This window comes from Lampetra fluviatilis, chromosome 16, assembly GCF_964198595.1.
Source record: "Lampetra fluviatilis chromosome 16, kcLamFluv1.1, whole genome shotgun sequence".
Taxonomy (NCBI): Eukaryota; Metazoa; Chordata; class Hyperoartia; order Petromyzontiformes; family Petromyzontidae; genus Lampetra; species Lampetra fluviatilis.
The window spans coordinates 14,826,161-14,895,284 of record NC_136290.1 but is presented as its reverse complement, the minus strand read 5'-3'; the positions used below and the strand labels follow the sequence as shown (position 1 = coordinate 14,895,284).

Below are 69,124 nucleotides of genomic sequence, written 5' to 3'. Positions count from 1 at the left end.
GTCCGGAGAGTCGGCGAGGCTTTCGTGGGCGAGCGAGCGTCACGACGGTAACAATCTCCCCACCGCCGCTGCGCAGACGAGGACCCGAGCCGGCACGTGCCGGAGTCACCCCGCGTCCCGCCCGCCGTGCCCACCCCGCGGCCCCAGGGCCCCTGCGTCCCCGGAGCGGGCGAGGATTACCGCGGGCCCGTCAACGTCACGCGCTTGGGCCGGCACTGCCAGGCCTGGTCGGCCCGGACCCCCCACGTCTCGCGCTTCTCGCCGTCGACGCACAGCGCCGCGGGCCTGGAGGGCGCCGCGTGCCGCAACCCGGACGGCGACGAGGAGGGCGCCTGGTGCTACACCACGGACCCCGGCCTGGCCGTCGACTACTGCCCCCTGTACTACTGCGACGGCGAGTGTGGCCCCTGCCCGGGCGTGACAATGGATGCCGGATGATGGCTACCGCGTTTCCTCGATTGACCGGGGGGGGGGGGGGGAATTCAAAAGTGGAGCAGTGCGAGGGAAGAAGCAGAAAGGGAAGTGAGGTGACCTGCAGTGCGGGTGTGTTGGGTGAGTGTGGGGGTGAGTGGATGGGTGAGTGGGTGGGTGAGTGGGTGGGTGTTTAGAGGAATCAAGGAGTGCGGTTCACAGAAATCGTAACCATGGTAGTAGCGATAGAAGAGTGACAAGGAGGTGATCACCTGCCAGTGAGCGAGTGACTGGAGCGATTCGGTGGCAGAACATGATCAGTGGGCCCCCTGTCACGATTGCCCAGGGCCTGGGGGCCTCCTGGGCCCTGGGCAGTTACACCGCCCGCGCAGGGGATAGTGTCGTTGTCCGTGTCGCGCAGGTGAGGATGACATCTTCCTGGCGGCGCCCAAGGAGGAAGGGGAAGGGGGCCGAGGCCGCACCACGGCCACAGGCACCGACCCCAAGATGACGCTCATCAACCCACGCTCGTTTGGAAGCGGGCAGCTCGGTAATGAGGGCAACGAGGGTGCCGCGGCTCAGTGATGAGGGTGATATGGCTCAAGGACCGGGTAACACGGCTCTGGTGTTGAGATGACGCACGTGACCCGTCTTGGTCTTCGTGACGCGAGTGACGCGGCTGCCAGGGTTGCTCTACCGGCGCAGCAGGTTGCTGATAGGGCGGCTGTATTGTGAGCGTTGTCCATGGTCGTTTCCCCACGTGGGTGGTGCACGTGCACGTGTGTGTCTAAAGGAGCGGTTGGGCAGTGGTTCGCGCGCTGCGCTACGAACCCGGCGACCGGAGTTAAATTTCCGCTCACGGCCAACACCAGCAACGAATATCTGAACCGGTCCTGGGCCGAATCTACCTTAACTTGTATGCCTGGTGTGATGTGCTGAACACCAACAGTGGGGAAACAAAAGTGGCCCACCATGCCATGTGCCAGCCTTCATAGGTGCTCGCTAACAGCACTTGCCCCAATAATTTTTTTAAGGCTACACCAGGGATATTTGTCCGTGTGTACAGAGTGTGGGAAGCGACCCATGTTTGAGCTGATGGGGAAAGAGGACGTGGGAGAGGAGGAGCTGCAGGAGTCTCAGCGCCAGCGCGTGGTGCATGGGGACAACGCAGAGGAGGGGAGCGCACCCTGGTGCGACGCCTCGAACACGCGGCGCCACCGGCACCTCGCCACACCCCACAACACGCGGCGCCACCGGCACCTTGCCCCTCGCCAGCACCCCACAACACGCGGCGCCACCGGCACCTCGCCACACCCCACAACACGCGGCGCCACCGGCACCTTGCCCCTCGCCAGCACCCCACAACACGCGGCGCCACCGGCAGCGCCACCTCCATTTCCACCCGCGGAGCCACTCGCCGTGCCAGCTGCACCTGAGCGCGCATTTGTGTGTGCAGGCAGGTGATGCTCTACCGCAAGAGTCCCATGGACATGCTTTGCGGCGCCAGCCTCATCAGCGACCAGTGGGTGCTCACGGCGGCGCACTGCGTCTTCTACCCACCCTGGGACAAAGACTTCACGGCCAAGGAGCTGGCGGTGCGCATCGGCAAGCACAACAAGGCTGGGTGAGCGCCGATCGAACCAAATCCCAAAGTCGAACTGTAATACTGGCTCTCACCTTAACCCTGACAAAAGCCCAAGCTCTAACCATCGCCTTATTTCTAACCTGTAACATTTGAGTCCCATGACCTCCTGCCAGCGAGCCTTCGACACTTCACGTGACAGCCTCAAAGTGCTCCTAGCCTCGCACAGGAACTGTGGTTAATGGCAGCTGCTGCTGCTACCGTTTTTGATGTTGGTGTGGTCGGCAGGTACGAGAAGGACCGGGAAAAGATCTCCAACGTTGACAAGATCATCATCCACTCCAAGTACAACTGGAAGGAGAACATGGAACGCGACATCGCCCTCCTGCACCTGGAGAAACCCATCACCTTCACCAAGTACATCGTACCCATCTGTCTCCCCACGCGCGACGTCGCAGTCAGGTATGCGGGCGCCCACTCTGCGCATCTGCACGCACCGGCTCGCACGCGTAGCCAGGGACGCGTACACAGGGTTCGCACGCGTAGCCAGGGACGCGTACACAGGGCTCACACGCGCAGCCAGGGACGCGTACACAGGGCTCGCACGCGTAGCCAGGGACGCGTACACAGGGCTCACATGCGCAGCCAGGGACGCGTACACAGGGCTCGCACGCGTAGCCAGGGACGCGTACACAGGGCTCGCACGCGTAGCCACGGACGCGTACACAGGGCTCACACGCGCAGCCAGGGACGCGTACACAGGGCTCGCACGCGTAGCCAGGGATGCGTGCACAGGCCTCACACGCGTAGCCAGGGACGCGTACACAGGGCTCACACGCGCAGCCAGGGACGCGTACACAGGGCTCACACGCGCAGCCAGGGACGCGTACACAGGGCTCACACGCGTAGCCAGGGACGCGTACACAGGGCTCACACGCGCAGCCAGGGACGCGTACACAGGGCTCACACGCGCAGCCAGGGACGCGTACACAGGGCTCGCACGCGTAGCCAGGGATGCGTACACAGGGCTCGCACGCGTAGCCAGGGATGCGTACACAGGGCTCACACGCGTAGCCAGGGACGCGTACACAGGGCTCGCACGCGTAGCCAGGGACGCGTGCACAGGGCTCGCACGCGTAGCCAGGGACGCGTGCACAGGCCTCACACGCGTAGCCAGGGACGCGTACACAGGGCTCGCACGCGTAGCCAGGGACGCGTGCACAGGGCTCGCACGCGTAGCCAGGGACGCGTACACAGGGCTCGCACGCGTAGCCAGGGACGCGTACACAGGGCTCGCACGCGTAGCCAGGGACGCGTACACAAGGCTCACACGCGCAGCCAGGGACGCGTACACAGGGCTCGCACGCGTAGCCAGGGATGCGTACACAGGGCTCACACGCGTAGCCAGGGACGCGTACACAGGGCTCGCACGCGTAGCCAGGGACGCGTACACAGGGCTCGCACGCGTAGCCAGGGACGCGTACACAGGGCTCACACGCGCAGCCAGGGACGCGTACACAGGGCTCGCACGCGCAGCCAGGGACGCGTACACAGGCCTCACACGCGTAGCCAGGGACGCGTACACAGGGCTCGCACGCGTAGCCAGGGACGCGTACACAGGGCTCGCACGCGTAGCCAGGGACGCGTACACAGGGCTCACACGCGCAGCCAGGGACGCGTACACAGGGCTCGCACGCGTAGCCAGGGATGCGTACACAGGCCTCACACGCGTAGCCAGGGACGCGTACACAGGGCTCGCACGCGTAGCCAGGGACGCGTACACAGGGCTCACACGCGCAGCCAGGGACGCGTACACAGGGCTCACACGCGCAGCCAGGGACGCGTACACAGGGCTCACACGCGTAGCCAGGGATGCGTACACAGGGCTCACACGCGTAGCCAGGGACGCGTACACAGGGCTCGCACGCGTAGCCAGGGACGCGTACACAGGGCTCGCACGGGTAGCCAGGGACGCGTGCACAGGGCTCACACGCGTAGCCAGGGACGCGTACACAGGGCTCGCACGCGTAGCCAGGGACGCGTACACAGGGCTCACACGCGCAGCCAGGGACGCGTACACAGGGCTCGCACGCGTAGCCAGGGATGCGTACACAGGCCTCACACGCGTAGCCAGGGACGCGTACACAGGGCTCGCACGCGTAGCCAGGGACGCGTACACAGGGCTCGCACGCGTAGCCAGGGACGCGTACACAGGGCTCGCACGCGTAGCCAGGGACGCGTACACAGGGCTCGCACGCGTAGCCAGGGACGCGTACACAGGGCTCACACGCGTAGCCAGGGACGCGTGCACAGGGCTCACACCAGAAACATGCCCACATTACACCCCCATGTCCCACTCGTGCCTATATCACACTCGTACCCACGTAACTCTCGTTTCTAACAGCCCTTGCCCCAACAGTCTGTTAAGGCTACGGGGGGATATTTGTCTCTGTTTCTACTCAGCCTGCTGAAGTCAGGCTTCAAGGGCCGAGTGACTGGGTGGGGAAACCTCTTCCAGACGTGGACCAACAACCCCCGAGCACAGCCCAAGGTCCTGCAGATGATCAACCTCCCCATCGTGGACCCCAGACGTTGCCAGGAATCCACCACCCACCGGATCACGGCCAACATGCTTTGTGCAGGTGGGCACCACATCTGCTGCTATTTCCCTTGTTTATCTGGGAAAGCCTCACTGAGTCTCAACATCCTGTTCGAAAAGGGCTCTGATAAGTTTTTGCAGTAAAAGTAGATGTTGATGCTGTGTAATAATCTCATTGAGTAACTTGCAGTATCATATTTCAACATTGGGATGTTTGGCCAATACCAATTACATTCTAGGGGTTTCTTTACCTTTGGGAGGTAACTGGAAAATCTGGAGGCTACCCATGCAGGACATCGAGGGAACATACACACTCCACATGGAAAGGCGCCTGTGTCTGAAATCGGACGCAGGCCTCTTCTTGCTGTGAGCCATGAGTGTTACCACCGCGCTGCCACCCTGTCGCCATTGTCCCGGTAGAGTCTGGGGCAATTATGCGGTCAAAGTGGTGGCGCATTTCCTGCTTGTTGCCGAGGTTTGCAGTTTGCGTCTGGTAGGCCGCCCTGGTTGAAACTCAAAGTTAAAAGTCAAAGTGATTTCCTACTCAGATGAGCATTAAGGTAGTGCTCGTCTTCTGTTGACAGCCCTGCAGAGCCAGTGGTGGAAATTCCACATTCCTATTAAGGGGATGAGACTAACTACTTATATTATTATGGGCTGAGTCAACCAGCAGGATTTGAACTTGCAACCTGATACCGAGCTCCCAGTGGCTACCAGTGACCTGGAAATATTCATGAAGATATTAAGCCCTGGCGACAGCCACACATGGCTGAGGAGAGCGTGGCGGAAACTGCAGCACATGTGCTTGGGAGAGAGGTGTGGCCCCTGCCACCTGCCCAGGTGCTGTGCCTGTGTGAGGGTGCCGAGTTGTCGGGTGCCACGTGTCTGTGTTGGTGCCCAGGATATGAACCGGAAGACGTGAAGCGTGGTGATGCGTGTGAAGGAGACAGTGGTGGGCCCTTCATTATGAAGGTATGGACACGAAGGACGCGAGTGTGTGCCCACACGTGAACATGCATGCACCCATGTACAGAGACAAAGATCCCCCGTGTAAGCTTGAACAGACTGTTGAGGCAAGTGCTGTTAGCGAGCAGCACCTATGAAGGCCGGCATGGCACACGAGGGGGTGGGTGGCCAGCACTACGCCCAGCTGCCTTTGTCTCCCGTGTGGTGATGTTTACACGTCGCACCAGGGACTCATTCGAGGCTCAGTCGATCTAGGGGAGGCCCAGGATCGGTTCATATATAATTTTTAGTGATGTTAGCTGTGAGTGGGTATGAAACTCGGCTCTCCGGGTTCATAGTGCTGTGCGCTAACCGCTGCGTTATCCACTCCCCACGCATGCGTATGCGTGCGCACACACACACACAGGACCATGCTACTCATACCCCAGGGTTTGTAATCGCCTATTGCAGCTGCAGGAGAGAGAATGGCTAGGGTGTCGTTCCACTGTATTTCACCCGTGCATGACTGTTTCATGAACAAATCCGAGAAATGTGTTCAAACAATTGTTGCCAATTCTTTAATGTCCACGGTTCCACCATCTGGTCCCGGAAGATGAAGATGGGGCCGTGACATGACCGAGCAGCAGCGTGTTGGCCGTTTGTTGCAGAGGTTTGCAGTTCGAATTCGGCAGGCCCTCCTGGATAACTACTGAGGGTGTATTAGCCTATAAACTCTACGCGCCATCTGCTTCACAGTGGACGTTGCATATCTTGTGATGGTATTCTAAAAGAGTAGGCCATTTAGAGTCGGGGTCATGGTGCAAATCTAACAAACTTCATAAATTACTTTCAAGTTACTTAATTGGGTAAAACTACATCACATTTGGTGCCCCTATCACAACAGTTAAGACTTAGGCTTTTTTGGGTGAGTGTTTAGGAGGTAACAACAAATCCGCAGACAAGTCACCTTCTTAACACTTCCCATTGGCCACCCAGTCTTCTGGGAGTGATTTGTTGAGCCGCATTGGTTAAATACAAGGAAACGCAGGACTGCTTTCGACATTTGAAGTCTCATCAGCAGAGTCGGATCTGTATTAAACCAATACCTGTAAGCTGCCAGATGTTTAAAGGCAAGGATGCTCTTTGTTAGATGTGGGTTCTAGTTGGACGCAACCCCCAAAGTGAAATGAGTAGCAGATTTGCTCCGCATCCAACGCCGACGCAGCACCCCCAGCAAACCTGCAGGCTGCGCCGTGTGCCCCGCTGCGTAGGACTTCGAGAACAAGCGCTGGTACCAGATGGGCATCGTGTCGTGGGGCGAGGGGTGTGACCGCGACGGCAAGTACGGCATCTACACGCATGTCTACCGGCTGCGCAAGTGGATTAACAAAGTGATCGGGGAGCCAGACACATGAGGGCTCGCCCACCCCGACACCTCCCACCTCCTGACCCCTTTGCCCACCCCGTGAACCCGTGACTGGACACATTATCCTTTAACACCTGGCCTGACAAATTAACCCTTGACCTGACACTTTAACCTCTAACCTGGCACCTTAACCTGACGATGTATCCCTTGTTAACAAAATCTGGAACTCAAGAGGCCCTCTCTGATCTTGATCTCACTCCCCAAGGCTTTCTCAACTGTGACTTGGCCTCCCTCCCTCTCCCCTCCCCTGCCCTCACCTCCTCCCTCCTGCCGCACGTGTGCCCAGAGAGGCTGGAGCGGTTGGAGCGAGCGCCCCACACACTCGCCCACACTCACCCTCACGCAGTCTCTATCTCAATAAAGCAAATACAGACCAATCCTCCTGTCTCCGTGTCCGATGCTGTGTTCATTCTTCCTCGTGTCCGTGGGGGTATTCGTTTTATACTGGTAGGAGCCTCCTGGTTACACCAGCCCACAGGGGATTATTGTGTCCGTCGTGCAGGGAGGGGCTAGGTGGGGAGGGGAGGGTGGGGAGGGGCTGGGTGGGGAGGGTGGGGCTGGGTGGGGAGGGGAGGGGAGGGCTGGGTGGGGAGGGTGGGGATACGTTGGTCACCCCGTGGTGCCCTTATAAAACTCAACGTTTAACCTACTCACGCCGGCTTGTGCCCGCCCTCACAGTCGGGCATATTTGCGGAATACACCACGCCGCCGTTGACCCTGGCCATTGACCGAGCAACCCAACGTTCCTGCCAGGAGGAATGTGTTTATTAAACAGCTGCTGAGCACAGGCCTGAATGCCCGAGACGTCAAGCAGCTCGAAATAGACAGCACGGTCATCAACGTTCTCAGAGATGTGAGATATAAGTTAAGACATTTCTTGACCTGAGTGAAGCTCACGGGAACAGCGACAATGGGTGGTTGTGATGGAAGAGTGACAAGGAGGCGACTGACCGCCAGTGAGCGAGAAACTGGAGCGCCGTGCGGTGGGCGCTGCATCGGCGGCCCCCGCGCGGCGCTGCGTGGACTCCTGCCTCGCAGCCGGCGCCTCTCAAACCTGCTCTGTGTTTGAGTTTGGCGACCTCGTGATTTAATGCCAAAATTCGTGTCGTTATCCCTCCACCACCCGACAGACTCTGGAACTCTCTCCCACAGGATACATCAGGGTCTCTCTGAGTCTGTGAACCGATATTTACACTTCCGCTTTTGCAACTGAACTCTTTCAGCGAATAGCTTTAAGCGTTTGTGTTACACTTTACATTTCGTCATTAGTTTGAAGAGCGATCGTCACGCTGAGTGCAGCTGCTGCGTCTTGTGCAACGTTTTCTACATCGAATGATTGTCAGCATTACGAAATTGTCACGCTGACACCGACGTGAATTACACGTGCCGATATATTGCTTACATTCTGATCAATACAGCTCCTCTGCATCGGCAACTTAAGCCTTTTCCAGACGAAATTTAACATCGTTAACAAAAGCCTAAAGCCATCTGCGAGCTTAATTGGAAATCGACTGATTGATTTGTTAGCACCGTATACATAATATCTGTGTGAACGTAACAGTTTTGTCGGGTGGTGGAGGGGTTCCTCACATGATTTGTTTGCGATAAACCTTCCACCACGTGACCTAACCCAAAAACAAATCGTTGCGTTGGCTCCGGAGAAGACCTGCGATTCAAGTCGCCTCCTCAACGCGACCACTTGCATGATGGCACAGTTACGCGGTGGCCCAGTGCTGGAACACTCTGCTTGATGCAGAGGTTCGCGGTTCGATTCCGCAGGCCACCCTGGTTACCACTGCGGGCGTATTACACGTCTCTTTACTTGAGCCAAGGTTATTAGAGGAGCTTGGGAAACGAGACCACGGGATGACGTTCCAACGCCGAGTCGCAAAAACACGGTGCGTCAAATTATGTTTTGCACTTATATGGGACTAATCTTGATTTGAAGCTTTCGTGACTGCAGGAATCCATACTCTTTGGTTCTTTCGGTAAAGTCACGTAGGTACAAAATCAAATAAATCACGACGTTTCGATTGCAACACAAGAAATCATCAGGTTGGCAAACCACAGCAATACATTTTTTTTGCTGAAGTGGAAGAGAGATGCCGTGGTAAGAGGTTATATCGGTAAGAAAGGGAGGGAGGAGAGAGGGCGGCTGCGTGGACGCGAGGAGAGGGACGTGCAGCTGTATGGGACTACCACTTTTCATGGCAAAAGAACAGCTAAGACACTGTAACATGATAACAAATGGATGTTAATAGCTTCAAAATTGAGTCTCCACTTGTCCGCCATCATTGTCAACACGCGCCTGGAATCTCTCCAGGTGGTCTCCCGAGCCTGGAGCACATTCCTCGTGGTGTTGTTGCAAATTCTCGGAAGTGTTCACAATATTTTGAAGCACCCTGTATATTACTTGAATTTCGGCGGGCTGAGTCATTAGTAGCTACTGACTCTAATGTATGTAGGGTGTGTAGGTATGTATACAATAGTCAGTAGATACTACTGACTCTATTGTGTGTAGCGTGTGTAGGTATAAATACAATAGAGTCAGTAGATACTACTGAGTAGATACTCTCTACTACTGACTCTATTGTATGTAGGGTGTCTTTCGTCTGGGGGGGTCCAATTTCTATAACTTTTTGGTTCAAGCCTTCGGAAAGGTTCTGATCATTGAGTTGACGGTCAAACGGGACGTCAGGCTTTCTTAAGAGCTCCAAATTGACACAGGCCTCATGTTTATAGATAAAATGTCGAAAAAAATCAGAGATATTGATTCATAATGCTCAACCGACTGTGCCTGACGACCTCCCTGGGGGACAATTTCATCACGACGTGACCGGCAACCCCCGACGAGAGACACGAGGCAGCGATGGCGCGTGGCGCCTCTGGTGGCCGCGTGATAAATCCGCGTGTGCGCCCTAAGGTTAAGAATCGATTTCCGTAGGTGATCGATGGCCACCGATATAAATCAGTTATCTAAAGAGGGAAGCTTTTGTGACGTGGGTCAAACACATGGGCACTCGCGGAGAAGACGGAGGAAAAAAACAGTGGGAAGTGGCAAAGACTCGCGGAGAGATTCACGCTTGGCATGAGCGGAGCGCTGTTCTGGAGCGCGAGCAGGTTGAGCGGGGATGACGGCCGATAGACGAACTTCTAGTCAACGTGGAAGAGTAGGCCAAATATGGCCGAGAGCTCCTGTGTGGGAGTGGGGGGGCTTCCGCCAGCAGCAGCTGTGGGGCTGCGCTTTACCTCCCCGCACGTCACCACAAACGTCTCCGAGCGGTGCAGTAACCGAACGCGCCCCCACACCCCGAGCGCATTGCCGGAGTGGAGCAACCGAACGCGACCCCCGCATGCCGTGGTCGATGATGTCATCACCGGGCGAGCCAATGAGCGCGCGAAGCGGGGTGGTGAAGACGCGGACATGGCGGCCCCCGTGCGTGCCACAGGCTCCTCGCTATTTGTTCGCGGGTTGCCTCGCGACGCGAACGCCGCCGGGCTCGAGGAGGCGCTCGGGGAGTTCGGCCCCATCAGGCAGTGCTTCGTGGTCACGGAGAAGGGTACGACTCTGGCTTCCGAGCACTCACGGGCTCGCCTGAAGGCGAACCGTGTCTGTGCCACGTGTTGATACAGCCGGTACTTTGTGTGGTGGTACAGGGTAGTACCACAGTGGGCTGTGTGGTAGTGCAGAGAGGTACACAGTGGGCTGTGTGGTAGTGCAGGGTGGTACACAGTGGGCTGTGTGTGGTAGTGCAGGGTGGTACACAGTGGGCTGTGTGTGGTAGTGTAGAGTGGTACACAGTGGGCTGTGTGGTGGTGCAGGGTGGTACACAGTGGGCTGTGTGTGGTAGTGCAGAGTGGTACACAGTGGGCTGTGTGGTGGTGCAGGGTGGTACACAGTGGGCTGTGTGTGGTAGTGCAGGGTGGTACGCAGTGGGCTGTGTGGTAGTGCATGGTGGTACACAGTGGGCTGTGTGTGGTAGTGCAGAGTGGTACACAGTGGGCTGTGTGGTGGTGCAGGGTGGTACACAGTAGGCTGTGTGTGGTAGTGCAGGGTGGTACGCAGTGGGCTGTGTGGTAGTGCAGGGTGGTACACAGTGGGCTGTGTGTGGTAGTGCAGAGTGGTACACAGTGGGCTGTGTGGTAGTGCAGGGTGGTACACAGTGGGCTGTGTGGTAGTGCAGGGTGGTACACTGGGCTGTGTGTGGTAGTGCAGGGTGATACACTGGGCTGTGTGTGGTAGTGCAGGGTGGTACACAGTGGGCTGTGTGTGGTAGTGCAGGGTGGTACACAGTGGGATGTGTGGTAGTGCAGGGTGGTACACAGTGGGCTGTGTGGTAGTGCAGGGTAGTACAGAGTGGGCTGTGTGTGGTGGTGCAGGGTGGTACAGTGGGTTGTGTGGTAGTGTAGCCAGCTCTGACCCACGCTATAGTAGGGCAGGTGGTATGGAGTGCTGTGTATGGTAGTGCAGGGTGAAATACAGTACTGTGTGGTAGTGCAGGGTGATCGTGCTGTGTGGTAGTGCAGGGTGGTACAGAGCGGAGTTGTGTGTGATGTAACTGAAGGAGATGATTACTGCTGTAGGGTTTAAACTTAACATGTAGGCTTTCGCAGCGAATATCATAAATAATATTGCGTTAGGCCACAACCTTCCACCACCTCGAGACAGCCAAACAAATAGTTTATACTGTCAAAATATCCGAGTGCAGATTCACTCCACATCGTAGCACCGTGTTCACAGTCTCAGACCGCTGTAGTCTAACTTTTCCCTTCCAGCCTCGTCGAGTCTCAAGACCGAGGGGATTGACTGAGTCGTGTCTCTGCTGTGCGCGTACCCCTTGTCGACGCCAGGCTCCCCTCACTGCAAGGGCTTTGGCTACGTGACGTTTGCGCTGCCCGCTGACGCCGCGCAGGCGCTAAAGGGGAAGGTCGAGTACCATGGACACAAGCTCGTCACCACCGTCGCCAAGAAGAAGCCCCCGGTCAAGAAGACCAAGCCCTCTAAGACCGAAGCAGGTGCGCCCAGAAGAAACCTTGCTCGCCCGCCCATCCACAAAGTTTTCCGTTTAGAGCAGGGCGGGGAACCTCTCACTTGCTCGGGACTGAATAGGACTTCCAGATGCCATTATCATTCTGCTTGTTTACCCAGCAAAACCTCACTAAGTCTCAAGACTCATTTTCAGCTGGAGGGGTATTTCAATACGTTACTGTTTTGACTGATTAGCGAGTATTTTTTTAATTGTGTAATTTTGACCATGACTGGCACACGATGGCCGACTCTTCTTCAAATGACGTCATGGGATATTTAACATCCACTGTGAAGCAGGCTGTGCAGAGTGTGTTACGGTTAATACGCCCACGGTGTGTGAGGTGCGCTACTGCATGTGAAGCGTGTGACGCGTCATTGTGACGCATCATTGTGACACATCTGTGTGCGTTCACCAGAGGAGGCCCCGACGACGGAGGAGCCGGCGTGGGAGAAGCAGCCGAGGCAGCGGCCCACCCTGGAGCTCACCGGGCTGCCCCCAGCGCTGGAACCCGAGATGCTGGAGTCGCTGTGCAGGTGCCACCGAGACGCAGAAACGTGACATCGCATCGTGAAAAATACCATCGCGGCAATGCGAATAACCTCGCGTGGTGGTACGGCAGATGGTTTGCGTTTGGCGACGATGTGTCTGGCGGCGTCGGCATGTGACCTCGCGGTGTGGCCCCGTGCGTGAGCAGGCAGCGTGCCGGGGTGCTGGACGTGGCCCGTGTGCCCGACCACCCGACCAAGGCCCACGTCAGCTTCTCCACCGTGCGGGAGGCCACCACCGCGATGACTTTCTGGCAGCAGAACCTAATCCAAGGTCCCCACTGCGCACCAGAGGAGCCTACAACCTCCGACTCGCACCGGCTCACTCGCTCACCGGCTCACTCGCACATGTTCAATGGAGTTACGGTCATTCGTGTCTGAAATATTGCACGTGTTATAGATTTCATTATCATTATTAATACTAACTTAACCATGATAACAAGACTCATTTTCATGATAACAAACAAAATGTTTGGTGAAGCCCGTTTGGTAACGCCGTGGGTGCTTGTGTGTGTGCAGGCAAACGCGTCTCGGTAGGGTTGCTGTACCGGCCGGGCATCATGAAGAAGTCTCGCCTTCGTGCCCGTCTCATCGTGCGCAACCTCAGCTTCAAGGTTTGTGCTGAGCACAGGGCCCAATCGCCCAAAACGTCAAGCAGTCAGCCACAAACGGCACACTATAATAGACAAGAGTGTAACACGTTTCTGGAAGTGAGCAAGATTATTATTGTAAGAGCCGAGGGAAAAGAGATGATGGGAGTAGGGAATTCCAGAGTGGAGCAGTGCGAGGGGGAAGCGAGAAGTGCGGCGTCCTGCAGCGTGGCGAGCGAGGGAGGAGCTGATTTTGCGTGTTGTAACCTGCATGTGGTGGTTTAATACAGTGTGGATGAGACGAAACATTCATTTTCTGTAAGAGTCCTCAACATGGGTGGAGGAATCGACGAGTGAATTTTACAAGAACAGTCACCATCATAGGAGCGATAGAAGATTGATAACGAGGCGACTGACTGCCGGTGAGCGAGCGAGCGGTGTGAATCGGTAAGCGCTGGATCATTGGACAAAGTACGTGGTAGTGCGTGTCATGGAGAGCGACATTGTGATAAGTGGCGGTCGCATATCATTGGTGGGTAGCGCTCATTGCAACGGGGAATTTGAGATGATGGACGAACATCTTTCACTCTCGGCAATGCTCGTTTGTGTTTGCAGTGTTCACAGGGCGACCTGAAACGAGCGTTCTCTCCTTTTGGAATCGTGCTGGAGGCGAACATCCCAAAAAAACCAGGTAAGACGGCGGGGTGCACCCTGTGCCTCCTCGGGGTTTGTTGTTGTTATGACTATCATTCCACTTCTTTGTCAAGCAATGCCTCGTCGGGTCTCAACTCTTTTTCAGAAGGGTCCTGCCACGTTTTCGGAGCTGCTGTGTGTAATCCTAGCTGAATCAGTCGCATTTTTCAGCATTGGGATGTTGTAGCCAACAAGAGTTACATTGTGTGCTTACAGGAGGAAACTGGAAACCCTGTTCATAACAGGGGGAGAACATAGAAACTGCACGCAGAAATACACCCATGTCAGGTTATGGAACTAGGCCCTTTTTGCCGTGAGGCGCTTGGAGGACGTGGCCGTTACGTTGCAGGCTGTGCGTGCAAGGGAAACGGCGGCACGAGCAGGGAAAATACCGCACTAAGCTCCCGGATGCTGCGTGCCGTTTGCTGCTCCTAGTGGAATGAGCCATTGCCGTGTGCTTCATATTGTTATTATATTGGTATTGTAATTAATATTATTTTTTATTTCAGATGGGAAGATGAAGGGGTTTGGCTTCGTTCAGTTCACCAGCATGCCAGACGCCACCAAGGCTCTGAAGGAGATGAACAGCAAGGAGATTAAAGGTGTGGATGCTCAACTTCTGGTGATGTTACACACGTCTGCTCTGTGTGGTGTGTGTGCATGTGTTCACCTGGCGAGGCTGCATAGGATGGGTCATGTAGTTTGCATGCCCAGCCAGCGCATGCTCATGCAGCTTCTGCTTTGGCCAAATTGAGGGGACTAAACAGGCACTGTATAGGCTAGAGAAGGGATGGGTTGATGTAGTTCAGGAAGATGTGGAGCTAAGTGGACTTACTGGTACCGGTGGTGTCAAGAATTGTCTCTGAGTAGGAGGCTCGTAAAGAATGCCACTGGGTAGTTTGAGGCAGTCGCCCTCCAGCAACAGAGGAGCGACGTTCAGAGCAACGAGCGGGGTGGTGGGCGTCTAAAATGCAGCATAGTGGCACAGTATTGAGCGCAGATGTGGTGCCTCTCCCAGTCGTCTCAGTCAATCAACCCATGGCACCTGGGTCTGTCCTGTGAACTCATGCCAGCAGCGAGCCAAGTGATGGCCTCATAGTCCATCTAGCCTGGCATTGTCTCTGTGGGGACATCACCGCATGAGTCGTGGGTGCCGTTGTCGTTGATTGCTTGTTCTGGTCTGACACGGTCTTTGTCTGGCAGGACGGGCCGTGTCCGTGGACTGGGCCCTGGCCAAGGACAAGTACGAGTTGGCCAATGCATCCAAGGCACCTGGTACCAAGCACACACCTATACAAACATGCACCTGTACGCACCTTTACAACCACACACCTGTACAAAGACGCATGGCTATAGCCTCAAACCTGTACACACACCTGTATAGACCCAACTGTGCTGTGTGGCTGCAGGAAAGAAGGCAGAGGGCAAGCAAGGTGCAATAAATGAAGGGAGCAAGGGGCCCGCTGGAGATGAGGAGGATGATGAGGATGATGAGGATGACGAGGATGACGAGGATGAGAAGGAGGAGGGCGCAGAGCGTGTGGCCCAGGCGGCGCCTCCCGGGCGGGGGCTGCAGAGCGGAGACGGCGACTCGCAGAGTGAATCCGGCTTGGACGAGGGCAGCACTGCAGCCTCCGACGACGACGATGATGACGCGGAGGGGCACGACGGCTCGGATGATGAGTCGGACGATGAAGACGGCTCGGACGATGAGGACGACGACGAGGAGAGTGACGGTATGTCCGCGTCGCCGTGGCCGATCCCTTTGGCTCCACGCACGGCACACGCGCCGCGTCGTGTGCGCCGATTGTTATTTTCCGTGCGAATTTGTGCTGTCGGTGACTTCCACCCGTCGGGTCGGCAGCTGCAGAGACGAGGCGTGGAACGATGCGTTGGCCTGGCGGGTAAAATAACGTCCGTCACCTCGTTATAACAAACGGCGCTTAGAACGACGATCCTCGTCTGCAATGAGGGCATGGCGGCCGTGTAATGTCACGCACCCCGCGTGTAACAATCGCGTATGCACGGTCAAAATCTCCAATCCTCGTGTTTCTGCGGCCATGTCTTTGCCTTAACACGACGTGTCTGTTTGTCTCTGCTACCACTGCAGGTGAAAAGAAGCGTGCGGTGAATCGCAACCTCCCCAGTGACGTGGGCGAGGGCAAGACGGTCTTCATCAGGTTTGTTGTCGCTCATCTTCCCGCTTCTCCCATGTCTCCCCGTGTCTCCCCGCGCCTCACAACTCAATCCACGCCTTTCCTAATGTTATCCCCATTGCGTTATCCGACCGCGTGGCTCAGCGGCAGAGTGAGCTGTTCGCAGTTGCAAGTTTGATATCCTGGTTTGGGGTTGACTCAGCCCATCATAACTTCGCGGTCGATAAAATCAGCACCGCTTGGCATTGTATCAAGGGCTTATTGATATCAGTTTTATTACGCACAGGGTTTCGGGAATCTGGATTCAAACCCAGGGTCTCAACAGTGCCGGCTTGGCGCTTGTGACCTCCGAGCCACGCGGCCTCCTCGTTTCTGAATGCGGGTGAATCATCCTGGTCGTCGTCATCACCATCATCGTCGTTATTCTCTTTGTGTTTAGGAATCTCTCCTTTGACTCTGAGGAGGGCCCCCTGGGCGAGGTGCTCACCAAGTTTGGGAAGCTGCACTACGTTCGCGTGGTCCTGCACCCTGACACGGAGCACTCGAAGGGTGAGCTCACTGCACCCACCCAGCTCTGGATCCGGCCGCACTTCTTTCCCATGACTGTCCACGGCACACCGGTCGTTGTGCCCCGTCGTGCCGTGTTTTGCCACGTCGTGCCGTGTTGTGCCGCGTCGTGAAGTGACCATGCCGTGCGTGCGTGTCCGCCCCGCAGGTTGCGCGTTCGCTCAGTTCCACGCGGCGGAGGCGGCGCAGGCGTGCATCGCCGCGGCCCAGGGCCCCGAGGAGGTGAGTGCGACGGCGGCGGCCCCTGAGCCATTGGACCCCAAACGTTGATTCTTGGTACTGCCCAGGGTGGCAATTGCTAATGGTTTTTTTTAATGAGAAAAGGGTCATTAAAGAAGGATAAATCTTGACTTAAAGCTTTCGTGATTGCAGGAATTCATATTCTTTTGGTCTTTTTGTAATGACGACCGCTTGTGTTGCGATCGAAACGTCGTAGCTTTTTGTTATTTTCTTTGAACCTATCTACGTGACTTTACAGAAAGACCCAAAGAATGTGAAGAAGGATAGGTTGATAGAATTACATTTTTAAAATCAAAAGTAACTTGAAGCATCGACGGCGTACGACAACGGTAAGGGTGGCATCTCTACAACAGGCTGTATTCATGCGATGCTCGCTGCCCTTGGTGAGCACACCGTAGCGGTGCTCGTGGTGCTCGCTGCTCTGTATGGTTGTGTGGGCGAGTGTGAGCGTGCGTGTGTGAGCGTGGTTGCGTGGGTGAGCATGCTTGAGCATTCGCCGTTTCCACCCTCCAGGCTGGTGGCCTGGCTCTAGACGGGCGCCGTCTGGTCGTGTGTTTGGCCGTGAGCCGCGACGAGGCCCGCACGCTGGCCGACAAGAAGGACGCAAAGCCGACCGACCGGCGCAACCTTTACCTGGCGCGCGAGGGCCGTGAGTGATGCCCGCCCGCGTCAGTCACACCGTACACGGTCATTCGCACCCTTCATTTGGAAATTAAAGGCACGTCACAGGAGTGCGATTGTGGCCATGCAACTCAAACTATGGACCCCGTGTAGTAAACTACTGCGGTCTGCGCTCCTTCAACGGAAGAGTAACACAGCAAGACGACACTAACTATGGGCCAGTTTTGACATACAGTGTATCTTCTTGGTTCTTTCGGTAAAGTCACGTAGAAGGGAAGTAATAAAATAATAAAAATAAAACATAATAAAACAATTCTCACGACGTTTCGGCCACAACGCAAGCAGCCGTCCTCAGGTGAAAACCAGGTCTGAACGCTAAAATGTTGAAAATTTTGGAAAAAAAATTTCACGAAAATAAGCACAACGAGTGTGTGCAAAATGTCAGCTCGATTGGATCACGGGAAGTGGGTTAAAAAACGACTGAAAGATTTGCACGGTCGTAAGCAAGCAAGCAAGTGAACTTAATATAAAGGATTTAAAAATGCAGTGTCTCGTCAGCAGAGTTGGGCCTTTCTGAATCGATGCTGGTGAACTTCCAGATGTTATAGGCAAGGTCCCTCTCTGTAAGATATGGGTCCAAGCTTAATACGGGTCCTAGTTTATTTTGTGTTCTGTATTGTATAATTTTGCGTCAAAAACTAGGACTCCTCTTAATGGGAGGAACTTGGTGAGGCCTTCCTGGGTAAACGACCAGAGTAACAATAACGAACTGAACATGTGAGAGCCCATCAAGTTAGAACGATGTGGCGCCTGTGTGTATACGTGTGTGAGTGACGCCATGTGTGTTGTGCTTTGTGCCGTTGGACAGTGATCCGAGCTGGAACGGCAGCAGCTGAAGGTCTCGGCTCCGCTGACCTGGCCAAGCGAGAGAGGGTAAGAGCACCAGCAGCCTCGGCAGCAGTGACATCCACACGGCGCTTTGTACCAGGCTAGGTGCTTTTTGCGGTCACGTTTTCTTTAAACACAGTTGCTGAGCATAGGCCCCTAGTGGCGAGCAACAGACAACACTGTCCAAGTTCTAACAGATATAAGAGTGCGACACATTTCTTGTATTGAGCAGGGTTATTATTGTTAGAGCTTGGGGAACAGACAATGGTGGAGTGGTGCGAAGGAAGGAGCAGAGAGAGGGAGAAGTGAGGTTGACCTGCAGTGTGGTGGTGGGTAGGTGGGTGAGTGTGTGTATGTGACAAAGACACAGAATCCCCCCTTATAGCCTTGACAGGCTGTTGGGACAAATGCTTTTAGAGAGCAGCACCTATTAAGGCTGACATGACACACAAGGCGATGGATGTCCGGCACCTCGCCTGGAGGCCTTCGTCTCCCCAATGCTGATGTCAACACAGCACCACGTGCTCCTTTAAGGCTGAGTCAACATAGGGGAGTCCCAGTACACAGATATTCGCCACCGATGTTACTACTACTATTTGCATTTTACCAGGTAAGGCCCACTGAGCTATGTAGCTCTTTTTCAGAAGTGACCTGGCCACAAATGATAGCCCAATGAAGTGGCTTATTTGGAAATTTATAGCAGGTAAATGTTAGCCATGAGTGGGAATTTAACTCGGGTCACCAGGTGCCTAGCGCAATATGCTCACCGCTATAATACGGCTCCCCATTCCACATCAAAAACTGCCAATCGCCAAGTGGCGGTAATGTCACCACGTCACCTTTGCCAGACCAGCTATATTTCGGAAATGCCAGAATAAGCTTGCGACACACACATACACATGTACAAACATATGTGCGAGGCGCCGGACGGCCATGTGAGCTCGGCGTGCCTCACTCGGCGGTGCCGGGGCCGCTCCCCTCTGCAGTTTGAGCAGCTAAAGCGGCAGAAGCTGCGGCGCGTCACCGTGTTCGTGTCGAGCACGCGCCTCTGCGTGCACAACATCCCCAAGTCAGCGGACGACAAAAAGCTGCGCTCCATCTTCTTGTGCGCTGGCGGACCAGGTGCCCGTATCACCGAGGTGAGAGCCGCACACTCCTCATCCCACACACCACCCCCCCTCCTCCTACACGCTCCTCCTCGCGCACACTCCTCGGTGCCACTGAGCCACCCCTTCTCGCTTGTTATTTTTTGTGTGAACTTGAAATGTGTGCCACGTGGCCTATGACCCCAGCTCTCATGTGCGTGTGTTCCCTGGGCCTCCAGTGTCGTATCATGCGGGACATGCAAGTTGTGAACAGCCGCGGGCTGGGCCAGTCGAAAGGCTTTGGCTTTGTGGAGTTTGTGGAGCACGAGCACGCATTGACGGCGCTTCGCAGCACCAACAACAACCCGGCCATCTTCGGTCCAGCCAAGGTGCGTGCAGAAACCCCTCCGGCAGGGCGGCGGTGCGGCGGCAACGCCGGTGTCTCTCGGCAACCGGCCTCTGGATTTGATTGCCGACTCGGGTGCCTTTCTGTGTGGAGGTTGTGTATTTTCTCCCCCTGTTCTGCGTGGCTTTCCTCCAAAATCTCCGGTTTCTTTCCATAGTTCAAAAAAATGTACAATGTAACTGGTGTTGGCCAATTGTCCCAATGCTGAAATATTACCTGCAAAGTGCTCAGTTGGGATCACAAGTGGCAACAATGGACCCTCCTGTGAAAACTTGGCTGGACTTTCTTAAAAGAGATAATAAGAACTCGGTTTGCAGGGCTCGCTGTGTTTGGTCTCGATGTGTGTGTGTAATTCAGCGCCTGATCGTAGAGTTCTCCCTTGAAGACCGGGTGAAGCTCAATGCAAAGGAGGCCCGATTGCTCAAGAGTCGGGTGAGTGGGTGACGACCGCTCAGCTACCTCCCTCGCGCTCCTCACGAGCCGCCTTCACCCACCCACACACGTCTAGGCTTCCCACGTGTCTCTGGGTTGCACCCCGCGTTGTTTGGCACGATGTCCTACTCCAGGTGCCGGGTTATTGAAGTTGTTTGTTTCATTTTTTTAGCAGAAGCAGGTGGCCGTGAAGGGGAAAGGGAATGTGGCGATGGATGTAGCAGGAGGGGGTGCAGGAGGACTATGGAAGGGCAAGGCTTCTGGGAATGCCAAGGGACAGAAAGGGATGAGCGCCGTGGCGCAGGAGAGCCGAGGATCGGAGCCGCGCAAGACAGGGGCGCAGGAGCCTGGGAGGGCGAAGGTCAGCGCCGGGGGAGCCGTGGGGAAGGGGAGGGGCGGCACTGGCCGGTGGGCCGGTTTCCAAACACGTGTGGAGGAGCAGCGCCAGGAGGAGGGAGACGGTCCGCGCCGGAAGCTGCTGCCACTGCCTTCACACTCTGGGCCCAAAATCCGGTGAGGCGCCATGTCCTGAACACTATCACTAAGCCTAACCTTTAACCTGTCCCTTCTCATTCCATGCTCGCTGTAGCCGGTGTAAGTGCTCATTTGCTTTGGGGGGTGCTCCTCGGTGCTGTGCTGCTCGTTCCGAACGACCCGACTCTGTGCCCTGGTGCAGGAAACGCGACAAGGGGAAGCCGTTGGCCATGAAGAGAGACCAGAAACCTAAGAACAAGAAGAGCAGAGCCGAGCGGAGAAGTGGCGGGGCAGGGGGGGAGGGGCTGCCACAGCAGGCGGTGTCACGAGTCCCAGCTCGAGTGGCACCGGCGCAGCGAACAACTCCGGCGCCGCAAACAACTCCGGCGCAGCGAACTCCGGCGCAGCGAACTCCGGCGCAGCGAACTCCGGTACAATGACACCCACCACATCCCCCATCACCGTCCTACATTAGGAGTAGCGCTTGGGAATGGGTGGTTTGATTAAGGGGCTTTACTTAGTGTTCAGCCAGGGCCATACGCCATCCTGTGGGGTCACGTGGGGACGCTGTGTTGTGCGAGTGAAAAAATGGAGGCCACTTTTGCTGTTAATGGAAATGCCTGTCTCCCCTTTCCTCCGAAGCGAGCGGAGAAGCGAGCGCACCAGGCGGACCACGCGGAACGCCGTTTTGGGGATCTTGTCAAGCGCTACAAGCAGCGAATATTTGGCTCGGAGCAAGCAGCCATGCGACCCATGGCCAGCAAGTGGTTCCAAGAGTGACCGCAGCAATCCCCAACACCGCACGCTTGCACCAGACACGGGCACACGCGTACCCAAACACACACATTTACCTAGGCACCTCCGATTAGTATGGTTGGCTACGTAGAGTGCGAAAGAAGTTCAACATACATACGTCAAAGACATGGGCTTCATATCAGGCCACTCTGCCTGAACATGGGCTTTCAAGATAATATTATTACCGAGATCCGTATTGAATAGAACGTTTATTGGTTTGCTGCTGCACATATGAAACTATCTCGCAATAAACGTCCACCTTTTTACCACATGCAATGACATATCTCGATATGGATGGGGCTACTCGTTTTAGTTCTGTGTCTAACTCCTGCTCCAGTCTACCAGCGACCTGGAAAACGTTCAGTGAGAAATTAATCCTTGCTTCCACTTGGGAACAGATGGATATTACTAATCTGAGCAAGAAATGTTTTGTTTTTAAAATACACGGCGCAATTAATTCAGGATTCAAGAGCATGGTCTTGCGTTCCGGCGTTACGAACACCACAAGCGAGAAGTCAACGTGCCAGTGGTGCAGCTGGGGGTGAGCCTTGTGTGGCTGGGTCGTGCAGTATCACTCTCGTGTCTTGCAGCAAGAAGGGCCTGGGTTCGATTCACAACTCTGGCGTGTTTCTGCGTGGAGTTGACATGTTCTCCCCCTATTCCGCATGGGATTGCGCTGGCTGCAATGTAACCGGTATTGGCCAATCATCCCAATGCAAATTACTTTATTGGGTATTACGCATAGCAACATTGCCCTCCCCCTACTGTCAAAACTTGGGAGGACCCTCCTGAACAAGCGTTGAGACTCCCTGAGATTTCCTCGATAAATGAGTGTCGTGATGGCGGTTGACTAACGTCGCCTTTCAGTATCGGTCACCCGGCATGCGTGTTGCCCCTTGCGTTGGGAGGGGGGGTCCGCTGCCCGAGCGTGGCGGAGCGGGGGGACCTTAGTGATCTGGTCCCGTGAGCTCCTATGCGCGTTCGTCTCCAGCAAATCACTTACCCACATTCTCTTTGCTTCGACATCCATCGGCTGTCTGTGAGTCTGGAAAACCTGCAGCTGCAGTCTTAGCTGATTTTTAGTCGGAGCATATATCCACACCCGGCATACCACATCCGGTATACCCTCTTGCTATGTCTACTCGTTGCTGAGAAATTAAGCCCCGCTGTGTGCTTACTGTGCCTAATGGAATCTTTGCAATATCAATGTGCGATGACGTCGCAGTGCAATGACCCAGAGTGCGGTGACGTATATTACAACATTACTGCTCAAAGGGCTTTTGGTCATTGTTCTGAAGCTGTGTTTTATACGCCCCGCGCTCTGCTCATTGTTGTGAGCGTCGCTCGTCTGCCCTCCGTTGTTGGGAGGGCGACTGCCTCCAACTGCTCAACAGCGTCCTTCACGAGCCTACTCCATCGAGATCGATCTTGACACCGCTGGTATAAGTTGTCGGCAAGTCCACTCGGCTCCACATCTTCCCGTACCGCATCGGTCCATCTCTTCAGCCCGTGTCGTGCCCGTTTAGCTCCCTCTATGCGGCCAAACAAGCTGCTTGGGCATGCGGTGGCCGGGCATGCGGTGGCCGGGCATGCGGTGGCCGGGCATGCGGTGGCCGGGCATGCGGTGGCCGGGCATGCGGTGGCCGGGCATGCGGTGGCCGGGCATGCGGTGGCCGGGCATGCGGTGGCCGGGCATGCGGTGGCCGGGCATGCGGTGGCCGGGCATGCGGTGGCCGGGCATGCGGTGGCCGGGCATGCGGTGGCCGGGCATGCGGTGGCCGGGCATGCGGTGGCCGGGCATGCGGTGGCCGGGCATGCGGTGGCCGGGCATGCGGTGGCCGGGCATGCGGTGGCCGGGCATGCGGTGGCCGGGCATGCGGTGGCCGGGCATGCGGTGGCCGGGCATGCGGTGGCCGGGCATGCGGTGGCCGGGCATGCGGTGGCCGGGCATGCGGGCTACATGACCCAGCCAACGCAGCCTTGCCTGCCGGAGGAGCTCACTGAGGGAATGTGTCCAGATCTTTCAAGGATTTGTGAGCTGCTCACGCAATCCAGCCCGGATAAACAGGATGGATCGTCGGCATGCCAGCCTGAATGTTTCTAACCAGCCGCAGATGTTCCATTAGAGGGATCCACGTTTCACAAGAATACAGAAGGGAAGGCATGACTGGCCGAGAAGATCCGACGTTTCGTGTGGAGCGACAGACTTCCACCCAGCATTACGCAGCCGAGTGAGACCTCTGCTGTCAAACCGGAGCTGGTCACAAGGGGCCGTCCATAAATGACGTCACGCACCTAGGGGGGGGGTCAGACATTTGTGACGATGTGTGACGAAGGGGGGGGGGGTTTGAGAAATGTGACGTCACATCAAAATGCGCAACTTTAAATAAACATAGACAACACGCTCTCCTTATTTTGGGGTGGGGGGGCAGAGCTTTGTGACGTAATATTTGAGGGGGGGTCTGACTTTTTGTGACGATGGGGGGGGGGGTCAAAATCGCGTGGCGTCATTTATGAACGGCCCCTTATTCACTGCCCAGGTATGGGAAACTCTCCACTCTCGACTACTGCTCCATACAGAGGCGTAGCTGGGGGGGGGGGGGGCAGGGGGGTACATATGTCCCCGGGCGCCAAGGTAAAGGGGCGCCAAAATGAGGCTTACAACGCTACATTATAACTTATTGCGGCGGGCGCGGCAGCCTGAAACTACTGCACAAATCTACACCTCAACCTAAAAGTTTATATATCCCGCCACACACAGCCTACATGTCATGTAATTACATTTTGGTACGCGGAAAATTTGAATGCGGATGAGGATAAAAATGTTGGAAACTTTCTCGCGCTGATCAAACTCGTTGCTCAGTATGACCCATTGTTAGCAAAACACGCACAGCACGCAGGAGAAAATCCGGGATCAGTTTCTTATTTGTCACCGGAAATCCAGAATGAATGTATCCACATACTTGCGTCGACTGTAAAGAACCAATTGTTGAGTGATATCAGGAAAAACAAGTACTACGGTATCTTACTTGACTCAACTCCTGATCTAGGACATCGGGAACAGCTTTCTCAGGTCATAAGATTTGTGGATGTGGATTTTCAAACTAAAAAGTAACTATCAAAGAATCATTTTTAGGTTATATCGAGATACATGCAAAATATACAGCAAGCCTGATTAAACGGGGGGGGGGGGGCGCCAATTTTATAGTTTGTCCCCGGGCGCAAAATATCCTAGCTACGCCTCTGGCTCGATAGCCAATAGGGAGCTGAGGGGTGGAGTGTTTGGTAGCACAAAACACCCAGGCAGGTGCTTAGTTTTGGTGGGGCTGATGGTAAAGCGTTAATACCGCAGATACGGCCACGGTCAACTCGCCATTGTGTGATGAGAACTTATGGAAAGGCGCCCTGTAAAGTGACGCCACCGCAACGTAACGGCGCAATGACGTCACGTCGCGCTGCCTCGGTGACGTCACCGCGAGAGAAGTGGCGCGCGATGGCGGACTCGGTGCTGACTGCGTGAGGGACCCGAGGAGCGCTCGATCGGCTCCGCGCTCCGCGGCGGCGATGGGGAAGAGGGGCCGTGGCGCCGAGGCGGCGGGCGGCAAACGGAGGCCCGTGTTGCAGCTCGACAACAGCATCAGGAAGGACAGGGAGGCGGCGGCGGCAGCAGCAGCCGGTGCTGCAGGTGAGCGGCGCCACGGCTTGACACGCGGCCTAGTTTAGGCCTGCGGAGGGAGGCTCGAGCAGATCTGGGAGACGCGGGGAGACGGCGAAGCGAGAGGGCGAGAGGGGAGACGCGGGGAGAGGGTGAGGGAGACGCGAGAGGGCGAGAGGGGAGACACGGGGAGAGGGAGACGCGGGGAGAGGGAGACGCGGGGAGACGGCGAAGCGAGAGGGCGTGAGGGGAGACACGGGGAGAGGGAGATGCGGGGAGACGGCGAAGCGAGAGGGCGAGAGGGGAGACACGGGGAGAGGGAGACGCGGGGAAGTCGGGAGGGGGAGGCAGGGGGGAGAAGAGGAAAACAGAGACACGAGACAGGCGGGGGAGGCAGGTTGAGTGGAGGGGAGGCACGGAAACGCGACCGGGGAAGCGCGCCGGCTCCGATCGCATCTCGGTAATTTCTGCTTGGAGGGGGGGAGGCTGAGGATGGAGTCGAGCCAGGAAACGTCGGGGGGAGACCCCGTGGCACTCTCGACTGAAACTCTGCCTCTCCCACGTTCCGCAGACTCGGCCACCGCTCTCTCTGTGGCGGAGCCCTCGGCGTCGCGTCTGGCGGGCGGCCTGGTGCTGCTGGGCGCGTACGCAGACAGCGACGACGACGATGATGAGGAGGAGGAGGACACGGGACCACAGTCTCCTCCACTCGAGCGGCCCCGGGACCTCGACAGCAAAGTGGCCGACTTCCTTGCTGTGAGAGCCGACGGCCCGGATAGCCGCCGCATGCAGAGAAAAGTGTTCATCTGTGTAACTGCGCTGTGTGAATGTACCTGAGTTTATTGGCCGTTCGTGCTGTTGATCTTGTGATGTCGGTGTGTGTCGGTGCTATGTGGCAGCACTGTGTTAATGTAGGGTGTGTGTTGGTTTGTGTGGTCTGAGGCTTGGTCGTGCGCATTGGCCGGTGGTGGTGGTTGTTTGGTGGTCGCTACTGGTTTTTGGGCACCAGAGGTCGCCAAAGGCCAAAGGCGTCCTCTGGTCTAACACCGTTTGAGACGAGGCTCAAAAGAAAGCTGTCTCTGGTGTGGACCAATCCGTTTCAAGGACAATGCATATATTATCATAGTGTTTTTTGTTTGCATTCTGACTGCAAGCATTGTGGTTAATGCAGACATGATTCCTTGTAAAAGGTTTCAGTTTGGTGTTTTAACATCTTAACACCTGTTTTGTTGACATAAAAAAGGAGAAAAACCTAATGTCACTGATAATCTTGACTTAAAGCTTTCGTGACTGCAGAAATTAATATTCTTTTGGGTCTTTCGGTAAAGTCATGTAGATTGAAAAATAATAAAAAAAAATTAAAAAAATATTTTTTTTCTTTTTCTATCTACGTGACTTTACCGAAAGAACCAAAGAATATATATGCGTTGTGTTGATCCTTGCTGTTTGTTCTGCAAGGAAATTGATGCCATTTCGGTGCCTGGCCCCACGGCTGAGGGCGATGGTGCAGCAGACGGTGAGAGCGGCCTGACCGGGGGCGCTGACGGAGACACAGTTGAGGCCTCCGCTACAGAGGGCATCTCTGGGAAGGTCGTGGGAGTTTCCGCTGAGACCGCTGGCGCCTTGGCGAGAGACAGGGCGCAGCCGGGCGGCTGGCATTACGACACGCACTACTCCACTGCTTCCAGTAAGCTCCAGCCTTCCACATCTACGATGATTGTTTCCATTGGTGGGACTGGGTAACATGAATGCAAGTTATATTTATGAAAATATTTTAATTTAGGGTTGGTAACATGGTTCAGCTAGAGCACGTTTGCCACTTTTTGCAGAGATTCGTGGTTTGAATCAGAATGGCCACCTTGGTTATTACTGGTGGCATATTAACTGTAAAATACTATGGAGGTTAAAAATCCAGTGACGTTATTCGAAAGAGAGTAGGGCATTGTGTGCCAGATTCATGGTCAAAATTTTCTTGGGAAACACATTGCAACTTTGCCCCCTATTATAACACTACTCTCTGTGAACATAGCAATCTCGTTATAGTCGTGTGCTATAATAATGACGCAAACTCTGAAGAAGGGCCGTTTACATAAGTGTTTTATATAATCTACTAGCTTTACTACCTGGCTTCGCCCAGGACTTGGATTCACCATGCCCGGCCGCCTTTGTCTCCCCAGTGGCGATGTTCACACACCATACCAGTTACTCGTTTGAGGCTGAGTCCACCTAGGGGAGGCCCAGGACCGGTTGAAATAATCTTCACCGGTGGTGGCCGTGAGTGGGAATTGTACTCAGGTCGCCATGTTCGTAGCGCAGCGCGCTAACCACTACGCCACAATGTGTTACGCTTCCACATGCGCGGGTCACGTGACAGATGTGACGTCACAGCTCACTTACCGTGCAAAAAATATATGCATTATTGAGCTCCCCCCCCCCCCCAAAAAGTGTATTTTAAAAAAATTTGCATGGTGTACAGTCTTGAAAGTACCCACATGGCAAATTTCAAGTTTTGTTGCATGTCGGGAAGTACGCTAAACATTTTGAACAGGCACACATAATCACAACTTTGCCTTTTATATATATGGAGATTTACGTATATAATGTATTTATTTTAAAGCACAATTGCCGATGTATCACAATCATGTTGTTTATCACAACATGACTGTCCTGTATGTTAAGCACTGGTGAAATACTACTGTCCTCTCAGTCTCATGGAATAATCACTCACACTCTGTAAGCCTCTTAAATTTTACATGATTGGACATTCAAATATTTAACCTGTGAGTTTGGGAATGTGATCACGCTGGTGTGGCCTGTGTGCTACTGCACTCCCGCCCAGGAATACCCAGGACGGGGGATGTGGGAGATGTGGTGGAGCTGTGAAATTCCCTGCATTGGGTTCCGTCCAACCTTCTCGAGAATTATCTGGCTGTGTGGTGTTACAAAGAGAATCTGGAAATGGAGCTCAAGTGGGGGGTGGAGTGGAGTTTATTCATAAACTCATGAGGCAACAAAATGTAAAAAAAAATATCCAGCCTCCGCCATGACTGTCGGGTTGGTAGAGCAACAATCAGTGGAGACTGGATCTGCAGATTAACCTAAGTGAACTCTTCAATCAGGCACTGCAAGTTTGGTGTCAAATCATCCAAGTAATCCTACACACGTGTCTGATTGGGTACCGAGTGAGCGTTTGGCTGAGCTGAGTGTGTTTGTGCTGTTGCAGCGGGGATAGAGATGGGCGAGTGGCAGGAGGTGTGGGATGAGAACACGGGCTGCTACTACTACTGGCACCTGCAGACCAACCAGGTGACTTGGGAACTCCCGTCAGCACTGGCGCTGCAGATACAGCACCTGCAGCATCTCAACAATGGGTGGGTGGTTCCCACACACAACTGCGTATGCACATAAACCCGCAATTTACACGAGCATTCCTCTGTGCCTGTTCAGTAAATATGTTTATATATGAATTTGAAAGGGATGATGATAGCCGGTGGATGAGAATAACTACTGAGTGGCAGCCATAGAGGAGACAACCCGGCTAAGGGGACTTCCACCACAGAGAAGGAGCTGTGAGATTGGCTCTTGTGCAGGTGCCTGCTGGCGTGTTGCATCGCTCAACCATGAGGGATGGTGACGGCTTTGAAAGGCTTTTATTCAGCAGTGACTTAATCATGGCTGATGATGTAGCCACAATGCATGATGTAGTTTACTTATATAGTGTATATGCAAATGTGCAGCCCTCTGCTTAATCCACTGGTGAAGGCCTCCCCACTCCGTGCAGGCAATGGAGGTTATTTTACCACACTTCACTACATTGGTTGGAGGGATTGTGAAGGCAGGCAGTATCAACAATGGAGCTTAGTGCAGTACAACAACGGAGCTTGCTGCACTGCCCCCTACTCAGTCAGATATTATGGACTGCCCCCTACTGACAGCATCGCCCCGCACAAGTCTACAACACCTGCCTATTGCATGGCGTTGTCCGTCCAAGTGCTGTCTTGGCAAGCTCAGTGATGCTTGGCTTCCAAGATCTGATGATTGGCTGCAGTCCGGACAATTTGGTCACAGGAAAGCAGTATCTATGTGATGAAAAAAAAAAATATATATTTGCATTGCATATTAATAAGGAGACAGTGTGAGCCTGCATTGAAATCTGAAGCCCACACACAGTGGCGTGCTTACATCCGTGAGTTTGTGCTTCGATTTACAGACATTTTCCTGGGGTGTCGGAGACGGGGACGACCGAGGGGACAGATGTGCCGGGCACTGTACACCCTGTGTCGTCCGTGGAGGAAAAGGCCCAAACCAAACCTATCACGAGCACCATCGTCAAACCCAGGGTGCGTCTGCCACGGACACAGCAGCGTGCGAGGGCTCTGCGCGTGTTTAGCAGTGGGACGTCCTCAGGGTGACAGATTGGTGCTTGTTGTTCACAGCCAGAAGGGCATGGGTTTAATACCTGACTTGGGTGCCTTTCTTCATATGTTCCTTCACATGTATACATGGGTTTTCTCTGGGATCTCCAGTTTCCTCCAATATCCCAAAGAAAATACAATGTAACTTGTAGTGGCCAACCATCCCAATGCTGATAATGTTAAATGATAATTAAATCTCTCATGCTCGAGTTTCAATAATAAATAAATGCAGCACAAATATTTTCTCGTGGCTGATGATGGTGATGGCTCTACTCCAGGTGTAATCACATCACAGAATTGCATGACAGTTTTAGTTATAATACACTTGTGCAACATGACCTTCTTCAAACTTGACATTCAACAAAATTACTGTACTGGAAAACACAGTTAACGTAAAAAATCTTTGTGTTGTCTTGCGTTCATTTCCACTGTTGTGACAGCATTTTATCTAAAAAATGCATATCTAGTCTTAATATAAACTCGGCTTTAAATTCACACCTGGTATGATTAAAGTGCTTAAATTGTCACCGCACAGTGTGGTTGATTCATTGGCAGTTAGTGCTAAATTGTACGACACAAACCTTGGCAGGCTTTTTGTTGTTGTGCGTTTGAGAGAAATGCGTGGCTAAGTTATGCGCCGCTCCGCTGGGGAAAATGTTCAACTGAGTCAACGCATAATAAAGAGATCGTGAGGTCACGGGGTCATGGCTGCGTGCGCTGCAGATTTACAAGAGCCACGGTAGTGACTCGGCAAGAATCTAGCGTCGTTAAAAAAAAGTGGAAAACGGTCAAACGGCTACACAAAAAACATCAATTTAATTGTGGTTGTGCACGTAATCGTGCTCAATTCCATCTTTGAGAATTAATATTATGGTTTGACTCATTCAACGGACGTTACTATCTGTGTTGTGCCGAGATAGTAACCGGTCATGTGGAGAGACACTGAGGTTCCTCTGAAGACAACTGGTGTGTCCGTTTGCAGGAGATCAACGAGCGCGTCTGCGCGCTAACGAGCGAGGACGAGGGGCGCTCGGTGGGTGTCGCCGAGTCACTGCTCGCGTCGCTCATCCCCGAGAGCGTGCGCCAGGCCGAGGCGCGCTGGCGCCAAACCCTTCACGGGCCTGGTTCTCCCAGCTCCCCGGCGTCCCTCTCCGCACCTCCATCCCCCGCCGTACCGTCGCACCAGCCGGGCGGCGCCGCGGAGACAGAACCGTCAGCTGGTGGCCGGAGACGAACGGCTAGCGACGCTAGCAGCGGTAGCCGCAAAAGCGCCGGCAGCAGCGGAGACGGCATGAGCGACAAGGAGGACGATGCTGACGACGGAAGGAACGATGGAGGGGACGATGAGGAGGATTCGGATCAGGAGTTGAAGCACATCCTGGAAACGAAGAGGGTGCGTGTGCGTGGCCACGCAGCAGCAGCGTGCGTTGCACTGCACTCCCGTTGTTTCCTGAGCTCTGATCTAGCTGCCCATGCAAAGATTGGGAGTATCTAAATTATGTGTAATTTAATTGTGTGATTCATTTCATTTGTATCTAAGTTACACACCTCAAATTGATTGGTAATCTTTGTCTATGCTACAGTACTCCACTACTTTCAATGTGTTTTGTTCATTGCTCATGGGTCATCATGCCCCCATGGCTCTCGTCATCGGGCCCAGGGGCTTGGCGGTAGAGTCAGCGCAAGAGGAAGGTCCCTAGTTCAATTCCTGGTTGGGGGATGACTCAGCCCCTCATCCCTCTGTCGTTCAATACAATGAGTAGCACTTTGTGGAGAAATGAACAGTAGTTGTCATTATGGTTCGACTCATCCCTGCCATAGCATTGTGGAATTTGCGCAACTAGCTAAGGCCTGTAAAATAGGAGCTTGTGTAGGAAACCATTTTGATGCGTGAGAGCCATTTACAAACACCCGGGTGCACAACCGTACATCTGGGTCAGCTGAGGTTGCCAGTAGCTCCCAACACTGTTTCTCATCCATCAACCATCAACCACATGGGGAAGGTCATGGAGTTAAACTTGAAATTCTCTAAACTAAATGGTGTCTAGATGCCACCACCACTGCTCCTCACTACCAGTGCGTATTCTCTGCCAGACTCGGCAAGTTCATTCAAATTCAGACTATTGACTTTTCATGCATTCATTCCTTCTTGCTCCAGCCCTGTGCTGGGATAGCGGTTGTCGCGAGTGACCCGGCGAGACGCTAACGAGTGTGTGGGCCGCACGCAAGCAGGCCGAGTTACGCGCTCTCGAGGACGGAGGAGGCAGCTCGCGGTCGTCCACCCCGAGACGTGACGACCCGGAGGACGTCGGCGCCAGCGCCGCCGCCACGGAGCCAAAACCCAAGTGGAAGACGTTTGTTCGGGCGGCGAGCCCTCCTCCTCCGCCGGCCCGCGCGGCCACATCGCCCGAGCGAGATGCCCACGACGCGGGGCCCGGCGAGGAGGAGGAGGAGGAAGCCGAAGCGGGGCACCTGGAGGAGGGGCCCAGCTCGGCCGCGGGGTCCGTAAAGGGGGAGAGAAGCCCTGAGGGAGTGCAGGGCGTGGACCCCGCTGGGGCCGTGGACACGGGCGACGAGGAGGAGGAGGAGGACGAGGCGGGTGATGTTGTACAAGAGGCTGAGGATGGCGTGATGGCAGGCAAGGTGGGCGCCAGGGAGGACGACGACGACGAGGAGGAGGAGAGGGAGAGCGAGACACCAGCGTCATCACACAGAGGTGTCGTGCTCGCTCCTGCTGTCGGATGCTGCCTGTGATGTCGATGACTGAGCCACGCGCTCCACTCGCGCGCTACTCGGGCTCCACTCTTGCGCCATATTCACGCCACCCTCACACTACTTTCACACCACTCTAGTTGCCAACTTGCAGGCTGGTGCTGAATTGGCTTATGCCTCACAGGAACAAGCTGTCAGTAAGGGTTCCCTCCTCTGCTAAAAACAACCGAAATGCTGTCTGACACGTTATTCCATTATGGCGGCAATATAATTACAAGTTTTGTTATTAGGCTCCCCTCACCGATATCCCCTTCTGTGCATGACCAGTGAGTGCGTGTTTTATACGTTTGAAGTGCAGTGGTTGAGTCTGACTGGCGGCATCTGTGTTGTGTGCGCTGTGTTGGTTCAGGCGTAGTGAGGAGTCACAGCAGGGCGCCTGGCCGCACGGAGGAAGCGAGGAGGAGGGGAGGGGCAGGAGGTGGAGGAGGAGGTGGAGGCAGGGTGGATCCAGAGGATGACGACGACCAGGTGAAGGTGAGACCAGCAGAGAGACGTGCAGCTTCATCACTACCTCATCACCTCGTCATCTTTAAGGATGGGTGGTTAAAGGAGTCTCATTGCACAACCAGTTATGAATGTTAATGATCACTGTTTTGTGTTTCTAAACCTCTTGTGTTTTTTAATCTGCTGATGCAAATAACAAACACAACGTTCGTTATATCTCCCAGCGGGGACATCTTGACTCTTTACAGTTTGTCATCGCTGAGCTGGCCAACGACTTGACAAGCAAGCTGGGCTTTCTGGGCATCAGCACGCGAGCTGTCTCCAACTTCCAACTATTGCTGCTCACCACACAGGTGACTCACCACATTAATTGCATCACCACAGATAAACTCACTTCACTGATAAACTCACCACCACAAGTGTCTCTCCTCTGCGTGTTCGGAAGGCACTTTGCTAGGCAGTTGCACGCAGGAGGGCTCGTGCGCTCTCGCATACCGCGTCGGTAGTCCGAGACGTACATGCGTGTGTCCGTCTGGGTGTCTGCACAGACCCGTCTGGCGGACTGGCGCGAGGGCTCCCTGGACAGCCGCTACCTGAAACGCCGCCTGCAGGAGGGGGCGGCGCAGCTCGCGCAATACGAGTGCAACGCCACCCCTAAGGGCTGGGCATGCACCTGGGACAGGTACGCACTCTCTCACGTGCGCACCGTTGACCCGTCACCGCTTCAAGAAACTATTTACCCGATCGGAACCTTGGGCCCAGAGAGCGAACGCAAAATCTCGAGATCAGACATGGAAATCCCCAAAGCCAGAGACACTCGACGGCCCGCCCTGCCGCGAGCCCGGACGGACTGAGTGTAGCGCCGCGACGAAACAAACGCGCGCCCTTTAAGCTTAAACGGCAATCCGGCGAAGATCTCGGAGCGAGTAGGACTCTGCGGGTGTCCCCCCCGACTGTGCGTGCGAGCCGAGCACGTGGTACGCACGTGGGCGTTTCCGGAGGGAGGGATTTGTGTTGTTGCACACGCTCAAGCACCCAGTTGACAGCCCAGCGACGCGGCCGGGAGGGGCCCACACGCGGGGAGCCAGGCCTGCCGCGGAGCCAGAGCCGGGACGGCGACGCCGCGTAGGCGCGAGCGCGCGTGATGTGGGATCGCTCAGGTCAGTGCCGCCGCACGAACACCTCACATTTTGTCGTGCTCAACGATTCCGACGCGCCTCTTCCGAAAGTGTTTGGATAAAACCCATGTTGTGTTCTGTGTTTTTCAGCGACAAGACCACCGCGTGCGCCTATTGATGCCTGAGTGTGTGTAATGGCGACGACTATTAATATTGCTGATATCCATGTGCAGTGAATGTACACACCCGCACCGGTGCGCGTGCGTGTGTGTACGCATACATGTGTGCTCAATACAAAATGTACACGACATTCAAGTAATGTTTTAAACTCGCAAGCACAGAGCGATAGGCTTGGTGGGGTGTAGAGGCGACTGTGTAAACCTGACCTCTGCGCCCCCGTTTGGTTGGAACGATTGCCCGGCCCGCTCCACGCAAGCGGCGCTGGCGGGGCCAGGTCCCGGCCGCCCCTTGCGCTTCTCGCGGTTGAGTTTTCAGAGTGTGCCGCCGGTGCCCCTGCTAACCGTGCCGGCACGCAGCGCAGGGACGAGGTGGCGCGCTCTGTCACCACGAGTGTTGTGTTGGACTGTGCTGCGTGCACATGGACGTGCGTGTCTGCGTGCGAGCGTGTGCGCGCCGTGCATGCTCGCGGAGGTTGTGTGCAGCGGATGGAGCTCGTGCGCGTGAGTGCGCGTGTGGCGGGTGGCGGTGCGTGTGCGCGCCTGCCCGTGCTTGTAGCGCGTGTGTGATTGCGCGCATGGTGTGTGTTCCCTCTCGCCCTCCCGCACGCAGGACCCACGCTCGCTACTACTACACCAACGAGCGGACGGGCGCGTCGCAGTGGGAGTTCCCCGATGTCACCGACGAGGGGGTGGGGGAGGAGAATGATGCGGGGCGAGGGGAGGGGCCGGTGGGAGGGGTCAGCGTGGAGACACCAGACTGGCTGACTCTGAACCGGCCCCTCATGACAGGTCAGCCTCACGCAAGGCGATGCTTCAATTTGGATTTAAAGCTTTCGTGACTGCAGGGATTCATCTTCTTGGTTCTTTCGGTAAAGTCACGTAGAAGGGAAATAATAAAATAATAAAGATAAAACATAATAAAATACAATTCTCACGACGTTTCGGCCACAACGCAAGCAGCCGTTTTGTGGCCGAAACGTCGTGAGAATTGTATTTTATTATGTTTAATTTTTATTATTTTATTATTTCCCTTCTTCGTGACTTTACCGAAAGAACCAAGAAGGCGTTGCTTGCCAATAATGCCATGGGGCAGCAGGGCGGTGCAGCAGTCTGTGCTCGATTCACAACTCGGGCACCTTTATGCTTGGAGTTTATGATATGTTTTCTCTCTGTTCTGTATGGCTTTTCTTTGGGTCCTCTCTGGTTTGGCCCCACACAATGTAGCTGGTATTGGCCAAACATCTCAATGCTGGCAATTTACCTGCAAGTATAAGATTACAAATATAGCAATATCAAGCTCTCTATAGCAAGAAATTATCAGGATCCAGGCTTTTCTGGCTATACAAGCGTCGCAATAATAATTACTGGTGTCGTAGGTGGTGTAATAGGAATGACTTCATGTGGCAATTCATCGGTTAAAATTAGTTATGTAATTCTCAAGGTGTACATCAAGTCATGCATATAAGACTCGTTTAATTACTGTTTAACCAAGTCATAAAAAATATTGGCATCGGGCTAATGGAATTTACAGGACAAATGCAGATAATTGAAACGAGAAAAACGATACAAACTGTAAGTCGAATTTCGATTTAAAGCTTTTGTGACTGCAGGGATTCATCTTCTTGGTTCTTTCGGTAAAGTCACGTAGAATGGAAATATGTTTTATTTATATTATTTTATCATTTCCATTCTACATGACTTTACCGAAAGAACCAAGAAGATGTAAGTCAAATTATTGATTTTTGAATTCAATTCTGACCTCAAACTGAGATGGTGGATTGGTGGAGGATTAATTTCACACAAACACCTCCACACACAGTTCCACTAACACACACCTCCACTCACACCTCCACTCACACATACCTATAATCACAAACTCACATCCACACACCACCCCACTGCCCCAGGAGGGCCCTAACTCCCGTGGTGATGACGCCGCCTTTCTTGCTGCACAGATGTGTTCGCGGCGCACGTGGAACAACCCAGCATGTCGGCGTCTCTGCGCGACGTGCCTCTGCTGCCTCCGCCCGCCCTGGCCCCCTCCTCCTTGGCCTCGTACTCCAAACCGCTCGCTTCTCTGGCGGCGCTCCAGTACGCCCTGCCGGCGGCCATGGTGCCCCCCTACCCGCTCGCGCACGCTCCCCCCGCGGGCCCGTGCCACCCGAGCGCACCCCCCCCCCGTGGCCGCGCCTCCCGCGGGCGCCCCCCCTCCCCCCCCTCCGCCCCCTCCGCCCCCTCCTCCCCCGGCCGAGCCCTTGCCCCCGCCGCCCCCCGAGAGCCCCCCACCCCCCCCGCCACCCCCCGAGAGCCCCCCCCCACCCCCGCCTCCGCTGGAGGATGACGACATTGAGGAAGTGGACATGCAGCTGGAGACCGGAGCCGGGGAGCCGCCCCCACCGGGCGTGGAGGAGCCGGCGCCCCCACTTCCACCCCCACTCAAGGCTGGCAAGGCCCCCCTACACACCCACGTGCTGAGTGCAGCTGTGTCCGAGGCCGACCCGGCCACGGGAAAGGTGCGTGCGTTGTGCGTGGAGGAGTGTCCGAGAGGATGTGTGTTTGTGTGTGTGGATGTGGGCGAGTAAAGAGGTGTGGAGGTGTGCACGTGAATGGACTTCCTGTGTGTGTGTATCGGCTCAGTAGTTATCTGTGTGGTCGTGCGTGAGCTGAGCGGTGGTGTAGTGGATTGCACACTGTGCTATGATTCCCCGGCTCAACTTAACGGTACCTTTGTGTGGTGTCTAAACATCAGCACTGGGGAGACAAAGGTGGCCGGGCATGGCCCGGACCGCCCCAACCTCCTTTACGCCTTGTCGGCCTTCATATGTGGTCGCGAACAGCCCTTGTCCTATCAGCCTGTGTGGGCTACACGGCTGTCTGTCTTTGTGCGTGTGACCGTGCGTGTGCACACATAAAGACTTGTGTGTGTGTGTGTGCAGGACGAGGCTGTCCGGGCGATTCGCACTGTGAAGCGGAAAGTGCCAGCGGTGATCTCGGCTCCACCGCAGATTTGCAAACCCCCCACCACGATCGGCAGCAAGGCCATGCTGTACCCCCCCTCCGGTCAGTGGTATCAACGCACTCCTTCGTCGCTCCTCCTTGCTCACTCCTAACTTAAATTTTGACTTAAAACTTTCGTGACTGCAGGAATTCATATTCTTTGATTCTTTCGATAAAATCACGTAGATAGAAAAATTATAATAATTAAATGTGAAAATATATACAAATAAATAAATAAAGCACTCATTAAGACTGTAGCCTGGTTTTTAATCGGAGTGAGTGTACTGGCAGTCTATAAGGTAGACTGTAGCCTGGTTCTTAACCTCGGTGAGCATACTGGCAGTCTATAATGTAGATTGTAGCCTGGTTATTAAGCTTGGTGAGTGTACTGGCAGTCTATAATGTAGACTGTGGCCTGGTTCTTAACCTGAGTGAGCGTACTGGCAGTATATAATGTAGACTTATTCTTGGTTCTTTCAGAAATAAAATTAAAAGAAAAAACCACGACGTTTCGATGGCAACACAAGCGGTCGTCATCAGGAAAAGGGGGGTTAGCCTCTAAAGGCAAACTGTTTATAAAGGTTTAGAGATGCGCGTAGCCTAAGTGAGTCAGCAGCATGGGCGGGGCAGCTGATGTTAACTTGCTCCTTCTCACTTGCTCCTCCTCATTTGCTCCTCACTCGCTCCTCCCACCGATCTTGTCTTATGTTTGTATGTTTGCACCAGCAGTAGTGGGCCCAAGTGACCCATTGGTTGCCATGGTACCAGGAGCATGGGGTCCAGGGGAGCCCCTGTCCAGCATCGTGACGACCATCCAGCCACCCTCTATCACAATGCCGACGCACTCCGCTCTGCCCAGCGGTCCCACCCTCGCCACCAATGCAGTGGCGGACAAAGCCAAGAAAACTAAGAAGGTGTGAGTGGGGGGCCTGTGTGTGTCGGTACCCCCACATGCCGGGCTGGATTTAGTCAATGATTGTCGGCTGGAGTGGGCACGTGACTACCAACCACAGCCATGCAAATGTGTCCTTTGATGTTTCATGTGGAGCGACAAATATGGGAGGAGGCAAATTGTCTGCTTATTTAGAGGTGATTTCCAGTCGCACTGAAGAAATATTGCACACGTTACACGCACACGCCACGGTCTCACATGTCGTCGAGTCCCCGGCCCTGCATGTGCTGCCTTATGCTGATGAAACCACAAGCGATGGTGAACGAGACCATCATTTCACTCCACTTGAGAACCAAAGTTCATCTATGTTAAATGTGCGTGCGTGTGCAGCTGAAGAAGGTGTCCGGGAAGGTGAAGGGGAAGATGCCACCGCTGGTGCAGAAGTGGAAGAGCATCCAGCGCGAGCTGGAGGAGGAAGAACGCGGCAGCTCCAGCGACGACGGGGAGCCGCAGGACCCCACCACGCGCATCATCAACTGGCGCCACGAGCAGATGCTCACGTACGTCCAGACATCACAAGCTCATCCTGCCCAGCTGCTCAATCATCCAACTCGCTCACCTCGCTCACCTCACTCACTCGCCCTGCCCACTCACCCTGCCCACCCGCCCTGCTCACTCACCCTGCCCCCTCACCCTGCCCACCCGCCCTGCCCCCTCACCCTGCCCCCTCACCCTGCCCCCTCATCCTGCCCACTCACCCTGCCCACTCACCCTGCCCACTCGCCCTGCCCCCTTACCCTGCCCACTCACCCTGCCCCCTCACCCTGCCCCCACACCCTGCCCCCGCGGCACCACCACGCTGCAGTTCACCTCGCTTCTCTTGCTGTTTCTGCCCTTGCACTGCTCCACTTTATAATTCCCCGCATCGTCTTTATTCCCCAAGCTCTTATAATAAATAACCTTGCTCAATTCAAGAAAGGGATTCACACTGATCTATAATATCTTTGATCGTGCTGTTGGTTGCTGGCTGCATAGCATTTTGCACCTTTGGGCCTGTGCTCGGCAACCGTGTATAAAAAACAAACACCCCCCCGCATCACGTCCCACACCTGCCCACACACCACGTCCATCTTTCACCACCGCTAACCAGAGTCGTCGATGTGTTACGCACACAGGGGCAAATCGGAGAGGAATGCCAACTTTGAGGCGCTGCCTGAGGACTGGCGCGAGCGGCTCAAGCGCCGGAAGATGAACCCGCGCTAGCCACCGGCTTGGGGGGGTGATTGGGCGCCGCGGGGACAGAGGAAATGGCACAACCCGGTGGGGGGGGGGGGGGACAACCTTGCGAAACTTGAATCTGGTTTATTCATTTTTACGACCGTGTGCCGACACTGGTGGGTTTAGGTGGGGGGGGGGGTTAACGAACCGTCGTGGGTCTGGGCAGCGAGCCGGACGCTATGCGATTGGAGTTGACCTATGGGGCAATAGGGCAATGAGGCTTCGTGTCACCCTGTGGCGATGGCATGTGGGTCATGGGACTCGTGCACATTTGTTTTACGAGACCAAGTTTTGCGCTGGGTAAATATTTCTCGTATTCCTTAGATGTCTGTCAGACCTCCGTGTAAGAGCCAAAACATGTTTTTGTTTGACCGTTGTATGTTTTTAAATAAAGACAATTGCATTGACTTGTAAGCGTGGTGCAGGCTCATAGTTGTATACAGTGCACTGGATTCATCACAACACATCAACTGGACAGTCACTTGGGATGCAGCAACTCGTGTGCAAGGGTCCCTGCATGTTAATGAACACGTATCAAACACGGAACATGCGCACATGCTTTTTAAATCTTTGACTTGTACAGTTTGAATTCATACAATGAACATCACACTCTGCCCTAACACACAAATATAAACATTTGAGGTATCCACATTCTTGATAACATTCACATTTCAGCTTCATTTAGATGTGGCTGCGTGGGTGATGTTATCTCTGTGGTGGCGGGATGTTAACTACCTCACCTGGTGTGCAGGGGGCCATAGGTTCAATCCCGACCCTGACGCCGCCTGCTGCTGCTGTATATTTGGGGTTTGCATGTTTTCCCCGTAGTCGCGTCGATTTTTCTCCTGGACCTCCAGTTTTCCCTCCAGTTTTCCCCTCCATTTAGAAACATTCGTTTAGTGTATTTGGCTGAAATACGTTCCCACATGATGATCCACTTCGTTTAGGTATAAGTTGTGGCCAGGTAACTTGTGAAAAAGAGCTATATAACTTAGTGTGCCTTACCTGGTAAAATATAAAGTTAAGTAAGGTGCGTACCCACATGTTACATTACCACTGGTTTGCCTTATGGACTTTGGAGGGGGAACTTGAGACAACTGGTGACAAAGTCATGCACGCAATCATCCAAATAAAGTTTAAATGTGAAAATTATGAATAGTAATAACTGGACTTGCAGACGTTGAGTTGAAATAATGACGTAAACGTGCCTGCGATATTTAATCTGTCAACACTTTGGCGTTTAAAACAATCTGCGCATCTTGCGGCCTGGCTTGTGATGATAGAAACACCATCCAGACCATCGGCTGTACAGCAGTGAGCAGCTGTAAACTGGGGGAGTTTGGGGGTCACGATGTGAAACCATATGGTCGTGAACCACCAAGTCTGTCTCTGAGACTGGATCTGTGCGAGTCTGCGGCTTAAGGTGTAAGGCCTATAGGATTTTGAGTTCATATATCGGTTGATGTGAGCCTGTGGGTGTCTGAGTTTATGGGTCTCTATGGCTCTGGATCTCTGTGAGCTTTCACAGCAATGATACGAAACTTGAGATATTTGTTCATAACAGTGGCCTTAAAATAAAAAAAAATAAGTGACATTTCGGACACTGGCCCTTAATAACATAAATACTCGCACACGACAGAACAGTGGATGGCTGTAAACTGACAATATAACGGAGTCACCGAAGCAAATCCACGGCACATCAACTGAAGCTCTTTCCTGACTAAGCTTATTCTGGACATTGACGTGTAAGCTGCTGCTGATCGAGGCGCGTGTCGCTGTGTTAGCCAGAGGCACCTCGCTGTGTTTATTATCGAGAGGGGTCTGGTTGAATGCATACCTGGCGTGCCATTACGAAACCCATCCGGCAGGTATGCGCTCAGGAATGCAGGCGAACACCTGCGGGTCTGGGCGTGCTTGCCTTGCAGTCATGCGTCCGACCCATGAGAGATGAAACACGCTAGGGATGTTTACGTCCTGGCCCACTACGCACCGAGTTGTTGACATCTCGGTGGTGAGTGTTCTGATGAATCCCGTCGTGATCATCTGTGCAATATGGAGTCGATTTAGTGGAGGGTGGAGGAAGGCGTCTGACCGAATCTCCACGTGGCGGTCTCCGTGGTTCTGTTGAACGATGGGGAGCGGCTACCCGAGTTGGATTCCCTCTCATGGGTAACATCCGTGACTAATATCTGAACTGGTTATTGTCCTCCTCTAGGTCGACCCAGGGTTAAATGAGTACCTGGTGTGGGTTGGTTAACCATAAGCATTGGAAAGACCAAGGCAGCAGGGCGTGGTGCTGGACACACAACCCCTTGTGTGCCATGCCGTCCTTAGTAGATGCTCGCTAACAGCACTTATTCCAACAATGTGTTCAAGGCTATATGGGGGGTGGTGTGCGTTAAAATGTGTGGTTGTGTTGTAGTTTGACTGACGCACTAGTTGGTTGTGGTGTGTGTGATGTATGCGTAGGAGTGTGTTCGTGTATGGTTGTGTTGATGTGTATCTATCGTGTATTTCGCCCCTGAAAAAACAACCGAGTGTTCATCGGCTGCGAAACAGATCAGTCTCTGGAGGCGGCTTGTGAAGGACTGTGCCGGGCAGTTGAAGAGTGGCCCTCCGGTAACGCAGGGTGGAGGGGCGATACAACAAACAGTCTGGGACGGTGGTGAGGACTGGTGGTGCCCTCTTCCAGTCGGTCGTCAATCCAAAACCCAAAGTGCGCCTGGCTGTCACGTGGTGAAGCGCTTGGTTCACTTTGAACCCAAACTATGGACCGTCGTCTTTGCTCCTTCAACGTTAGAACCGAAAAACGACACGAAGCTTCTGAAGCCCTTTCGTCGTGGCTATCAGACCTCGACATTGGCCTTTAGCTCCTGAACATCATGCAGCAAAACGCAAAAATATAATTGTGGTGAATGACGGCCGTTGTGTGTTTCTGTGTATGAGCGAGTGGCTCTTGTTAATCAGGGTTTGATTAGTCGGATGAGCCCAGGTCCTTGTATGGAATGCAGGTCGATGTTTATACATCTCTGCATCACCACCGCCCTCCCCGCGCAAGTTAAACGATTTCTTACATCCATCGCTTGAGTTCACAAAGAGAAACCCTAAACTCACAGGGGCCCTTCGCCCTCCCACTCAAGCACGCCCATTTAAATGCAGGTATGCAGCAGCAGCTACCACCGCCCTCCCCCCGTCTCCATAACATTCTCACCGTGCCCACAGGGATCCGATAAGACAATTGAAGCATTTAGTTTGTATTGGTGCCAGGAGCATCTGGTTTAACCAGTCTGGCAGATTTCCTGACGAACGGCCAGAAATGACTTAATCCGAGCCCTGTCGAAGAGAGGGGCTAAGGCGACAGTCTCGTCCGCAGCTTCACACGTGAGATCAACATCTGATGCCCCGTTTCGCCACGATATCTCTCCCTTTACGATTTTTTTTACATTTCATCACCACAGAACCCTCTTCCGGGAGTGCATAATTTCAGCAAGATTGGTTCAACACAAGCAAATGTTAGACCAGCTTCGATATTCGGTGTACCATCAGTAGAGTCAGGCTTGCTTGAACTAATATTGGTCAAGTGCCAGATGTTTATAAAGATCCTCGCTCTGTGTTGGGTATGCGTTATACTTCTGTGCTGAATACATTTGTATTCATTTATGGCGACACAACGGATGTATCACGAACAAACAGATCAGACATCGCAAAGTTTAGAATGAGGGGGGTGACCATGATGATGACGGGCGAAGGAGTTGCCACGGTGAACGCGCTCGATCTTCGCGGAGTGAGTTTCCTGCGCCAGGAGGTGGAGGACTGCGTGGTGGTGGTGGAGTGGTGGTGGTGGAGTGGTGGTGGTGGTGGAGTGGTGGTGGTGGAGTGGTGGTGGTGGTGGAGTGGTGGTGGTGGTGGAGTGGTGGTGGTGGAGTGGTGGTGGTGGTGGAGTGGTGGTGGTGGAGTGGTGGTGGTGGTGGAGTGGTGGTGGTGGAGTGGTGGTGGTGGTGGAGTGGTGGTGGTGGAGTGGTGGTGGTGGTGGAGTGGTGGTGGTGGTGGAGTGGTGGTGGTGGAGTGGTGGTGGTGGTGGAGTGGTGGTGGTGGTGGAGTGGTGGTGGTGGAGTGGTGGTGGTGGTGGAGTGGTGGTGGTGGAGTGGTGGTGGTGGTGGAGTGGTGGTGGAGTGGTGGTGGTGGAGTGGTGGTGGTGGAGTGGGGAGCGGTCGTGTTGTGGTGCCACGGCCGTGGAGCAACTCCGCAAGCGCCGCGACTCCCCCCTGCCCCCCACCCTGAACACACACACGCAGCACACGCACACAGCACACGCACACACGCAGCACACACACACGCAGCACACGCAGCACACACAGCACACGCACACACGCAGCACACACACACGCACACACGCAGCACACACACGCAGCACACAAACGCAGCACACACACGCAGCACATACACACGCAGCACACAAACGCAGCACACACACGCAGCACACACACGCAGCACACACACGCAGCACATACACACACGCAGCACATACACACACGCAGCACATACACACACGCAGCACACACACACGCAGCACACACACACGCAGCACACACACGCAGCACACACACGCAGCACACATACGTAGTGTCCCGGCGGGGGATCGCCTGGCACCACGGGTTTTCATCCGAAGGGCCCCGAGGTGGGAAGTCCCGCGGTTTCCCGGTGCCAGGAGATTGGCCGATCCTCCCAGGGCAAATCACATTGCGGTGCCCCTAACGATTGGCTTCAAATTGTATAGACACACAACGGTTCACAGGTAGGCCCACGTTTGGCTGCCCAGGATGATGTAACCCTGGATTTTCAAAGTCAAGTGGCATAAAAAGGGGAGCGAAAAAACGGTTCAACAGCTTGGCCACCAAGACCCCCCCCCCTACCGTCCTGCCTCCTCGAGCCGCTCGCAGCATCCGTGCCAGCGAGTGCTGCTACGAGGCAGTGATAGTCGAGGTTTTCCGTCATCCTCCCTCCGACTCTCACAGCGTCCGTGCGGCGCCATGAGTACAGCTGCGAGGTACGTGATAGGCGTGTGAGTGTTTGGGGACTTGGATAGCAGTAGACTCGACTCTGCTCGCATAATATTCCCTCCAGGCAGTGCAGGGTTTGTGCCGTGAATAAAAGTTAGCACAGAGCCTCGGTGCAGTGTTTGTGATTTGAGTGTGTGTTGAGCGACTGCCCGCAGGTGCGCGCGCGTTCGTGCCGCCGCTGAGCGTGAGTCTTCGTGGGGGCGCGGGGTAGAATAGAACAATCCCCGTCGGCGCGCCCGTGTTCCCGCCGCCGCTGTCGCGTTGACTGTGTGGCGTGCGCGTTTTAGAATATAACCGCCCGCAGGCGCGCGTGTTCCCGCAGCCGCCTTCGCGTCAGCTGCAGTGCGGGCGCGTGCTCGCCGCCGCGTGAGCATTAGCGGTGGTGGTGAGTGCACGTGAGTGAGGAACTGACCCTGTACGGCGGTCAGCCAGCCATGTCTCTCCGAGAGGGCGCGGGAGGGCCGATCACTCGATCGGCGGGGGCCCGGCACGAGCTGAGCGAGGCGGTGGAGGGGGGAGTGGAGGGGGCGAACTTAGCGCCCCACCTGCCCAGCGAGGGCGGTGGGGCGCTCACAGTGTAACGGTTCGGGTTACGGCAGGTGTTGTTAGCGAGCATCTCTGAAGGCCAACACCAGGCCAGTCCGCCTTTTCTTCCGAGTGGCTATGTTAACACACCGCACCAAGTACTCATTTGAGGCTGAATCGACCTAGGGGAGGCCCAGATAATTGTCTTTGGTGTTGGCCGTAAGCGAGAATCGAACTCGGGTGGGCGGGTTCGTAGTGGAGCGCGCTAATCGCTACTCGAGCACTCCCCCACCCCCAACCCCCACCCCCTACCCCCCAACCCCGCCCGCATGCAAGCGATGAGGTGCGGGAATGCGCGAGTCGAGGATTTCCACGGTGCATTCCTGGGCGCGGCCTCCGCTCTCTTAAGCCGACTCCCCCCACCTCGCCTCCATCAGTGCCACCTTGAGGAGTCGAGGTGTCGCCACAGCCAGCTACCAACTACAACCAGCTACCACCGAGTGATTAGAACCAACTACCACCACCGCCGCCACGATGCTGAGGTTCGCGCTTCTACTCGCGCTGGCGCTGCGGTGCGGAGCCAACCACCTGCTGACAGGTGAGCGGTGGCGAGGGGGAGCCTGGACCTCGGGGGTTGTGGCGAGCGAGCTTCTGACTTGGACTCCCACTGGGGGTCTCACGCATATTTCTCCTGCACACAGAGTCGCCCATTGTGCGCCTGTCTGTCGCCGCTGTGAAGTTCGCACTGCGTCTTGGTGGAATCTATTCGCGTCTCTCTCTCTCCCAGTTGGAGCGCTGGTTTAATCGGCCCGATCGTCGCGTGGTCATCTTTCCATGAGAAATTCTCGCGTTCAACATCGAATTACCCGGTCGGTGTTAGAGAACGGTCCTCGGAAAGTGACATCACAAGAGGTCATCTTTTATCCGCACGCTATGGGGCAATGCACACGTGCTTCCGCAAGTTCGTGGCATGGCAGTTGACGCGATATATATTTTATTATTATCAGACCCACATCAACATAACCATGCTGAGACCATCAGCTCGCTCATTCCGAGACACCGGTCAAAATCACGCTTTAAACCGGGAATCAAACCCAGGTTGTCATCGCTGTCGACTCGGCATTATCATTGCCTTGAGTAACGCGGGCAGCTGGTGGCACGCTGACGAGGATGTTGATGACTTCAGTCGGTGGGTGCGATGATAAAGGGCAGATCTCGGAGGTTGTGAATCTGCTGCACAGCAGCCGCGGTGGTCGCTGCCCGGTGGCGGTGCCCGGGTGCTGCCCCCTGCCCAGCGGGGCGCGGGGCAGCGGGGCGCGGGGCCCGGACATCCCCGTAGGACGCTTCGGTAGCGAGCGAGGTCTCGGTCTTGATGATGGGTGGATGATCGTGTCCTGCAGATTATCAGGTGAAACTGCTGAACACCAGCGTCGTTCGTGCGGCGCAGACACCTCAGTCCGTGGCCTTCGCAGTGCCCTCGTGCGAGATCTCCACGATCGCGGGCACCATGCTCAACATCTTCGTGACGCCCAACACGACGGGAGGCGAGTCTCGCGCGACGCATCGGGCACCTGCCCCTCCCTCCACCTCCAGACCCCATCACGACCACCCTCATAATCACTCCTCACCTCCCTCCACCAACCTCTGCTCCGCTTTCCCTCACCTGTCTCCAGCCCACACCCTTCCTCCACCTCCCTCTACCCCCATCGCCTCCCTCCACTCACCTGCCCAGATGTCCTTATTACCCTCACCTCCCCTCTACCTTCTTACATCGGGTTACAATCTCAATGTGTGCTGTCATCACAGAGCAAGCAACCATTGCCACCGCCCCAATCCACGCCCCCAGGGGGCGGGGCAGTATCCCCAGGGCGGAGTGTGATGCCCGGTGCCCCCAGGGCGGAGTGTGATGCCCGGTGCCCCCGGGGCGGAGTGTGACGTGCCCACCGTGTGTTCTCCTGCAGTCGAGGTGATCGTTGGGCAGGTGGCGGTGCCGGGGTGTCGCGTGGCGCGGGCCGTGTCGGGGCAGGTGGTGTCTGGGAACGACGGGAAGGGCCCGGGCATCCCCGTGCCCAGCGGAGTGGCCTATCGGGTCACGGGGCTCACCCCCAGCACCAGTTACTCGTGAGTTGCGCACGTGGTCATGGGGCCATGGGGCCCGATTGGGAAACACGGCAAGCAGCCGGAATCTGTTTATTATCGTTCCGCTTGTTTACCCATGACTTTGTTTCAGGAGGGTCCTGCCAAGTTTTCGCAGGAGAGAGCGATGGCTGCTGCTGTATGTCATCCTAATTGAATAATTTGCAAGGACTCTTTCACCGTCCACTGCGAAGCAGACTTTTTTCTACCGTTAATACGCCCGCAGAATTAATCAGGGCGGCCACTGGAATCGAGCCGTGAACCGAGTCAACCCCCTCAACCAGAATTGAACTCTCAATTTTTAGATTACGAGCCGATCGCTCTAATGTATAAAAAATAAAAGTTTTAAAACATAGACGTTGAAGAGACACTGAAGGCGACGGGGTGGTCCGTGCAGGACACCGCGCGGCGCGCGTCCCGTCCCCTCGGCTACAGCGCCTCCCTCCGCGCAGGAACTACGGAGGCGACGCCTCAGCCCTGTGCCCGGCCTCACTCCTCCACCCCCGCGCACCAATCATCCCACTTGTGCGCAGGCTGAGAGCGCAGTGAGCACACTCGCGCCTCGCAGCGAGCTCATGGGGTCGATTCCAACCGGGGCACCTTTCTGCGTCGAGTTTGCATGTTCTCCCCCTGTTCCGCATGGGCCGAAACAAATCCTACAATGTAACCGGTATTGGCCAAACATCCCAATTCAGAAATTACCCAATGCAAATTACTTGATTGGTATTTCGCATAGCAACATTGCCCCCCACTACTGTCAAGACTTGGTAGGACCATCCTGACAACAGTTGAGACTCCGCTAGGAGCTTTCCTGGGAAAACAAGGGTAATACTAATAACAATAACATGCAAGGTACACACGTGTACGCACGGTCCGAGTGTTCGCTGTGTGCGTGCAGGATGCAACGTGGGTTCGTTGGTTTTCTCCCATGGCTAAAACCCCCCACACAATGTAACCAGAATTGGACAAATACCGCATCGCAGTGCTAAACATGTCTACAAATCACTCACTTGGGATTTCCCACTGCCACAAAAAGGTGGCAGGACCCTCCTTGAAAGAAGTTTGAGACTCCGTGAGGCTATCCTGGATAGGGATGGAACTATTCTTAAACAATAACCCCACCCTCCTTTCCCCCACAGGGTGGTTCTCCGCCATCCAACGTCGGGGGTGCAGTCCGTGCCCGGGATCCTCAGCACGGCGAATGCGCGCACCCCCCGCAGCGCGGTGGACGCGGAGGCGTTCTCGCGCTCGGGAGGAATGGTGGTGATCACGGTCATCCTCTCCGTCCTGATCTTCCTGCTCATTGCCATCCTCGTCGCCGCCTTGCTGCTCGGAAACAAAAATTGAAAGGGAGGGCCCCCTCCCCGAGACCCCCTCCCTGAGACTCCCTCCCCGAGACCCCCTCCCCGAGACCCCCTCCCCGAGACCCCAATACTTTGAAACCCCAAACTCCTAAGATCCTGAGACTCACGCTCAGGTCATCAGACCCACTCACTCGGGTCCGTGGCATCTCGCTTGCCGGATGAGGGACCCCCCTTGTACTCGTCCCCTCGTCTAATGTGAAGGACCCCTGTATCTTCTTGGCGTTTGTCTTGTACGTTTCCTGCCTAGGGTCCGTGTAGTTGAGTTTAAGGCAGTGTGGTGTTTAAATGTTGACTGCGTGAATGCTGTATCGCGTTTTAAATGTCGCCTGGCTCTACTCCGCGTTCGTTTGAAGACATCGCTGCTCCGCTCCTGTGACCGCGCGGCAGCGATCACCGCGTCCGTGAATTAATAAATCTGAAACTGCCGACCCTGTCTCCGAGTCCCGACGTCGACCCCTCTACGACCCTCTCCTCCCAATTTCCTACCTTAACCATCTCTTCTACCCTCATCCCCTCGCTCTAGCTTACCCTCTTCTCTCTCTCTTAATCGTGTTCCACCTCTTAGCTTCTCCCTCTTGTCCCTTCCTTCTCGTCCGTTCTCGCGTATGCCGTCTCCTCCGCGCTCCTCCTCCTCTCTTTGCGTCTCTCTCACCGCGTCCCCTCTCCTCCCGCCCTTCTCGTCTCTGGACACGGGTGAGTGGCGCCCTCTGCAGGCGATCCCCGTCCGTCTCGGAGCGCCCGGCTCGGGTAAATCGCCGCTCTGAGCAACAATAATCCCGGGCGCCACCGCTCAGCCTCCCGCGGCCACGCGAATTCTCTTGGCGATGCTGCCCAGACGTCGCGGCGCAGAGACTCTCACGGCGACGGCCCGGTCATACTAGCGCCCCCATCCTCCTGCACGCCGCCCCGCCCCCTCCACTCCCCCCCCCCCTCCTGCTGCTGCTGCTACCGCTGCTGTTCCTTCTGCTGCTACCGCTGCTAACATGGCTGCTGCTGCCCGGGTGCTGCTGTGCGCGGGGCTCGCCCTGGCGTTGTGCGCGCTGGGGCTGCTCGCCGTGGCCGCGTGCTCCGACCACTGGTACGAGACGGACACGCGGCAGCACAAAGAGCGCTGCCGCATCTCGCTCAGTCGCCGTAACGACCCGGGGTACATTTACAACTACAACAGCAACCTTCCGCTCAGACAAAGGCCCCGCGGGCAGCGGGGCGGAAGATTCGCCCGGCATCGGCGAGAATTCTGGGGCTCCGCCACGCCCGACGCGGCCTGCTTTCGGCACTACAACTCCACGCACACGGGCCTCTGGACCAGGTGCTTTCGCCTGGGCTTCGACGACGAGATCGACGACCTCATCGCCAAAGGTACACGGCGGTGGCCGAGTGGTGGTCGGCTGGGCGGTGCTCGTCGGCACCGCGGGCAGCGGGCGCTGTCCGTGGTGCTGACGGCGGCCGCGGACTTCAACGCGACTGGGGCAGGCGGGTTCGTGTGTCTCACGCCGCCGCCGCCGGTGTTGTTGTTGTTGTTGGATCAGGACCGTGGTCTGGGCAGTCGACGAGGACAATGCAAAAGCACTCTTAGTGTAACCTGCGCCGTGTGAGTGTGCGAGTCGGGGGGGGGATTGTTTTCTTCCCCAAGCGCCGCCCGCTCCTGTTCGGGGGACAAGAGACCTCCGCGATTCGGGTTCGCGAGTTCTTCCTCAACGGCTTGGCCATGGCGGCGCCTGATAAACAACGGGGGAACGCCGCCATTCTTTCACACGGGGCCGACTCTACCGAGGCGGAACGCGTGCTCGTTGGGTCCCTGGGCGCTCCTTGCCCCTGGTATCTATCCCCCCCCCCCCCCGCATGCCGAAGCTGTCCCCCTCGCGCGGGTCACGGCGGTCTCCCGTCGCGTTCCCTAAACCCCGAACCCCCCTGTGTGCGGGTCGCTGCCCCCGCGTGTCGCGCTCACGGGGTGGGGTATGGTTTGGAGGGGGCGTGTTGTTTACACGCGGCGGTTTCTGCTGCTGCTGCTGCCCCTGCTGCTACTGCTGGGTGCTGCGTGCAGGCGCCGTGCCGCGCTGCGCTGCCGTGCGCTACCACTTCTCGTCCGCCGCGCTGCCGCGCAACCTCGCGCACAACGTGACGCTCGCCCTGCGCCAGGACGAGTGGCACTCTCTGCGTGAGTACGGCGCGGGCAGCACTCACGGGCGGCACCCAAGTGGTACTCACGACACTTGAGCAGCGTTCACGGGCAAGTACACTGCGGGACACCTGGTCAGTACGTGAATGCACCGTCCACGAGCAGGTGCCCCCACCCAGTGGAGCAGCACACCCAGCACGGCCCACCGAGCAGGTCACGAGTCGGAGTGAGCGAGGCGGATGGTAGCAGCACAGGACCGTGAGGGATGGCGGCTGGGTGGGGAGGCTTCATCCAGCAGTGGATATACAATGGCTGCTGATGATAAGAGCAGCACTTAGCAATACTCACGGAGTAACCCATGAACACACGCTCCCGCACTGCTGTCTGTGTTCGCTCAGACCTGCGGCGCATGACCGTGGGGTTTCTGGGGATGGCGGTGGCCGTTGTGGCCTTTGGCTGGGTCGTGGGGGCCCTGGGCGGGTGCCGAGGGCGCGGACTCATGCAGTACGTGGCGGGGCTGCTCTTCCTCATGGGCGGTGAGGCAGTACACCCTGCACAGCAGCACACCGAGCACGGCAGCACACCGTGCAGAGTAGCACAGCATCAAATCCAAGCACAACAATGTTGCAATTATAATTCATAGCCAATGCTATCCGGTAATCGAAAATATATTGGCAACAGCAGCATGGGGCCCCATCTAACGCACAATAAATATGCTCACTAAACAAATTTCACAACTGAGTGCCCCCCCCCCCACTCCCTACCCTCCCAGGAACTTTCTGCATCATCTCGCTCTGCACCTTCGTGGCCGAGATCAACTTCGAGCTGTCTCGCTTCCCCAAGAGTGTCTTCAGCCTCCCCGGTGACATCGCCCACGGCTACGGCTGGTCCATGTTCTGCGCGTGGGGGGGTCTGGGGCTGGCGCTGCTCGCCGGCTTTCTCTGCACCCTCGCCCCCTCCTTAGCCGGGCCACGGACTGCCACACCCAAGCCCCTCTCCGAGAACGGGATGGTGTGATCCTCGCCCGCCCTGTCCTCGGCGGGGGAGGAAACCCACGGGGCCGCGCACGTGGTCATATGCCCCCCTCCCTCCCCAAAACCTTCCTTACCATTGCGGGGGGCGGAGAGATGCACCGAGGGGGGCCCTCCCTCATCCACCCACCTACCCCCCTCTTCCATCAACCACCCCCCCTACCCCCCTCGTTCCTCTCCACCTCCTCGCGGCATCTGGCCACCTGTGCACACCGCGATTGGATGAGGGGCCAGTCGTGAGCTTCTTCGGTGTGAATCCGCCAGGTGTGATGAGTCTGCCGGGTGAGTTTCAGAAGGTGTTAATCTGCCAGGTGTTAACCCACCAGGTGTTAATCTGCCAGGTGCATCTCACCGGGTGTATCTCTCCAGGTGTTAATCCGTCGGGTGCCGGGCGTGTTGTGAACTCTAGACGGGGCGGCGCCCCCTCACCACGTGACACCCACTGGCGCCGCGACGCGTCCGGGTTGGTGTCCTCAGTGTTAGAATCGCGTTTACTGAACACTATAGATGAAAAATGCAAATTGTGATGGGGATATTTGTCTGTGTGTGTTGGGGGTTTTTACGATCATCGCTGTTATGATTATTCTTTGTACATACGAATTCGTGTCGGGGTCACCGAGACGTGGGGTGACACTCGTGCTGTGTGCCCGGCGCAGCCTCGTATGGGATTTGGGGATCCCAGCTCAAGTGTTCCGAGTCTGCGGCTCAGGGCGTCTGGAATTTGGGATGTGGAGTCGAGGGTCCGATGAGCAGGGGCCTGGGACTTGGAAAGCGTCGCTCTGAGTTTAGAATCCCTGCTGCTTGTAGAGTACACGGATCGCGACTCTTCACCTTGAAGCAGCCGTCACCTCGTACCAGTGGCCGTGCCCCTATGGCATGGAGTGCCACATTTGCAAAAATAAATCGCCGCATTCGAAATTAGCAATGTCCTGAAGAAGGGCCATTTTCCGAAACGTTAGCGTATTAGATATGTCTATGCTGTAAGGGACAGTTATGGCCAACGTGGTGAGATATTTCTGCTTGTGGGTCCACTGCAAATACAATGGCTCATTGTTTCAATGTTTAATCGAAGCTTCATTTCTGAGTATAAAGAAATGGGCCCCGCGCAAAGCCGGGGTTCCTTGTGGTCTCGTCGTTGGTTCAGCTGCCAGCCCGTTGACCCCAGTGCCCGTCTCTGTGTCTCCCTCAGCTCCCTAGCCAGGGCAGAGAACCGCCTCCCTCTCCCCGAGGAGCCTCTGGCAGTGTAATGTCGCCACCAACACTACCAAGCGAACACACCGTGGTTAGGAGCTCTGGCTGAGCACCGATGGTGGGGGCAGTGACGTCGCGTGGTTAGATAGGGATATAGGTCGTGTCTGCTGGTTGACATGGGCCCTAGTGCAAGATGTTACATTTGGCTCCCTTCCTAATGACCCTCTCTTCCTAGCACAGCGCCTGCGCTCCTCTGGTCTGTGGACCCCAGCGCAGCTGAATTCCCTGCACAGTCGATAGCTACGCTACTGAAGCAGTAGTTGTTAGGAGTAAGGTCGGGGTGAGTGAGAGGGATAATGCCAGAGCCCGGTTGGTTGGTTAGAGGTTAGCATTCGGGCTCGTGTTCGTGGCTGGTTGGCTAGCTGTGGTCAAGGGTAGGTCTAGCACGAGCAGCTAGGTAGAGATTGTGGTTGGGGCGAGCTCGAGACTGGTTCTGTCTGCCCGGGCCCGCGTGTCCACAGCCATCACTGCTGCACCCGCCACCAGGGGGCGTCGCTTGGAGCCCCTCTTCGGCGGTTTTGCTCCTGCTCGACGGGGAGATTTTGTGATTGAAGTTGATGCTTTTCCACTGCACAGACCACGGTATCCGCTGCGCCGCAAAGCCTCCCGTCTTCACAACGCCACGCCAGAAGGCACGGGTTCGAAAAGTTGAATCCTGTACAGTATTTCCTTTCAAGGACAATATTTAATAGTTTTGTTAATTTATTCATTGTGTTGACCAATGTACAGTGCTCGGTTTGCTCGCTAAGATATGGTTCATATAGCCTGTGTGGTGTGAATGTGGAGAGCTGGGGTTGGTGGATCGTGTGAGGAAGGGCGCATTCAAATGGATTTCCACTGCCATGATATTAATCACTAGCTTCACGACATCAGTATTGTGGATGCACTGTCAAGTTGCGTGCCCGGGCTGCTGATTTCGCTTGTGTGTGCGGTACGTGTGTGTGTGTGTCTTGTGCGTATCGAGTGCGCGTCTATGAGTGCAAGTCGGCATCGGTGGTGCAGTGGTTAGCACACTGCACTACGAACCCGACGACCCGAGTTAGATTCCCACTCAGCCAACATCAGTTACGAATATCTGAACCGGTCCTGGTTCTCCATTAGGTCGACTCAGCCTTAAATGAGTACCTGGTGCGGTATGTAAATATCAGTACTGGGGAGACAAAGGCGACCGGACGTGGTGTTGGGTGCTCACCACCATGTTTGCCATGCCGGCCTTAATAGGTGCCCGTTAACGGAACTTGCCCCAGCAGTCTGTTCGGGATTTCGGGGGAATCTTAGGTCTTTATCGTGTGTGCAACGTGTGTGTCTTTGTGTGTGGAGCGTGTGCCTTTTTTAGTGAGCGTCCTGTGTATGTGTATGGCGTGTGTGTGGATTGTGTGTGTGCGTGCCTGTGTATGTCGATGTTGTCTATAGAGCGTGTCTGTGTATGTATGCGGACTATCCGGTGTGCGGAGTGTGTGCTGTGTGTGTTTCTGGAGCAAGTACTGCCTATGTGTGTGGCGCATGTTCCCGTGTACTTATGCACTACGAGCTGGCTACTAACGCGGTGTCGCTCTCTGTGACCACGACTGGAGTAGGAGGCGCGGCGGCGAGGCGTGTGTCTGCGTCCCTGCACGCTCTGCCTGCTTCGCGTCGCTTGCCAAATGAGTCAGGTGAAGGGAGGACATCGGGACCCATTCATTCGCCCTGTCCCCGACACAAACCCATACGCGCGGTCTGCTTGGTGCTGCCACGAGACACACTTTGGGTCACAACCCCGTGTTTTCATCCCCGTCACGAGGGTTCGCTTCACATCCTCCGCATCCCCCATCAAACAGTTCATTGCCCTGCGGCATTCTAACAGGGGACCTGCAGTGGCAGCCACCCCTACGCGGCTGGTGTACGCAGCACCGACCTGCGAATGGGTAGGCTGTCAGTCGGTTCGGCGATGTTGCTTTGCGGTTTTCCCAAGTAATTTGCGATGTTTTTAGTTTGTCAATTTGACAACTCTGTACTGTGACGTCGGCACACGTGACCATACATTGTGTGGCGAGTATCATTCCCGTCGCGGTGTCACGACTACCGCTGTCATGCACGTCACGATTACCGTGCTCACGTCGTCTATAATACCACCATTATCATGGAAGCGTCATCATCATGAGAGCTTGATTCATAATGTCAGCATGGTGTCATCATCAGGACCACCCTGAGTTGGGGGGGGGTCAGCAAGAGGGGACATTTATCCCGCCGACATGCAGCAGAGGGCCCCACCGCCGCCTGTGTCGATGTCGACAACGATGGAGCTCCACGTCGCATTCAGCCTCGGGTCTCCAGAAACCTCAGAGTGGCCCTGATCATGATTGCCATCATCATCATCGCGACGTTATGATCACCATCATCGTGACACCATCACCGTCGTGGTTTAGATCACCGCTCCTCGTCGCCAGCCCCTGGCCGAGCCATCATCGTGCCCGCGTCTCGCCATCTCGTTTGTACATTGCAATAAATGCGATCTCGACTTGTATGAAGCGGTGTGCGGTCGTGTGGTTTCATCACGGGAACGCGACTCGGAGGAGAAGCGGACAGCAGGCGCAAGCCAACAAGGGCTGGTGGTTGAGATCAGGGTGGTAGCGATGGTGGTGAAGATGGTGGTGATAATGACCGGCACCAGTGGTGTCGATATCTGCCTCTGAGGAGGAGGCTCCTGAAGGACGGTGCTACTGGGTAGTTGGAGACAGTCGCCTTCCAACAACTACGGAGGGCGGAGGAGCGACGCTCACAACAACGAGCGGAGCGCTGTGTGGGTAAAATACAGAAAATTGGCTCAGTGGGGAGCACAGGTGGTGAATTTGCCAGTCGTGTCAGTTAACCCATAACACCTGGATTCTGTTCTGACTTCTTGACAACAGCGGGCCTTCCACACTTCACGTGGCCTCAAGTGCACCTAGCCTGGCACAAGTACTGTGGTGACGTCACCGTCACGTAGTGGAGAACGGCGGTTATTGTTGACGAGCTTTTTTGCCTGTCCAAGGACGGGGGTATATTGCAGTAAATCTGAAATATTCAATAGAAACATTTTTCAGCTCATGATTATTAATGAGGGGGGGGGGGGTTGCCCCATGTGGAGTGACGTCACCCGCTAATGGTTATTGGGGAGGGGTGCGGCATGTGGATTGACGTCACCCCCTCGTGGTTATTGTGGAGGGGTGCGCGACCTTCTTGTGCGTTAGTGTAAATTTCCACTCGGGCATGAATATTAATGAAGGGGGGCGGGGCTAGCAGTGACGTCACGCACGGATGTAGCACTGTGCTGCGTAGATAAATTTTTTTAGCGTCACTTTCTGTAAAGAAACGTCATATTTGAAGCGACTTTGCGTAATAAATTATTTAATTTAGCTCGACCTTCCTCTGCGTTTGTCTAAAAATCCACCGACTCATGAATATTAATGAGGGGGGTGGGTCTCATGTGGAGTGACGTCACGCGCGGGACGGACAGACATTTCTTGGTGAGCATAGGAGGGAATGATGGTAATGGTGGTGGTCTTGAAGGTGATCGTGTGGATGATAGTGAAGGTGGTTATGATGGTCGTGGTATTTTTGAAGGCGGTAAAGATGATGGTGTTGATACCACTGGGCCACATGAAATCTAAAATACTGCACAACCATACGCAAATGTTCCTTCATTTAAAGCTCTACAACAAAAGTCGGCTCGGACAATGTCTTTGGTGTTAATGATGTGGGTGAAGGTGGGAGTGGCCCAGTTTGATGTTGGTAACACTCGGGGGTAAAGACCTCGGTTCTTGTGGGATATTTTTATTTTTCAGATTTAGCCACTGGGTGGCACCAGATGCGCGTGTCCGTGGACCCCCCCCCCCCCTAATGGAACATCTTCGCCAGTTAGAAACATTTAGGCTGGCCTGCCTACGATCCATCCTGGGTTTAACCAGGCTGGATTGTGTGAGGAGCTCACAGATCCTTGAAAGATCTGGGAAAAATCCCATCGGTGAGCTCCTCCGGCAGGCAAGGCTGCGTTGGCTGGGTCATGTAGCCCGTATTCCCAGCCACCGCATGCCTAAACAGCTTTTGTTCGGCCGGATCGAGGGGGCTAAACGGGCGCGGCACGAGTTAGAGAAGAGATGGAGTGATGTGGTACAGGAGGATGTGGAGCTGAGTGGACTTGCCAATGACTGGTACCAGCGGTGTCAAGATCGGCCTCTGTGGAGGAGGCTCGTGAAGGACGCTGCTGGGCAGTTGGAGTCAGTCGCCCTCCAACAACAACGGAGGGCGGAGGAGCGACGCTCACAACAACGAGCGGAGCGCCGGGTGGCTAAAGCTCAGAGAGTTGGCACAGTAGGGGGCACAGGTGGTGTATCGGCCAGTCGTCTCAGTCAGTCGACCCGTGGCACCTGGGTGTGTGACCTCCTGCCGGCGGGCGTTTGACACTTCACGTGGCCTCAACGTGCACATAGCCTGGCACAAGCGACGTGGTGATAGTCACCATGGTGGTGATCTGCATGATGGTGGTGATGATTCATTGGCATGTTATTAAATTGAAGATTATAGTGGTCATGGGGTTGATGGTGATGTTTACAAACATTACCATTGGGTGTAGGACAGTGGTGGTTATGATAGAGGCCATGGTATTGATAGTGGTAATAGTCACCATAGCAACGATGGTAATGGTGGTAAAGATGATGGTCATTGGAGGAGGTTTGCCCAGGATCCTTTTTGGAAGTTTTAGAAGTTCGCCTTCCAGAGGCGATGGCATTGACCTCAGCACCGTGTCCAACTGTTACAATGACATCGATAGGTGAAGTATCCCTTGAGTAGTTAAACACAAGCACACATAGTAAAACGCGACTTATCATCATGAGCCATGATCAATCCACTGCTGGATGAAAGACTCAATCTGTCCAATTTTTTTTCTTATGCAGCAGGTGCACCTATCCGTTGTATGGGATTGAATAACCTCGGTCCCTTTGATTTGCGTGGGAAGACGCCGCGTGATTTCCATGCATACTATGAAATACAATAGCTGTTGAATCTGCTGCGCAGGAATGTTCTGACGTTTGGTTGCTAGAAACATGTTAAAATAAAATAATAGCAGCGCGCGTAGCATTACACATGTCCTCTCTTTGGTAAAGTCGTGCTTGTTACGAGATAGAAATGCCTGTAATTTACGAGCTTTAATTTTTATTCTTGGAACGTCCATTGAATGTGCAGTCTGTGAAGCGGGCACTAGCGTCCACGTTCCGGCGTAGAGTGAAGATGTCGGCGCCGGAGAGTGGAGCTGTGTGGGACGAGGCGGAGGTGAGCGGCGACGTCTCCCCTCGCCCCGCTGCCCCCCTGCCCCTCGCCCCCCTGCCCCTCGCCCCTGGCCCAGCTCCCCCTTCCCTGCCCCTCTCCTGCCGCCCTCCCGGCCCCGCAGGTCAAGGGGGCTCGCGGGAGGCGAGCGACGCGACTGCTGCGGCCTGGCGTGACGAGGCATCGTCTAGAAGAGAGTCGCGGATTGCCGTAAATGGTTGATCACTAATTAACGAATCACTCGCTAGTTAGTAAGTAGTTATCCAAGCTACGCGTTGCGAGCGTGAGGCGTTCAACGGAGCCCGAGTCCCAGATTCTCCGCTGTTGCGGAGTCTGGGCGACCCAGGCTCGTCCGAGTCATGCACCCGGGAAAGCCTCGCCGAGTCTCGTGGCAGCCTCCCAGGAGCGTGCTGCTGCTGCTACATGGCTGGCCATGAATTTGATGAATGAGTGGCGTGTGTGAGGAAGCCAGATAACCCAGATAGTCATTCCGAGTGTTGGAAGGGGGTAATACACGCAAAGCGCCGTACAGGTTGATTCAATAATCCAGTACTGTCGTGTTATCTCCTGGGCAAGTCACGCCGAGTGGTTTCGGGCAGTTTCCCATCCAAGTCCTGTAACAACGGAGGTTTAACTATGTTTGGCTTCATATTCTTGGTTCTTTCGGTAAAGTCACGTAGAAGGGAAAAAAATAGGGCTGTCTTTCCGACACGTTGAATGTGCAGTCCATACTGTAGCCTGGTTATTACGTTTGGTGAGTGTACTGGCAGTCTATAATGAAGACTGTAGCAATGGTTATTAACCTCGGTGAACTGGCAGTCTATAATGCAGACTAGACCGGGTTCTGAACCTTGATGAGTGTACTGGCAGTCTATAATGTAGACTGCAACCTGGTTTTAAGCTGGTGAGCGTACTGGTAGTCTATAATGCAGACTGTAGCCTGGTTCTTAACCTGAGTGAGTGCACTGGCAGCCTATAATGTAGACTTATTCTGGTTCTTTCAGTAATAAAATAAAAAGAATAAGGCATATTTGAAACACGGTAGGACCAATACTTCTGCCGTGGCTGATCATTATTTTAATGCACGTGGCTCACACGAAATTGATGTCTCTAAGACGATGGTACTTTGCAAGCCTACTGGCTATCAACAAAGATTCGTTCATGAAGCCATCCATATATGCAGACACAGCCACAATTTCAACCGAGAGGATGGTGATAAGCTCCGCAATCATTGGAAAGATGTCATCAACCACTTTGGGTCATGACTTGATATGTGTTTTCTTGTCAACCTCCACCGTCAGTAGTGTGGGTGTGTGGAGCGAGGTGCAATGCTTTAATTGGTGTGGATCTACTGCCAGTGTCGGGGTTTTATCCGACATTAACATTAGCTGCCCCGTCCATGCTGTTGACACACTTAGGCTACGTCCATCTCTAAACCTTTATAAACAGTTTGCCTTTAGAGGCTAACTCCCCTTTCCCTGATGATGACTGCTTGTGTTGCAATCGAAACGCCGTGTTTTTAGTTTTATATGTAGTTTTATTTTAATTCATATTTTGAATACTGAAAGAACCAGAATAAGTCTACATTATAGACTGCCAGTGTGCTCTCTCAGGTTAAGAACCAGGCGACAGTCTACATTATAGAACTGCCAGTACACTCACTCAGTTTAATAACCATTGCTCAGTCTACATTATAGACTGGAAATACGCTCACCAGCTTAAAACAAGGCTACAGTCTACATTATAGACTGCCAGTACACTCACTCAGATTAAGAACCAGGCTACAGTCTACATTAGTCGCTTTTTATTTATTTTTTATTCACTTGCTTTTATATTATTTTTCTATCTACGTGACTTTACTGAAAGAACCAAGAATGAGTGATCGTCTTCGAGGGTTAGCCAAATGCTGCTTCGAGTATGACCGGAGTTTTTCTGATGGTTTAATGCTCCTGGTTTTGATATGTTAATTGCGATCATAGTCATTCGGTGGTAGTTGAGTGATATAGTAATGGTAAAGGTATGTGGTTATGGTTTGTATGTATGTATATTGAACTTCTTTCACACCATATGTATCCAACCGTGTTAATCAGAGGTTTGTGTTGCAGGATGGCATTGCTGAGGAGATTCTCAAGATGGGCACGGAGGAAATCATACAGCGCACACGTCTCCTGGACAATGAGATAAAGGTTTTCATCGCACACAGAAAACCCCAAATAATATTAACCCTCCAGTCTAACCCTTCTCTGGGTCAGACTTCATTTAATGACGTTGAATTGACAGACGTGCTTCAGAAAACAAACTCCTACCTTCCACAAAGTAAACATTCGGCAAATTATCTTAGAATTTTATTGTAAATACAAAGATTCACATTCCATGGGTATGATCAGTGGCATAGCATGGTTGTCGTGGGCCCTTTTGCAAGGAATACAATGTGGCCCACTTTCCAATTTAATTGACTCTTTGTAGCGGTGTCTGGGCCACTCCAGCCCATTGGCCCCAGTGCAGTTTCAATGACTACACACTCAATAGCAGAGCTGCTGGGTGGGATGATGTGGCTTGATTATATAAACTGCACTCTCTGATTTCTGATATCTTCACAACTGACCACTTATCCTGAAATTGGTCCTGTAATTGTGGTTGTGAAATATCTTTTTAATTCATCCCCAACTCTGGCCATGTGACAGATAATGAAGAGTGAGACGATGAGAATTAACCACGAGCTCACAGCCATGAAGGAGAAGATCAAGGAGAATACAGAGAAGATCAAGGTGAACAAGACGCTGCCGTACCTGGTCTCCAATGTTATTGAGGTAAGTCACTGCTCATCTTTGCTGCTACGCAAACCTTGCCACTGATATGACCCCAACACAAGCAGCATCTGATAGCGATGTGGGTGTACAGTCGCATGTGTGTGTTTTTATGATTGTCGTTGTGTATTGGTTAAGAACACTGTAAAAAACCCAGCGACCTGAGTTTGATTCCCAACCACGGCTAAAATCAGTGGTGAGTGATATCTCAACTGATCTTGGCACTGCTATAAATGAGTACCTGGTGCGATGTGTACAACATCAGCACTGCGGAAACAAATTGTGGCCAGGTGTGGGGCCAGCCCACACCCCACGCTTGTGTGCTGTGCCGGTCTTCATAGGTGTTTGCTCCAGCACTTGCCTCAACAGTCTGATGAGGGTGTACAGGTGTTTTTGGTAAAAAAAATGTGGATTGTGCTTATAAAATGCTGTAAGTCGGGTCTTCCGTAACCCGGGGACTGCCTGTACTTAAACGGTGTAAAAGCAAGTCATAATATATCGGTGTGTGAATGCGATATCACAAGATATGTTTTAAGCTTACAATAAAAACGTCAACAGACTATGGCAGGTCATACCAGCGCCTAGAGAATTATCTGGGCGAATGCTTTGCCGCCTGCAATATTTCGACAGTGCCATCACAGTCACTTTATGTTTACGTTACATTTATGATGTTTGTGTGTGTGTGGTGAGCAGCTGCTGGATGTAGACCCCACAGAGCAGGAGGAGGATGGTGCCAATGTGGACTTGGACTCTCAACGAAAGGGCAAGTGCGCCGTCATCAAGACTTCCACTCGCCAGGTACCAGACGCACAGGGATACAAAGGTGGTCGTGGGGTGGCCCTTTCCCCAGTGACCTCTTCTAATTGCTTAATGCCCCCCCATTGTTGACATCCTCAGGGTCAAGTATGCAGCCAATATGTTTTGGTGATGATAATCATTATAATAATGTACAGCCTCTTCCACCTCGTGTTCCATCAGCCCTCATGTCATGTTGATGATGGTGCTAATGTGTGTTGATTGTGTGTGACCACAGACGTACTTTCTGCCTGTCATCGGACTGGTTGATGCCGAGAAGTTGAAGCCTGGAGACCTTGTGGTAAGTTAGCGGTGATGCGCTCATGCTCCTTGGGTCATGTTGGGTGGCCTCGCGTTCAGAGCACCCTGCTAGTGGGGCAGCGTAAGACCTTTGAGTCATGAGCCCGCACGCTCACAGCCACCTTTACTATGTCCCCCTCACAGGGAGTGAACAAGGACTCCTACCTGATCTTGGAGACCCTCCCCACAGAGTACGACTCTCGCGTCAAGGCCATGGAGGTGGACGAGCGACCGACGGAGCAGTACAGCGATGTCGGCGGTCTGGACAAGCAGATTCAAGAGGTGTGGGGTGAATGGTGGATCGCACAGTGCTCCTGCTTTTACACTGATTTCCCCCCCACCACCACCAGTGTTGCCAAATTAGCAATTTCTTTACTAGATCTAGCATCTGTTTAGATTTTTTTCGTGATAATATTTTGTAAAAAGGACTAGCAAGGTATCTTCTTACTCTGGGGTAAAGAAAGATTTTGGAGAAATGCTAGGCATGATTTAAAGAGCTTTTAACAGTTTACTGTGTGGAACACTTGGTAAGTTGTCTGGTGATGTATAAATGACTTTAGGAGGTCTATCTAGCGACGTCTTGTGATGAGTTAGCAATACTGCCCACCACCCTGATAACAGAACTACTACAACTGTTTTTGCCCACGACCAGCCCAGTTTTGTACATTTATTTATAATTTTCTTAGGTATAATTATCAGGCCATGTTGCTCAATGGGAGAGTGAGTGGTTTGTAGTTGAAAGGTTGTGAGTTCTAATCCCTCCGTTTCAATAAAATAAGTACCACTTTGTGGGGAACTTAAAAGGTGGCTGTCACAACGATAGACTCATCCCTACCATAAGAACATGGAATGTTCACCAATAGTTTGGGACTAAACTGAAGGTGTGCACCGCATCAATTTGAGCATAAAATCACTTGAATTGTTATAAATGTGTTGTTTGCTTCCGGGTATAGTGCATTGATCCCTTACAGTGAAACCCTGGAAAGCACCAGGTGAAGGGGGGAAGTGCGATTGGTCAGTCACGATACTGAAGAGTGAAGTTCTTGCTGTGATGTTTCTGTCAGTTGGTGGAGGCCATTGTGCTGCCCATGACGCACAAGGAGCGGTTTGAGAACCTGGGCATCCAACCCCCCAAGGGAGTGCTCATGTACGGGCCCCCCGGCACTGGCAAGACTCTTTTGGCCCGCGCCTGTGCGGCTCAGACTAAGGTACAAGCACCCAACACGTGCTGATACGCACACACGGCGCGCATACGCGTGGTCCTCACGGGCCATGCTGGCCGCAGTGGGAGCCCACACTTGCGAGTGTGAGTTTCCTAAACTCCGTACATGTGCATGTCTCAGGCCACATTCCTGAAGCTGGCCGGCCCACAGCTGGTGCAGATGTTCATTGGCGATGGTGCCAAGCTGGTGCGGGACGCCTTTGCACTGGCCAAGGAGAAGGCTCCAACCATCATCTTCATCGACGAGCTTGATGCCATTGGAACAAAGAGGTGCCCTGCCCCATTCCTCCCATCCCAGCAGCGGTGGAGCTTCGAGCTGTTTTCTTAAACTGCTGCGTTGGCGACTGCTCATGAGTGACAGTGGAAGGCCGGGTTGCCATTGTGCTGCTGCGGTTTGCGTGCATCGCAGGTTTGACAGCGAGAAGGCTGGGGACCGTGAGGTCCAGCGCACGATGCTGGAACTGCTCAATCAGCTGGATGGCTTCCAGCCAAACACGCAAGTCAAGGTGCGCAGTCTTACAGGCAACACGGGATCCTCGTACAGAGACACTCGCTACCTGTACAGCTATAGGAGGATCCTTGTATATTTTTGCACGTGATGTCTCGGTGCTTGTGCCTTCAAGGTGATTGCGGCGACGAACCGCGTGGACATTCTGGACCCTGCTCTGCTCCGATCAGGGCGGCTCGACCGCAAGATCGAGTTCCCGATGCCCAACGAGGAGGCGCGGGCCCGCATCATGCAGATCCACTCCCGCAAGATGAATGTCAGGTAGAGGAGGCACGGCTCTCTGGGACGGTGATGCTGCCCAGCGGGGAGCGCATTCACCACTTGTTGCATAGGTTCGGAATTCGAATCCAGCAGGCCCCCCCTTGTTAATACTGTGAATACTGTGGGTGTCATCTTCATCGCCCACAGCAGCATTATATTCAGCATCATCCTACACACTGGCCACCATGGGTAATACTCCAGCTGTGTTAACCATAACATATTGCACGCCTTCTGCTTTAGTGTGGATATCAAAGATCCCGTGACATCATTTAAATAGTCGGCCATTTTGTCGGAATCGCAGTCCAGACTGTTTAAATTTGGTAATGTACCCGTAAAGTTCTCAATTGGGATTACATATCGTAATATTGTTCCTCCTGCGAAGCTACTGCTAAGTGCGTCAAACATAGCACCTGTCTTTGTGATAGCGTTGCACTATAAGAATGGCAAATACCAAATGTACAAGTGATTATATTGATCATGATTTAGTGGTCGGGTATCATGACACACCCCAGCATTGCCCTGCTGGAAGGTCAAGTCCGTGGTTCCTAATGATTGTGTTCCTGTTCTGTAGCCCCGATGTGAACTTTGAGGAGCTGGCACGGTGCACAGACGACTTCAACGGAGCACAGTGCAAGGCCGTGTGTGTGGAGGCAGTGAGTTCCTCACCCACACTACAGAGGCTCTGTTATGCCATACATCAGTGGTTTGAAACCGTTCTGGACTTGAGGACTGCTGTCAACCCTCAAACATCTTGGCAGACTAACATGTACTAAAACATATGGTGTTTTGTGAAAACCTTTACATCTGCAAGGTCCGCAGATTACTTCCCATGACTTTGTGAACCACCAATGTTATGCATTGTGTGTATTTGGCATGTGTATTGTGTGCTTTGTGGGATTCTCACATCGGCCGTATCGTGTGGCAGGGCATGATTGCGCTCCGCCGTGGAGCCACGGAGCTCACACATGAGGACTACATGGACGGAATCTTGGAGGTGCAGGCCAAGAAGAAGGCTAACCTGCAGTACTACGCCTAGACCCGCGGCCCCTCTGTGGCACACGCAGGCTGGCCGGTGGCACGTGTGTTTATCCGTGGTATGAATCGGTGTTTATTGATGTTCCTTTCTCAGCCTTAAGACTTAATTCAGTGGCTCTTAATATTTTCAGTATGGACGCCCCACCCTCCAATCGAGACCACTAGCTCATGTGTGCAACCCCCACCCAAATTACGTATGCCACAATAAACATATATTGCATGTCCCCGCCTGTAGTTGACTGGTGATATTAAGGCATTTATTAAGGCATTTTTTTATGTTGTGTACAAGTTTGTTTTGTTGCCGCATGCGGATTACGTTCCTTGCACACATTAAACATTTCTCTGGGTAGTGGGGTAGTGGGGGGAGAACTGGCCTCCGTTGAGTAGATCAGCCACGTGGGCTGTGTTGGGTGTGCTGACACTGTGCCATTAGGTGAGTGAGGAGGGTGGGGGTAGGTGTGTATTCACAACAGTGGCAAAGCTGGAAATATGGATGGGTAGAGTTCTGGATTCAGGTAGCAAACCACCCCCGCCCTTTGTGTGAATCGCACAGCCCAAGCAAAACTGGCTGACACTGGCTGAGTGAGTGAGCGGGGCATCCATGTGGCAGTCGGGTCAAGAGTTATGGGTAGACTTAGTCAAAGTGCTCTTTCGTTGGGAGAGATGTAATAGTGACTGATTTGAGCAATTGTGGTGACGTTTCATTTTTGTAATAAAATGAAAGATGTTCTCTGCTGAAATGCTTCTGAATTTGCTTTTGGAAAGAAATGTTTGTCCAACAACAAAGTAGTCCACTTCGAATCTGGGTGTCATGTTTTTTTTCTTGCACTGTAATTCAGATGTTTATTTCTATTGACCATGTTTCACAGGTGCAAGTTTGTAGGGAAAACCATTGTTTGTGTTTACACCACGTGACTTTTTAAAACTTGTTACATTGGCTTTATCTACAGCTGCATAGCGGTTTCATTCTTGACAGGAATCAGTACACAATAGCCATCATTGCCTACTGCTGCCTTATACATTGGGGGAATTTGTGGACAATCCCTCCCTGATTACTGAGGGACAGTTTGGCACTGCCCAAAGGTGACAATAAAACAGCTATAACACTTCTGTACTTATGATAAACTAATCATATGGAAAGGGTTAATTGCACAAAAAAGTGCTTTCTAGAAGTAATAAATTGTGACCTGGACATATGTGCTTTTATTTCCACGTTAATAGTGCCGAAGTTCCCCCCCCCCGCAAAATGTTTTTAACTATCCATAACAACGCATGTCGCTACAGCGTGCTCAATGCAGTTCTGCTTATTAAACCCAAATTGTGATGTGTACAGCAGTGCCATGCAGTGGACACCAATAGACATCGACAGCTTGTAGAATAACGGTTTGGTAACCATGGCATCGGTAGAGGAGCATGGTTGGCATGGACACTGGCGCATGGAATGAAACGTTGAGCCCAGGTGTGGTTCCATCGCCTTGCACACTCGCTCGCCATGGAGCTGCATACCGTCACCTTTAGCGGGGCACGCACGATCATTCTGTTCATAATATAGGTTTTTGACTATCATTCTGTGTTCTGTGGAGGCCGGCCTTCACCCCACCGCCCTCGTTGGGCAGGTGTGGCGCGACGTCCGCCCCCTCCACTCCACCGTGTCGATCGGCCCCCGCCAGGCCCCCGCCAGGCCCCCGCCAGGCCCCCGCCAGGCTCCTGCCAGGCCCCCGCCGACCGGGTCATCGGGCCCCCCGCACTAACGCCCTCTCGCTCTCTCTGAGGGACATAGCTAAATTGTTGGCTCACCGCCGCCCGGGGTTATTCCACACGCCCGCGTACACACCACTAATGCTAGCGCGGCGGCGCGAACGCGCGCGCCCCTGCAGGCGATTATATCAACGAGCGCTCGTGCTGCGGCTCTGCCCTCTCGCCGCGCGTCCGCCCACACAGCCGCTCCACACAAATCACAGACACCGCACTGATGCTCTGTGCTAACGTTTATTCACGGCGCAAACCCTGCACTGCCCGAAGGGAATATTCTGCGAGCAGAGCCTAGCCGACTGCTATCCAAGTCCCCAAACACGCCTATCACGTACCTCACAGCTGTACTCATGGCGCCGCACGGACGCTGTGAGTGTCGGAGGGAGGATGACGAAAAACCTCGACTATCACTGCCTCGTAGCAGCACTTGCTGGGATCACACGGACGCTGCGAGCGGCTCCAGGAGGCAGGACGGCAGGGGGGGTCTTGGCGGCCAAGCTGTTGAAGATGAGATCTACCTGAATGGTTTTTATCTTGACTTGAAGCTTTCGTGACTGCAGGAATTCATACTCTGGGTCTTTCGGTAAAGTAACGTAGATAGAAAAAAAAGTATGAACGGTTATTGGCTCCCATTTTTATGCCCTTGACTTCAAACAAAATCCAGGATTACGTGATCCCGCGTGGCCAATTACAATTGTGTGCCTACCTGTGCTTCGTTTTTCTTGCCGTACATGGAGCGTTGTGCCGGTTACTTCTCGAGCTATTGTCTAACGCAGCTGTACTCATTAATGTCTGACTCAATCTGTTTAATCTGGACGGGCGTCCGGCTGGCGAATGCACACTCTGCTCGTGTGTGCTTGGTCGACGGGGTCGTGGCGCCGCGATCCCACAACCTCATTGTCTGCTCTGCTCGCTTAATATTTCACCCCAGCCCCTCCCGATGTCGTGCATGAATCATTGCGGCTGGCACCGGGAAACTGTGGGACTTTCCCTCTAGGGACCCTTCGGATTAAAACCCGATGTGCCAGGCAATCTCCCGCCAGGACACTCCGTGTGTGCGCTGCGTGTGGGTGTGTGCTCAGCCTCCGGCTGCACATGTCGCTGAGAGAACACGTGCATTCACCAGCACTCTGAAGTCAATGCTCATTTGGGCCCTGCTGCAGAGCAGAGCTAGCCTCATCAGGCAGGCCAGTTTGTCTCACTGAAGACGTGATTAATACAGTCTGTGTCCAACACGGGACTGAAGCTTTATTTATAACAGGAATACTTTAACATCGCTGCGAGATATTGTATGTCTTCGTAACATCACAGCATTGATATATAGACATGGAATGGCGCAGTGATTTCACTAGACTACTGCCGCACATGGTCAGAACTTAGTGTTTTTTTTTCTGATGAACAAAGGCAAACATATCAAATACAATTGCACATGGCTGCTTTTTGTCCGAGGGTATTTGGTGTAACCCAGGTTGCCCTTGCCAATTCGACAATGTTTCTTTTGTCTCAATGGGCCTGTATCGCACACAGTTAAATAAATACAAATGATCACAGCCATGTATAAGGATGTAACAGCAAGCACTGAGATTGTTGAAATTAACACAACGCAGTTAAGGAGTTGAACAATTGGAAACAATTTCACCAACGTTATTCACATCAGGGTTATACTGTAATACCTACGCATTCATATTCATGAGCATGTGACGTCATCCAAATGGACACACCCCACCCCTCATTAATAATCATGAGCAGGCAACGTCACTCCACATCGAAAAGCCCCCCCCCCCCCCCATTGATAATCATAAGGTGACGTCCTCCAAATGGACCCCCCCCCCATTCATAATAATTAGCGGCTGACGTCACTCCACATGGGGGACCGAGGCGCCTCCTCCCCCTCCTCGGCGTCAACTTACAACCCTCACTACAAGGGCAGAACCCTCACGTCATCACGCGATCTCCGTAACGCTGTTGAGACATCAAAGTAAAAAGGACGTCGTGATGAACAAGGGATTATAACCTTAAAATGAAATAAGTCTGTGTCACCGCGCCCTTACAAATTGCACACGCATTTATGCAATGAATATCACGTCGTGGTCTGCTTTTCGCTTTTAAGTTTCAGATTTACTGCAATACACCCGTCCTTGGATGGGCAAAGGGCTAGTCCACTATAATTACCAATGTAAACAAACTGCCGTAAATTATTGTAAAGTTTGGGTAAAGATACCATTACGTTCACTGAACAAAATCATGTCTGGGAGGGACAACAAAGTATATACTGTCTATTTATGGGAAATGATTGAAGGCAGAACAGAATATAATGGTGAAATATATGTGACTTAGAGCAGCTTGGAGTAATTGTTGGACAATTCCGAATTCAAATGTCGACTGAGGAATGATTTCAATTGGTGCGATCAGGAAACACATTTTCCTGCGCATCATATTG

At 54.1% G+C, this 69,124-nt stretch overlaps 6 protein-coding genes across 7 annotated transcripts in view; all 6 read left to right on the top strand.

Moving 5' to 3' along the window:
- F2 (coagulation factor II, thrombin) overlaps positions 1 to 7,299 on the top strand; it is an 11,634-nt gene extending 4,335 nt beyond the window's left edge. For both annotated transcript variants that reach the window (XM_078863475.1, XM_078863476.1), the window contains exons 7-14: positions 77 to 394; positions 833 to 961; positions 1,478 to 1,601; positions 1,868 to 2,035; positions 2,282 to 2,455; positions 4,457 to 4,635; positions 5,494 to 5,564; positions 6,809 to 7,299. In XM_078863475.1, the coding sequence (XP_078719601.1) occupies positions 77 to 394; positions 833 to 961; positions 1,478 to 1,601; positions 1,868 to 2,035; positions 2,282 to 2,455; positions 4,457 to 4,635; positions 5,494 to 5,564; positions 6,809 to 6,952 (1,307 nt within the window). In that variant the 3' untranslated portion in view covers positions 6,953 to 7,299. The remainder of the gene's footprint in view (positions 1 to 76; positions 395 to 832; positions 962 to 1,477; positions 1,602 to 1,867; positions 2,036 to 2,281; positions 2,456 to 4,456; positions 4,636 to 5,493; positions 5,565 to 6,808) is intronic.
- Positions 7,300 to 10,328: 3,029 nt separating this feature from the next.
- On the top strand, positions 10,329 to 21,744 carry RBM28 (RNA binding motif protein 28). The gene is given in 21 exon segments (XM_078863829.1): positions 10,329 to 10,350; positions 10,353 to 10,523; positions 11,815 to 11,979; positions 12,409 to 12,526; positions 12,688 to 12,812; positions 13,058 to 13,152; positions 13,744 to 13,819; positions 14,331 to 14,423; positions 15,025 to 15,096; positions 15,231 to 15,557; positions 15,932 to 16,001; positions 16,417 to 16,526; positions 16,693 to 16,766; positions 17,298 to 17,433; positions 18,274 to 18,338; positions 19,280 to 19,432; positions 19,618 to 19,767; positions 20,142 to 20,216; positions 20,389 to 20,729; positions 20,893 to 21,121; positions 21,333 to 21,744. Coding segments are annotated over 21 exon segments (2,805 nt in total). The 3' UTR covers positions 21,471 to 21,744.
- A 3,212-nt stretch (positions 21,745 to 24,956) lies between these two features.
- On the top strand, positions 24,957 to 39,649 carry FNBP4 (formin binding protein 4). Its single transcript, XM_078863827.1, is given in 17 exon segments — positions 24,957 to 25,170; positions 25,712 to 25,896; positions 26,599 to 26,827; positions 28,364 to 28,511; positions 29,351 to 29,480; positions 30,538 to 30,948; positions 31,788 to 32,271; positions 32,677 to 32,801; positions 32,996 to 33,124; positions 33,320 to 33,453; positions 34,679 to 34,857; positions 36,024 to 36,241; positions 36,243 to 36,581; positions 37,005 to 37,128; positions 37,795 to 37,979; positions 38,348 to 38,517; positions 39,133 to 39,649. Coding segments are annotated over 17 exon segments (3,399 nt in total). The 5' UTR covers positions 24,957 to 25,049; the 3' UTR covers positions 39,221 to 39,649.
- Positions 39,650 to 45,196: 5,547 nt separating this feature from the next.
- UPK2 (uroplakin 2) lies at positions 45,197 to 48,746 on the top strand. The gene is made up of 4 exons (XM_078863474.1): positions 45,197 to 45,418; positions 46,221 to 46,364; positions 46,782 to 46,941; positions 48,096 to 48,746. Exons 1-4 carry the CDS (start codon positions 45,355 to 45,357, stop codon positions 48,301 to 48,303), a joined length of 576 nt encoding a protein of 191 aa, XP_078719600.1. The 5' UTR covers positions 45,197 to 45,354; the 3' UTR covers positions 48,304 to 48,746.
- A 282-nt stretch (positions 48,747 to 49,028) lies between these two features.
- Positions 49,029 to 55,213, top strand: TMEM178B (transmembrane protein 178B). The gene is made up of 4 exons (XM_078863826.1): positions 49,029 to 49,679; positions 50,365 to 50,478; positions 50,838 to 50,975; positions 51,212 to 55,213. The coding sequence occupies exons 1-4, from the start codon at positions 49,304 to 49,306 to the stop codon at positions 51,454 to 51,456; spliced, it is 873 nt and encodes a 290-aa protein (XP_078719952.1). The 5' UTR covers positions 49,029 to 49,303; the 3' UTR covers positions 51,457 to 55,213.
- A 2,676-nt stretch (positions 55,214 to 57,889) lies between these two features.
- Positions 57,890 to 65,672, top strand: PSMC3 (proteasome 26S subunit, ATPase 3). Its single transcript, XM_078863825.1, has 12 exons — positions 57,890 to 58,010; positions 60,110 to 60,190; positions 60,689 to 60,814; positions 61,505 to 61,609; positions 61,845 to 61,907; positions 62,051 to 62,188; positions 62,971 to 63,114; positions 63,250 to 63,398; positions 63,538 to 63,634; positions 63,752 to 63,897; positions 64,469 to 64,550; positions 64,823 to 65,672. The coding sequence occupies exons 1-12, from the start codon at positions 57,969 to 57,971 to the stop codon at positions 64,931 to 64,933; spliced, it is 1,284 nt and encodes a 427-aa protein (XP_078719951.1). The 5' UTR covers positions 57,890 to 57,968; the 3' UTR covers positions 64,934 to 65,672.
- The last annotated feature ends 3,452 nt before the right edge of the window (positions 65,673 to 69,124 follow it).

Coding starts and splice junctions, on each gene's coding strand:
- UPK2 (XM_078863474.1), top strand. CDS start 45,355: ATGCTGAGGTTCGCGCTTCTACTCGCGCTGGCGCTGCGGTGCGGAGCC. Junction 46,365..46,781: donor GACGCCCAACACGACGGGAG/GCGAGTCTCGCG, acceptor GTTCTCCTGCAG/TCGAGGTGATCGTTGGGCAG. Junction 46,942..48,095: donor ACCCCCAGCACCAGTTACTC/GTGAGTTGCGCA, acceptor TTTCCCCCACAG/GGTGGTTCTCCGCCATCCAA.
- TMEM178B (XM_078863826.1), top strand. CDS start 49,304: ATGGCTGCTGCTGCCCGGGTGCTGCTGTGCGCGGGGCTCGCCCTGGCG. Junction 49,680..50,364: donor CGACGACCTCATCGCCAAAG/GTACACGGCGGT, acceptor TGCTGCGTGCAG/GCGCCGTGCCGCGCTGCGCT. Junction 50,479..50,837: donor GGACGAGTGGCACTCTCTGC/GTGAGTACGGCG, acceptor GTGTTCGCTCAG/ACCTGCGGCGCATGACCGTG.
- PSMC3 (XM_078863825.1), top strand. CDS start 57,969: ATGTCGGCGCCGGAGAGTGGAGCTGTGTGGGACGAGGCGGAG. Junction 60,815..61,504: donor TGGTCTCCAATGTTATTGAG/GTAAGTCACTGC, acceptor TGTGGTGAGCAG/CTGCTGGATGTAGACCCCAC. Junction 61,610..61,844: donor TCAAGACTTCCACTCGCCAG/GTACCAGACGCA, acceptor GTGTGACCACAG/ACGTACTTTCTGCCTGTCAT.